Genomic DNA, 72,089 nt, shown 5'->3' with positions numbered 1-72,089 from the left:
ATCTCAGTCATTGTGACTTAATCTGAGTTTGTTGATGAGTTAGTGGCAATTCCTCTAGAACTCAGAGACTGTTGGTGTGGGAACCAATAGAATGGAAACTCTGCAAGGGATGAGTTAAATAAAAGCTTGAGAAAAGCTTATTGAGCCGCCCAAGAATCTTTGGTTACATGGTTTTTAGAGTGGAAAAGATCTTTTGTAGTAGCTTGTTAAAAGAAAACTCATGTGACTCTGCTATTGGAGGAGACCCAGAATGGAAAAATTCTTTGAATATTGCTATGTTGTTCAAAATTTGTTCCTCTACAAGGAGGTGGTGACTCTGTTATAAAAGGACCTGATAAAGAACAAAGAAGAGCTCTAGTTGTGAGGTAGTTCTCAATCCAAAGCAAGAGACCATCTACTGCTATATTTTCTAAGTATTCTTCTTTTGAGAAGTTTTGTAAAAACCATAAAAGTTTGAAGTTCTGAAATGCTCCCTTATTTAGTGTTGAAGTACTAGTTAGAAGGGAAAGATTTGTATTTCCAGTTGTCATACTTCTTTTTGTAAATTTCAGTTTTGAGTTTATGTCAAAGAGAAGTGTGTTATCTTGTAAGTAGGCTCATTCAAAAGGTCTTAAGTTTTATTTTCAATCTTTATGTATTATTTCTGCTTAAGTTCTTGTTGTGAAAGAAAGTCTTGAAATATGTAACTGTGATGTTTGTATGAGAAGCTTGTAAAGACAAGCAAGATGTATGGTTATTATATTGTCCCAAGCATAATGAATAATCAATAACTTGAAGAAGGTCATCCTAGAAGGGTGTTCATCCCTAAGAGGTATAGACCTTTGATTTTTAGCAACATTGAGGGTTACCCACATCCCTTCCCCATTTAGCTTAAGGATCAAGTGCCTTTGTTCCATGCACAAGAATCTGAATTAGCATTACACCATGTCCAGTCATTATGTGGTTTTATTGAAGACTTTCTATTTTGTAAGGTGTTGGTTCCCAAAACCACAGATTGGAAAACCAAAAGACTTGCCAAATCCTCAAGTAGTCCAATCAGCCTTGGCCAACAAATAGGGATAGTCAAGGACTAGATCCCTTTGCACTTTAGGCTCCACTGAACCTAGGTGGGTGTGCCTCTTCCTCTCTAGCACAAAAGAGGTTATTTATAGTGGATTTAAACCTTTTAGCAAGTTTACACAACTGGCAAATTATTGTTTTGTAACTATGCTTTATTATGTGCTTTAACTGAATGCTTTGAAAAGAAATGATTGTGAATGTATATTGAAAATGAGATTGCTTTCAAGACTTAAATGAAATCTACATAGATTAGTTCATATAGGATTTGGGAAGAACATTTCTCTATCAAGGACCTTGAATGCATATAGATCAAAACCTTAAAAGATCAATAACAAACCAGTGCCTCTATCTAGGGATATATATGACACTTTGTGGACAAAATATCTTATCAACTCAAGAGACAATTTCTCATCAACTATGAAGGTTCAGTATGTGTTACACAAACAATAAGAACACAACCTTTCACTTAATGCAATAGCATGTGATTCACATCATAGAAAATCTATAAACATATTTATCAAGATGACAAAGATAATCATCAACACAAAAGTGTACACAATATTTGGAAAAAGAAACAATGAACCTTGTATATTAATCTTCAGGAAATAATTGCATACATAAGTTTCACTTGCAAATACTCCATTAGAGATTGCTTGTACAAAATGATACTTCTTCTTCCTATAGACTTCCCTAATATAAAATGAGATTCTGTCCTTACAGCAGTATCCTATTCTCATGACTCTCCCCTTTTACATATAAGAATGTCTCCCTACAAGTATGTAAATCAAAAGGCATATATGAAAGGACACGCCCTTCCATACACAGAAGGGAGTTACAGACAGTTTCCCTCCAAAGGACACACCCTTTGGTTTAATAAATAATTAAAAATGAGAACCCTAAAAATACTAAATGATGCTTTAATAATGTGTCTTCTATTCTCCTCGATAAAATTCCTTAGCAAATATTCATCATCTTCTCATTATCTCCTGCACACAAGATAAGCCAATCAAATTCCTTGATTTAAAAATTAAACATATTCCACCTTAGCTTTTAGTTTGAAAAGTCAATAATCTTTATTTCCTTATACTTGTTTAAAATAATTCATTTGAATCACAGTATTTCCATCTTTAAGAAAATAATTTTGCGAACATAACATTCATTTATATAAAATAACGTTTTATCCTTAAATATATATTCAAAGCACTTATTTAGGAAAGATATACATAAATTTCATCTTTAACGCACATTCAAATAATAGATAAGGCACTGTGATATGATAAGAAATACTTCCCTTTTATTATTCTTTCAGCCAAACTTCCTCCCTCGGCGAGTTGTTCTCATGTCCTATCGATTCTGTAGTTTCATCAATACCTTTTATTTTCGATGAGACTGCTTCTGATTTCTTCGATGAACTTCATGTCATTGAAACTGCTACTTTCAGTGATTCCTTTTAGAGATCCATCGCAACCGAAGTTTGTTCGATAAGTCATGTTTGATGATGTCATGCCCAAAATTTTGGGCACAAATGAAATAATTTTTTATTTTTTTAAACATAACCTAATAAAACTAAATTTGCCAAAATAACGCAATAACAAGTCTTGTGTTAACTATGTTTGAATTCTTATCAACTAAAGTTAATCTAAACAACTAAATCAAGTAAGAGAGATAATCTAAATTAAATGCGGAATATTAACTCTCCAAAGAAATTATTATTATCTCATCAATTTTAATAAACAATTTAATTAAAACAAAATCCCTAAATTAATTGACAAGAGATATTATTAATCTCAAATAATCTTTTAATTGTTGTAGGAATTAATTAAATTAACTCTAGCAGTTAGATTTTTAAAACCTATTATTTATTTAAAAATAATTATAATGAGTCTAAAATTTGACTAAAGGGCCAAATAAATCCATAATGAAAATTGCCCTAAAAAGTTTAATCTCGAAAAGCCTAAATTTAGGTGGACTAAAATAATCCCCTATAGCCAAATAACTTACAAAAATCATTATAAAATTCCTAAAAGATTTAACCCCCATAGAATTAAAATTTAAACATCATATTCAAATATTTATATACCTATATGTTTTTATAAAACATATAAAATATGAACATATAATTAATCTAAAGTTAGATTTATACATTCATATATACACCTATGTATATAAATACATATATATATTTAAAACACATATGTGTGTGTGTGTGTGTGTGTAAAGATATAGGATCCCTTAAAACAAAGGAAACTAACAAATAACACTAAACTAAAATATAATGCAGAATACCCTATTCTAAATTCAAATGGGTTTTCCCCCCCTTTTTAAATTTTCTAAACATAACATTATTTAAAAATATCCCCATCTAACTAAAAATTATAAAATATCCCCCCCCTCTAACCTATTTTCTTCCTATCTTATTATCTTGCCCTAACCCAAACTTTGGGTTAGGGCTTGACTGAGTTATTCATTTTTGTTGCAGGGCCGAAGAGGGAGATTTGGGAAGAGGCATTGGGGTGAAGCAGCGGTGGACTTCACACAGTGGCCACGGGGGTTTATGAGCAGGGGTTACTGATAAATCCCCCCCCCTTTTTTTTTATAGACAAAAACCTAATTAGTTTGTATTGGATTAACATATATGCTTCTTCTTTTTTTTATACATATAGATAAACTACTTGTTGTTTAAATATGATTGGAAAATAAATAAAGACATAAAAAAGAACAACAACTTTAGATTGATACACATCTTTATTTCAATAGGCTTAAAGTAAAAATAGTTTAGATGAAGACACAATAGATTTTATATATATATATATATATATTCTTTTTTTCATCTATTAAAGTCTATAGATCTCTCCTCCATATTTAAATCTACATTTTTTTTTAAACCACATAAAGCAAGTTATCAATAACTAACAGTTTTAAATAATTTATTTCTCTTTTTTTTTATATCTAGCTGCTAACTTTAGAAATAAACTATTAGCCCTAGATTCATTTTCTGCAATAAATAAAAGGGAAAATGACAGAATTTAATAAATTTAAACAGCAACTACATTAGCCTAGAAATCATTTAAATTAACCTTAGAGATAGACAAATTAAATCTATTTAACCATAATTTATATTTGGGTATAAATAAATGGGACTAAATGCTTGCTTTTCTCTTACTAACATGCAAGCTTACTACTTCACTCATTTCCATTATTTCAATATGCATAAGGAGATAAAATGAACTTTTATTTTCAAAATAACATATATACAACAACATTATTTCAAGAACAATAGAAAACTTAAACCCAACATAAATATTTCATTTTGCAATAATAACTTAACAAAAGAATACTTTTCTTTAAAGAATACTTAGAATACAATATTGTCAACATTACATATGGGTGAGATACCCAACTAGTACCTCATCCCTATTAAATGGGGACTTTAAAATGAATACATTTATTTTTGAAAATAAATACAACATGCAACTTTTCATTTACATTTCTACAACTAAAATATAGCATCTCATTCCCTATTTTTTTTCTACAAATCAAGTAAAACCAGCAACTCCTAGCTTGTCTTTTATTTTATTTTCCAAGTAACCTGCATACAAATCATAAGACTATGACCATGGAGAGCTCACCTCCTAGCCTAGGCTTTCTAGAAGCCACCCCTGAGCTTGGAGAACCAAGCCCTAGATAGGTTACACTCAAGCAAACACAACAAGCAAGGGAAAATACTCAACAAACACTTTCCCAACCAAGGCTAAACTTCATCACAAAATGTGATGTTTTTACAAGGGTGGAAGTGGACCAAATACCTTGAGGATACTGCAAGAATGGTAGATCACAAGCCATCTCATGGCAAACAAAAATATAACATAAGTTCATTAACCCCACATCCTTATGCCCCCCAAGGCATTCATGCCATACTTTCTCTCCTTATGACCCCTGAATGCATAAACAAGGCTATGCAGAAAGAGTCACATAAACAACCCTTGAGATCACTCTCATAATGAGAGCATCTCACTCTAAGGCTGTCAAACTCCTTCAACCCCCAAGACCATCCTACTCTCCCAAGAGTAGAAGGCCTTGGTTACTCCCAAATCACAAGAAAATGCATAAAAGAAATAAAAGATATATCACATATCATTTTCACAAAGGAAAATACAAGAAAACAACTTTTACATACAAACAATCTTTCAAACATAAATATTCAACATAAAAGGGAGAAGATGAACCAACCTTCAATCTGCCCAAGGGTTTGCTAGAATTTGTTTGAGGAAGAGCAGCCCAATTCCACAATACTTTCCTCCAACACAGCCAAAATTCTATCATAAAACTATTCTTTTTCAAAATTGCAAGATCTCCAAAGATGGAAAGTGGGTGATTACTCACTAGGTCCCTAATTCTTGCCTAAGAAGACCTCTCTCTCGCTCTTCCCAACCTCTTGGTTAGAGTGAGAGTTCCCATTGGTTGGTCTTCCTAACCTCTTACAGGTTACTAAAACTGGAAAGAGAAAAGGTAAGAGAAGGTGGGTAAGAGAGACTGACATCAAAAAGGAAGGTTATCTAACCTAGGTGGAACCTTCTAAGTTGAATATTCGCTCATCTTGGGAAAACCACTTTTTGGGGTGACTAAACAGTCACATGGGAGTAGTCACATGTTTAAAAATACCCCTAACCCATAGGTATACCCTATGGACCTTTGGAAAAACCCTTAAACCAACCCTAGGGGTCCATTTGACCTCTTAGAAACCCATTTGAAGTTAACCTACGGGTCAAACCTGAGTTGACCACTCCAAAGACTCTCTACCCAAGGAAAATTTGGGACCACACTCAAATATTTGAAAAGGGATTTGGTTAAAACAACACCCTCCAAGAGACAAGTCAAAATCAATGACACTAATCAGTACATGTGTCAAATGACACAATTAAATACATTACAAAATTACACATGGAAATTGTCTCTTGTTGGATTTAAACAAATCAATAAATTACACTTTAACACACATGCAACATTTACTTTCACGAATAAAATGCGATACATACAAGGTGTTGTCTCTCCAAATAGACAACCCCTGGTTTTACGAATGTACATAGGTCTAGGTTTGGTTCTCCATAATATTTCCATGGTCACATGGATAATTTTCCTACGCATCTCAATTACACATTAGTAATTCCAAATAACCTCATATAATATTAAACACATGAATAAGAATACACATCAAACACTCTGCATATAATTGACATTAACAAATCAATATCTTATATATCCCAATTAATCCACATAAGCAATTATCATAATCCTCATAATTTTGATTCATTCATAAGATATGCATCCTATTTCTATCATCATAATAAAGTCATGCAAATCCAATAATGACATATATCATCTCAAAGTTGTCCTATTCTACAATCATATAAAGTTCTATATCCATAATGCATAGAAATGAAGCATCGATACATCAATGTTATTCAAATCATAGAATCATATAAGTTCTAAATCCATAATGCATAAAAATAAAGCCTCCATAATAGTCTCAACATGAAAATCACTAAAATGCTAGGATGAGTCGGGGTAGGGCCTCACAGATGACATGCCACCTGACTACCAGCTCTGTCGCAAAACTTTGGTAGCCTCAAGATGCATGTCTGCATGCATGGGGTCCACTGGGTTCAGCCTTCTTTATGCCAAAATCCATTTGTCTTTCGACAGTTATCATATGGGCCACTTTGGATTTAAGTGTTAAAAGAGCCTATCCCACAAACAATGTGGGATAAAGGCTTTCCCTCTTCTGACGTGGCTCCATGTTCTTCAATTATGCTCCTGCAAAATGATTTACTAACATCTGACTAAAAAGCTCTGAATTTAGATTTGCCTTTAGAAAACATATCAAATAATCTCATATGAATCCAAAATTCAAAATGTAAGTCTTGAGATATACATGAAATACAAAAGAATAGTTAATTTGACCTAAAGTGTTGAGATGAAAAAGAATTATGGTTCGAAAAGGTATACCTGGCTTGATTCCAGAATTTGTGAAACATATACATACCTCGAGCTGGCCTCTTGATGGATGCATCAGACCTGGTCTCTGCAAGTTATAATTGGATGAACTTGCTTGATTATAGATGTTACACATGATTGAGCTTAGAAATATGCTTTTTGGCATAAATATGGAACTCTAAAATTTGAAAATTTTAGGGTTCCAACAGTGGCTCTTTCTAGGGACGTATGCTCCATGTGAGCATAGTGAGATCTCAATTATCTCTGGAAAAGCATACCATTAGATAGCACCCCTTCTATAGGTTCTCTGAATAAAATTGGGTGGCCCGAGGCCCCCAAAAAAATTACAATATTCCCTTTCCTCTGTCAAATACCTGATTTTGCTCTTGTAATAACATGCGCCTCCTGAAGATGTCATTACTCTTACTTGCCTTACTATCTATATATTTTATTGTATCCATTTTATCATAGTATTTCTCACATAAATATCCCAGAAATATCACTTGGTTTGAATATAAATGATTACATTCATATCCATTTTCTTTATAATTTTTAATCATGTACTTATACTGCCTTTTAACTTTACATTCCTTTGGAAGCCTTAATATTTATCACATACCTCCTCTTTTGAAAAAGTCAAATCACTATTATTATATGTAATCTTTACCTGAGTGTGATCGTAATTTTGAATACCCCTTTCACCGTATAACTCATTTTCAGACTGCATAATATTCCTTGGGTGAAAAATAGTTGATAAATATTTATCATAACCTTTTGAGATATTTATCTCTCGGATCATAATATACAAATTGAGCTCCCCCATATTTTCATAATTCCCTTTTGTGCCACATTGTATTTTTTCAATTATCATTGCATCCCCATGTTCCCTACACATTTTATTTTCTCTGTATATCAACTTTGGGCATATATCATTTTTAGGAATACTTTGCAGGAGTACCTTATCCTCTTTAATCATATTACCACATATTATTTTTTTATCTCCCATAATTTTATTACATAGTGGTCCTGAAAAATTTTGATCATCTTTGGATATACTTTTTTCTTTCTTTTTAGATAATGTTTCCAAACATATATCACTTTCATAAAAGTCATGTAAAAATATTTCATTCTTTTCTCTGTATGTAACATCTTTTCCCAATGTTGTGTTATATTATTTTTCTGAAAAAATATTCAGGGGTATATTTTCCTTATATCTTTCAAATAATGGGCTTGAAAACATATAATATGTATGCATATTTTTCTACAAACCCTCTTCTAGTTCATTACACAAAAGATTATCATACTAAATACCTTTATTGAAAGTATTCTCCTGATAATTGCTATTTGTCTCATTGATAGGAACAATATCTTCATAATTGCTATTTGCTGAAGTTTCTTCATGTCTGTATACTGAATGTAAATCCATTTTGCCTTCACTTCCTGGATAGTCAATAATTTCACAGGAGGGACTAAACAATGATTCACAAAAAATCATTTCCTCACATTCATGTGGAGTTTCATGATACTAAGGATTTAAAAAAAAATCAAAAGGATTTTCAAGGACACATTTCCTATTACACTCCTCACTGTGTATGTATTCCCCTTGTTGTTCACCAAAAGTGATAACCCAAGAACACCTGCAATTGATCTATGAAGTAGCCAATTCAATCTGTGAAGAACCTCAGGGCTTGGACAACATGACAAGGATATGAATCCTTCTACTCTTCAGGCTCTACAAAACCTAGGCGGGTATACCTTTGATGCATTTAATCAGATCTATTACACATAAGACTGCATCAATCAAAAGCAGATGGATCTCAAAAGGTTAAAAAACTAAGAGGTAACTGCAGATGGGCTAGATCCACACTCACAACTCAACATTTTTTGAATCATGAGATGGAGGAACACTTCCACATAACATAAAATATCAAAGATATTCTGATTTTGGATTTTTAAATGGTGTTCTGACAACCTTTCAATATTACAAGAGACCAGTGCTTTATCCAGGCCACAGAGTCATGCATAAAACTGGAAGGGAAATCTCAGATGCAAGTTCCTTTCAACATTAAATTTTCATGTATCAATGCCTTACATTAATACAATCCTCTGCTCTGTCACAAAACCATACTTATATGTATATATATCCAATATGCATTCAAAATCATTAATGCTGGGTTTTAGGATTTAAATCCTTCCTTGAAGAATACCCAAAAGACAAACATTACACTCTTAGAGGAATCTAAAAGAGGCAACTCAAATTATCCTTGATAATATGAAATTATATGAATCTGAGTATATTTTGGAGACAATTTCATGGAAACTCACACATTCCTTGCATATGTGTGAACCTACAAACTGAAACTAAACCTTCAGTAAAGACAACACTGAAAACATAGAAGAACACACTATCATTTGCATTGATAAAAAGATGCCATCACTGGAACCTGCAATTTCGGATTTCTCCCTTGGAGAAAATCTCTCCAAAACTAGAACCCCTAAAAATGAGAAGAGTTGAGAATAAAAAAAGGAGGGAAGAAAATCAAATCTGCAACTGAAATTGTCAAATATCTCCTCTCTAACTGAATCTCACTCTTATGGAAACTGCTCTCAAAATATCTCACATTTGTTAAAATTAACTACCTGACTGGATTTCTCATTCCGAGAGCTTTCCGGCAATATATAACACTTCATATTTTGGCCAAAATTGAGACGCTGGGTGAATTAATCCTCAACAGGTGCACATCATTTAAATTTTTTGAATTTTAATATAGTTGAAACTATATCTTTTACTGATTTTAATTCTGATTTTTGCTTCCATTTGGTCCTGACGCCTTGCCACATGGTGGGACCTGATTGGTCGATCGGGTCCACTTGGTGCCACCTGGGATGACACCTCATCACTCTGCCATGTGTCTGTTTGCTTGTCATCCACCTAGATGCCACCTTTGTGCCACGTCACTGCCACCTCACCGGGACCCGCTTGCTGGACCGCTGACTGGACCTGCCACTTGTGCGCCACCTAGCTTTCACCATTTTGCAGCCACGTCATTACCACCTCACCGGGACCCGCTTGATGGACCGCTGACTGGACCTGCCACTTGTGCGCCACCTAGCTTTCACCATTTTGCAGCCTTTATCAAGCGTGCATCTCCACTCCATGAAATCGCACGAGCTGTTGATCTGCTCCAAACTTGCTCGACCTTTACCATGTTGCATTTTCGCCATGTCGAGTTTCGTTGTTTCGCGGACCTTAACTCGCAAGCAACTTTCCTTTGCGAAACCACGCGGATCGTCTGATCTCCCGAAACATGCACGATCTTTACCCTTTTCATCATTTCATAGGGTGTAACTCACGTGCATCTTTGGCCTGCGAAATCACGCGCTTCATTGGATCCTCTACAACCTGCTCACTGGTTAAGCTGACCCTTCTCTGCAAAATTTGCCTATTTGCCTTGAGAAGTGTGCCTATGTGGGGTCCACCTAGTCGATGCTCAATCACCTCCTCCATTGCCTCGAGATCTACACCCATGCGTGGGCCCACCTTGGGCGCCCATAAGCATCGTCTGTCAAAAGCCCAAATGGCTTTGACATATTAGATGTGTGTGGATTTGGTTATAAACATTAAAAAATACCACTTCCAGGTGAATGTGGGATATTGTGGTTTTGCCTGTAGCTGCATCTTGAAGCTCTTTTCTTGAGTTTTAATGGAAATTTCTAGATTTACCTGGGAGAATGCTAATGACTAACGCAGGGGAGGATGCTATTACATTTTGCATTATTGTATTTGCTAAGAAATTTGTATTGCCTGCTCTAAACATCACCGCCACTAAGGAAAGGGAGAAGCACGTTAGGATGTTGACTGGCATTGAATTGCCACAAGCATCTGTTACCCTTGTCAACATACCATGCAGAGGGAATGCAATCAAAATGATAGAGTTTTCTTGAAAAATGTATGCCTTCCTCTACTACATCCCACGCATAGCAAGGAGAAATCCTTTGCTTGAAATTTGAAAGCCCTTTTCACATGCCACGCAGAGGATTAAAACCATTTACTGCAGTTTGAAAAAGACTTTTTCATTATACCACACAGAGGATGGCATTACACCTACCAAAAGCCATTTGCAAAGGTTTAAAATAAACCTTAACGTTGCCACCATTCCCCACGCTCAAACTCCACACGTTCCGCTCCATGTCACGCAGAGGGGAAATTGGGCAATCATTTGTCTGCACATTGTGTTTGAAGTTTGAATGCCCATTTCATTTTCTGAAATTGGTTTAAATCATGGCCCATGCCATACGTGGGAGGAGGGAAGCCATTTTAATGTTTGCATTTGGTTTGAAAACTTTTGCCAAAGCCACGTTACCTGCTGCACCTGAGGATTTCTGCATTCTGTAATTTATTTTAAAACTTCTTAACTTGCCTCTTCCAGCCACCATAGAAGATCCACGCCATAGAAGAGGGAGGAAGAGACTAGCCATTTTAAACCAGCAAATTGTATTTATTGGAGGGTTCCTTGTTTTAGTCAACCACCCAGCCTCCACCCTGCAATTTTTTCAATGGTTTCAAACACCATATTACATAGAATACATGGTAGTGAAGAGAAAAGCCTACAAAATAATGGAGGACCTGGGTGGCACATGAGAGAGAACTTTACACCATTTATACTTGTTGTTGAAAGCTTCTTCAACCACCACGTTGGGGAAGGATGCTGGCATGGCATCTTTGCATTTATATTAAACTGAAAGATGCCTCTCCATAGCTTGCAGCAGAGAGTTTTATATTTTTCCAGCCATGTAGAGGGAGTTGGGGTTTAGCATTTACCACTATTTTCCCTTTTTCCAGCATCCTCTCTTCACGAGCCTTCACATTGCACTTGCTGAAGCTTACATGCCATTGCATTCCAAAATGAAAAACAAGTTTCACAACTTGACATATTTCATGAACACTATTGTGACCCAAACCATCTTCTACCTCCAGCTGATTTTGCACATTCTTCAAGTCCATGGGTCTTTCATGATCTCTGACTGGGTCTGCACTAGCTTTAAAGTCTACCCTTCTACTTTGTCAATGATATTAATGGGCATGAGGCTACAAGGACTTCATTCTATGTTTATGATGCCAAAGATGTTGGTCCTCTCTTGGCTACTCTGGAAGTATTGACATCTTTTAACCCAATTTCAAAGCCATAAAGCTTCATAAAAGCCTCTCAATTATATACCCACATTTGAAACAAAATCATCTCTTAATAAAACAATTTGCCACCAAAAACAATGAACGAGCATGAGCCAGGTCAGGCCCCAAAGTGGGTTCGACTAAAAAAAATTTGTTTTCATACAACTGACCTCTGAATGCTTCCCGGACCCCAAACATACCTTTGGAAATGATCGGCATCATTTTCGGATCATTGAACCGCATTTTGCAACCTTCAGGTGATTACACCAAATTTTCGCATTTAATCGCGAAGACGTAATTTTCAAACCTGTCAAAACACCTTTCTGGGGCTCGCCATCTGACATGCGTGTACTCTGATATACAAGGATGACTTCTACCAAATGGTTTCTCAAGATGAGTCCCGAGAAAAAAGATATTAATCAGCAAAAATGGCCAACTGGCTTTGTCGACACTGCGGACCTAATGAAGTCAACGTTCTGGCAACACATGACGCCTTTCTCAAAAATATCAAACGACCTCCATAGGCCCTCAAATTTGAAATATAGGTACCTTGAAGTACATATTAAAACTTGGAAATCTTAGTTTTATCACAAGACTGATAGGATGCAAATGGCGCGCTCACAAAAATGGCTACATTAACTGATACAACACTGAAGGTGCAGAAGATTGAAAATGATGGCTAAATGAACCCTTTTGAAAACCAATCAAACAGATTGGCAGAGGCTTGAAACTTGAAATGTAGCTCATCATTTATATTGACATTAGCCTGGAACAAACATTATGTCATGACGCTTACTGAGGCGACTTTTACACTTATGCGAAACAGGGCTCCGACTATCTGTCAAAACAGGGACTTGCCAAAACACACAAACTGCAAACGGATTTGGCTATGAAAATTGAGCAAATGGATTCGTCAAGAATTGACATTTTGTAGACTAACTCACATTTATGCATAGAATTTAATCCACTTTGAATTTATCCATGACGATCAACAGGGAAAAAGATATAATCGCTCAAAGTAGGCTACTCAATAAAATCTGCATTTGTGCCTAAAATGCACTTTCAGCTCACCCCTCAAAATGGGTACCTCATAAACTTATCCAAATTGAATTTTGAAAGTTGCACATCACTGAATAGGCCAAATGAAATGTGTGGTACATGAACCTCGAGCCTTACCCTCTGAAAATCAACTGGCTCCATTTTGACCTCTCACAAACTAAGCCCTTCAAACTGACTCATTTAGGTACTTTTCTGACATGTAGAGCAAAATTTTGAAATGGGCCTCTGAAATTTGACTCAATTTTAATTAGTCCCAATAGTGGTTCTGACTAGGGATGGTTGATTGGAAGATCAACACAAGAATCCAGATATCTTTGGTTAAGCAGACCACCCAAAAATGGATCATTCTTCTCTTCTCATCTCATTTCAAAAAATAGGGCTTCCTTATTCTACCCAAACAGCAGGGCACTTATTGAAAACCACACAACTGAAAGCAAAGCGACTATACAAAATTTACAAATTATAAATGGCCCCGGGCCATCAAAACTGAAATCAATTCTTACCTCTGTCAAACACTTGATTTTCATTTCTAGTAACCGGAGGTAAGTTGAGATCATCATTCCAATCTGCCTGATCAAAAACGATTCCACTTCTAATTAGCTGGTCACATAAAACATAATCAGCAGCATGTTCATAGTCATAATATCTCTGAAAATCAAACACACGCTGAGAGGGTTGGTCACTAGGTGAGCAAAGAGTGCCATATTTTTTACCATTATTTCTCTGCTAAAACAAGAAGTAATCCGACTCCCTCTGAAAGTTGGGAATAGCAGACAGGTCCTTATTGCTAATTTGCTGAAATAATAAACACTCTTTCACAATAATATCCTGCAAACTAGAGAGGAAAACTTCCTCATAACATGACTGCACTTCAACTTGTTGATCACAAAAACTATCAGCATTTTGCACACATGAAAATACATGATTTTTACTTGCCAATGGTTCATTTCCTCCTTGAAAATCTGAGAAAAATACCCCAGATCTGTCATGTCTTCTAAAAGGTAGATCCCCATAATGCATATCAAAGCCAGAATTCATATCAACATATGAACCTTCATTATCATACCTATCAAACATATATGCATTATCATTTTGTCTATCAAACATAGGAAGAGAATCAACATCATATGTATCATTTTTTACACCCTCAAAAACATCATTAGAATCAAAACATATACTGAGTGGGTATGAAAGATTGGGCACATTTTTTAATCCATATCTCTGAAAATCAGCAACTAAGAGTTCTGAAATTTGCTCACTACTTAGTGAACCTCCTTCATTTTCATTTTCCTTGGCTTCATCCTCTAAGCTGTAAACATTGTCCCAATCTGATAAGGGTATTGGATCTATAGTGCTCATGTCTCTATGCACATTTATTTCATCATCACAACAACTTGCATCTGCATCATATCCTTTATCACGCTGCTCATAATGTGTTGCTACATGTTGCAACATAGTTTCATAACTGGGGTTGCAAACATCTTGTGGATTGAAATCAACAACAAGGTGATCTACATCATTAGCATCTGAAACCTCAACGGGCTCATGATTAGTTGAACAATCACTGTTCTCACAAATTTCTTCTCGCTCTGAATACACATCTGAACTTTCATGCTAAGAATAATCACATTCAGCATCATAGGAGGTACATCCACTTAGGGGCTCATCTCCTTCATTATTTTTAATCTTGTGTATATTTTCAGATTGGTTACTTTCAATCATATCTATCCATTCTTTAATAGATTCAACACATTCTTCTCTGAAGGCAGTAGACCAATTAATTGAGTTAGGCTCATAAAGCTCTAAGAATATGTCCATTAAAATAGACTCAGGGGGTATATTATTAGTTGAAAGCTCATTCAATGCAGCTAAAAATCTTTCATAGAAGACATATGATGATTCTCCTTTACTTCTTATCCCTACTTTCCCTTTTAACAACCAGACAAATCTCTCTTGGATCATTTGAAGACATTTTTTAATTTCTATATTGATCTCTTTCAAATTTGACAAAGGATTCACGGATCTAGGAACTACATCTAGATCCATCAGGTTTTATAACAGTCACTGAACCATTATTTTTTGTCCATGCATCTTATTGTGTCATAAATTCATTCCAAAACATATGCAGTCACTAATTTTTGGAATCATACACACTTCTCACCATATTTCTGACTAAAAACTTATTTCAATGAAGTATGTAAATTGTAAATTTCTTTTCCTTTCAATGGTGACTTTTTCACCTCATAAGTAACACATAATTTGACAAAAACCTTGAGGAATACCTGGTAAAATCAATGTTGTTGTTGTTCACTTCATTTTCCCTTTGACTGAGACCTTCAATCTCAAAACTCCAAGCCTCTGTTACCTCTTTGTTGCAAGCTCACCAAATCCTTTAATTTTTTTACAATAGTGCACACTGGTGCAGAGATCTTTATGAGTCACCACTCACTGCTGTGAGAATTTATAAAATCATTACAGAACATGAACAGATCTGGACTTACACAAAGATAAAGAGATAGCAGACTTTCAACACTTGGATAGGAATTGACTCTCATGATACAAAGAAGACATTCCTGACTTCATACAACACTACCAGGCAGATAACAATAGATCTGAAAACACTTTCAGATTTACAACACTTTTATGACTCTTTCCTCAAATGGATATGGCCAGACTCATGGATTTGACTTGACAAAATTCTTACATCTCTTCCCCAACAGAGTCGCCACTTTTGTTGTCTTCAAAATCTGATTCACTTCAACATCCTTATAATAAAATGATTAGACTCTATGCAGAAGAGATATTAAAGGGAAGGAAACTCTTAGGACAACATATGACAAGGCTTGATTTAACCTTCTACACTTCGGACCTACTCAGAGTCCAGGCGGGTATACCTTTGTGAACTAAATTCACACTTTCAAAAGATAAATCCACAGCAAACCAGTCCAGAAAACTAGTGGATATAATCACCTTGAAACTAACTGAAATAAAGGAATGAAAATTATACTCATATTCAGTATTTTGACCTACAAAACATGTAATAGACAACCTCGATCTATACCAGTGCCTTATCCAAGGTCACAGAGTCATATAAATTCAAACAATACTCCCCAAACAAAATATCTTTACACATCCCATTGGCTCAGCTTCTGTTGATCCTTATATATGCCTGACATACATAAGAATTTATGCATACCAAATTAAACTATGCTCATCAAGATTCAAAGTATCCTACAGAGAATTTACTGGTAGAAATAATTCTTGCATATTTAATTCCCCTCCTGAAGAAAAAAGCTAAGAAAAATATCTACTGAAAGTTGCCTTACAACCCTATTCAAACAAAATAACCCTAGATTATTCATAATGAAACAGTAAACAATTGCAAACACATTTGAAGATGACACAAAGTTTTTACTCAAAACCGATGGTCTGTATATTGATATTATCTTCAAGAAAATATTAAAAAAACTTTTGAATATTCTCCATTAAACTTAGCAAAGCTCAGATAAATTTCTGCAGCATTTTCTTTCAATTCTTTGTGATCCCCTTTCTATTAGTCCTGGTATCCATTTATAACAATATGGATGCACATAGCTTCAAACTTTCCTAAGAGAATTTGTTACAATCATTTCTTTTCTAGAAGAAGTTACAAAACCTTTTACAAAAATAGTTACAAGTCCTTTTCGACCTCTGCAGCTTCTTCTACTTGCTATCTGGTTGCAACCTCTTCTAACTGTTCAGGAGCGCCCTCTAACTGCTCTACATCCTGGATGGCATATTTTCTTGTCCACTCATTGTACACATCATCAGTTGGCCATGCGAAGTTAATCACTTTTGCCTTTGCCTTGGTTAACCTCTTCCAGGAATTTCTAATTTTGTTGACTTCTGAATTGAGAAAACCATAATGAGATTTGATTTTCTCTATCTCCTAAATTGTTACAACAAAAAAAAGAAGCATCATCTAAATCAACAATTCCTTTTATTCTGGCTAACAGTTTGGCCTCTAATTCCCTAAGCTACACTTGTTTGTCCTTCAGTTGATCTGGGCTGATAAAAACTCCTGGGAGTAATTCAAAAACTTGATCAGCATACTCCTTATTGTACAAGTTGATTTTCTTGTCCACATTATCCACCACTTACGCCAGTTTTACCAAGTCCTTGGTGGTGTCACAAGTGGATTTGATGAGCCAAAATGAAATAATCAAAAAAACAAATCAAGCACTCCTCCAAGCTTTGCAAAACATGGAGAGTTCAATCAGTAACCTTAAGAACAATTCCTCAAATGGGAGACACATAAGTTCAAACAATTCTCTTGTCTTCAAAATCTAATTCCCTTCAACATCCTTATAATAAAATGATTAGACTCTATGCAGAAGAGATATTAAAGGGAAGGAAACTCTTAGGACAACATATGACAAGGTTTGATTTAACCTTCTACACTTCGGACCTACTCAGAGTCCAGGCGGGTATACCTTTGTGAACTAAATTCACACTTTCAAAAGCTAAATCCACATCAAACCAGTCCAGAAAACCAATGGATCTAATCACCTTGAAACTAACTGAAATAAAGGAATGAAAATTATACTCATATTCAATATTTTGACCTACAAAACATGTAATAGACAACCTCGATCTATACCAGTGCCTTATCCAAGGTCAAGAGTCATCTAAATTCAAACAATAATCCCCAAACAAAGTATCTTTACATATCCCATCGGCTCGGCTTCTGTTGATCCTTATATATGCCTGACATACATAAGAATTTATGCATACCAAATTAAACTATGCTCATCAAGATTCAAAGTATCCTACAAAGAATTTACTGGTAGAAATAATTCTTGCATATTTAATTCCCCTCCTGAAGAGAAAAGCTAAGAAAATTATCTACTGAAAGTTTCCTTACAACCCTATTCAAACAAAATAACACTAGATTATTTAGAATGAAATAGTAAACAATTCCAAACACATTTGAAGATGACACAAAGTTTTTACTCAAAACCGATGGTCTGTATATTGATATTATCTTCAAGAAAATATTACAAAAACTTTTGAATATTCTCCGTTAAACTTAGAAAAGCTCAGATAAATTTCTGCAGCATTTTCTCACAATTCTTTGTGATCCACTTTCTATTAGTCTTGGTATCCATTTATAACAATATGGATGCACATAGCTTCGAACTTTCCTAGGAGAATTTGTTAAAATCATTTCTTTTCTAGAAGAAGTTACAAAACCTTTTACAAAAACAGTTACAAGTCCTTTTCGACCTCTGCAGCTTCTTGTACTTGTTGTCCGATTGCAACCTCTTCTAACTGTTTAGGAGCGCCCTCTAACTGCTCTACATCCTGGATGGCATATTTTCTTGTCCACTCATTGGTAACCATAGGGAAAATAGTCCCTTTACCCCTGCCTGTCAGCTCTGCCTCTTGTACACTACCAATTTGTCTAAGGACTTCTGCAATTCCCACTTTGAGAGGGACTTGATAGGGCAATAAGAATGGAGTGCCTCTGAAACCAAAAACTCTAAAAACTGTTGAGACTGGGTATAAGTAAATATCACCCCAATTATGAACAATCTTTATACTTTCTGCAAATTCTTTTGGTCTAACAAATTCCAAAAGAACCTTGGGGATTCTTGGGTTTTCTGAGCAGAGGAGAGTCCTAATCTTTGATGCAAAATAATTATCAAATTTTAAGAAATTGGCATCATCTCTGTCCCATGACAGCACAGTACTCCATAGTTGCACTGCCATCTTTTCTCCATCCTTCTCTTTTATGAGGTTCATTCCACTTGCAAAATAATCACCACCTTTGAACAAAACCAGATGCATGAGGAGTGAATACCATCCAAAAGACCTATCCACCTTCCCACTCTTTATTCCCATCAATCCTCCATGAATAGAATCAGTAATGAAAGAAGCATAATCAAATGTTACTGCAAGAGAAGGATTCAAAATCTGAGCGATCATTAGCAAGTAGTGATTGGGCATATTTGCCTCAGCATCCTCTCCTAAAATCTGGCAAAGTGACCAATACATTCCCTTAGCCCTAAGGGTGAGCAGATTCAATGACAAGGGCTCTTCAGTGTTAGGTCCTACAACTGTCAACCCACCTATCTTCACAAAAAATTCCTTAAGAGGCCCATTTCTAAGGTGGTTCCTCTGTGCACTGTATACTTGAGCTAATGATTTGAAGTTAATGGGTTCCAGAAAATTGGTAAACTCATTAAGCCCAAAAGCACTTCTGAATTCCTCATTATTGATTTCAATAAGGGCTTTCCCATTTATATCCCTAATGCTCCTTGTGACTGGATCATAATTATGTGCAACTTGAGTCAATAGATCCATATCCATGAATACTCCTGGAACTACCAATTTCCCTACATCTAACTCCCAGATGCTATTCTGTGGGGCTGGAGAATTTCTCAATCCGAATCCAACTTTGAATAACCCCAACCTAGACAACCTAACCTATGGATCTCTCAACCAATTACCCTTATCATATAACCCTTCTCCTATTTTCAAATGAGGAGCTCTTGGCACTAATTATTTTACTTTTGATGCATGATTAGTTGAAAATGTCAACTGTTCAAGAAAATCATCACAAATGGCCCTCTCCTGATAATTAACTTTCTTAGAAAAGTCTCTCTTAGGTGTCATTTTAAGATATGTAAGCAATTAAAATACTACCCCCAACTAATACTGTGACAAATCAAGACCCCAATTAAAACACACTGCAAAGGAATCAACACATCAAAGTACAAGAAAACCTGTTTGTAGCTCAAAGGAATCCACTCTGCAACTAAATTGACTTGCTCTGTATTTGAAGAAAATAGCTTTGTAACCGCTCCTCTGCAACAATTCTTTGGAATGATACCTTCACTCAATCGACAGGAGATCATATATGGTACCCAGGCTCTTAACTGTGACATTGATACCATAGGCTTCGGCCGTCCCTTCAGAATTGAATTCCTGAGAGAATTCAAATTTTTTGCTCCAACGGGTCACAACATTCCTGCACATTCTTTCCTTTTTCTCTTTCGCTGTTTCGCAAAGCATAACCTTCGGGCAATTTTGTTAAACGAAATCCCGCCAACCGTTCGATCAAAAGAAACTTAATCGGACTTTACACTGACTTAACAGCTTTGCCTTCGCACCGGGCCCCACCTTTTTTTTGCCATTTCGTGATGCATATCTGTCGATTACTTTTCCTTTGCGAAGCTGCGCTAGGCGTCAGATGAAACTTTAACTGCTCAGCATTTAACTCTTACTAAAACCGTCAACTTCTTCATTAACTGCACCTTTACCTTGACTGCTAGTGGTCTTTCGCTATTTCGTGAAGCTTAAACAGCTTTCAACTTCGGGCCACAAAACAACGCAAAGCTTTGGATCAGATCGGAGATGACCATCCTTTAAGGGAGACCTTTATGATTGCTTTACTTACGCCACCTTTTCATTTGTTACTGACTACCACGTGGCACTCAACCATTAGCTTTAGAAAACTGTTCAAGCCTAGTTCAACGTCAGCCACGTGTCTCTCCCTTATATCGCCGGTTACACCTTGGTGGGCCCTCAACTTCTTCTAAAACCATGTGTCAATCGACACGTCACCATCTAGCATTACAACTGGATGAACCCTTTTTCCTTTCGCTATTTCGCGAAGCATATCCTTCGGTTGGTTCGCAACCATGAAATAATGTGAGACCTTGGATCAAAATGGAGTTGATCCTCTTTTAACCTCATGCTTTATCTATCTTTGGGACTGAAAAACCTTTTCGCCATTTCGCATGGCATAAAACATGAGCATTTTACCTTTGCGAATTCACGCGGGACGTTAGATTATTTTTTACTTTCTCGATGCTTAACAACTTACTGAATTTGGTAGACGTGGGCCCTCTGACTCAACTCCATCCACTTGGCATCTAGTCACTTTCAAACTGACATGTCAGTCTTTCATTTGCTGAGAGAAAACACTGGGTTCCACCTCATCCTTGCCACCTGTATCTGCCAGGTCACTTCTTATCCCACGGCATGACTCACCTCTGGGACCCACCTTTTAACCCTTAGACCTGCCTTGTTGACTATTGTGGCCTCTGCCACATGCCATCATCTTACTCACCCTCTCGACTAGCTGGACCGTTTGCTTGGAGTGTCATGTCATTTCGCCACTTCGCAAAAGCTAACTCTCGAGCATCTTCATCCTGCGAAATAGCGTGAATCGTCGGATCAGATTGGACTTGATCACCTTTTAGTCACTTAGAAAGTCTTCGCTGCAGGGTCCCACGAAATTCGTTTGCCATTTCATGAAAGTTATTTCACTTGCAAGTTCAGGCTGTGAAATAACGCCAGTCGTTGGATCTTGGACAAGATGAAGCCTCTTTAAACCGGACCAAATGCGCCATTTAGAATGCTTCTCCCTTTCGCCATTTTGTGAGTCTTAAACCACATGCAACTTCGCCTAATGAAATAGTGAAAACCATAGATCCACCTAAAAGTCGCGCACAACTTACTGGGCCCGACAACATTAGGAAGAAAAAACATAAGGCATAAAATTTTACGATTAATTCAACAACTGCCTAGGCAAAAGACATGGGGGGACACCTCCTACGACCCCAGGACCCATCACTTAAGTGGATAAAGTAAGGAAGGAATAGAAACCAAAGGGTTTTTTGATCAACATTGAACAATTTAAAAGTAAAACCCTAAACCCTTAAGAACCAACACAAACCTAAACCAGTTGATAGTGTGTCTAACTCAAAATTTCAAAAACCTAGCCAATTATGGGAAAGGAAAACCCATTTTTTAAACAGTGATAACACCCTGATGTATTATTTTCCTGGGAATCATCATTTTCTTCATCAAATAGACCCTAAATGTGCCCTAATCCATTAGTCTGTTTATTCTATAAAAAAATTGGATCATTCTTCTGAACATCTTTCATATTCTTTATCTAACAAATATGAAATTTTTTCAGGACCAAGGAATGTTTCCTCTTTATAATTTATGTCTATACCTACACATATGGATTCTTCCCTACTTAAATACGTAATTTCTTCTTTATCATCAGATTCTTCCTCTAACATGTTTTCATATAAAATCTTAAGTAGAAGCCTTACCTGAGGATCATGATAAATCCCCAACTCATGCATTTTTCTTGAAAATGGGGGCTTGATGTTTGAAGGTATTTTTTTGTATATATTGAACATCCTCATAAATAATTATGTTGTAGATTGATCTTACTATTTTTCTATGTCAAAAAATTCATCCAAAGGAGACATACAGAATTCTACTTCTATTATGTATTGTTGGTCCTCCTCTGGCTCATAGCTCATAATTCCCTCTTCACCTGCATCATAAAACACATCAAGGAACCATTGCTCCAACTCCCTCCATGATGAGATGCTATGTGTAGGGAGTGATTCATAAGCTTCTCTTGCATTGTCCTTCAAAGTCTTGACAAATAATTTCATCACATAATATTCTACATAAACCTCATAATCCTTTACAAATGTATAAAATACATCCAAATGATCAATTGTTGATTCGTCATATTCCCCATGGAATTTTGGTAAAAGTTGTGAAAGCTTAGGGAACAACTTTTTTGGAATACATTGAAAGCCACTAAGATCCAATGGCCTGATGCCATCTGGAATAAAAGGCTTTCTTTAAAACATTTTCAAAAAGGAAATTTTTAATCTCCCTCTAGGTCTCTTCCCCTAGTAGATTCACTAATTGAAATAAAACTTCTTATTAGGTAGAGTCGCTACCTCCTATGGAGGAAAAATTACTTATTAAGTTGTGATGTTCCCATATTGTCAAATAATAGTGATCTATATTTGAATATGAGTATGCATCAATTAAATCATAAAGATCAATTAAATCATTAAAAGGCAATGATCATATTAACATTTGTTAAATTATATCTAAGTCATACGTTTACATGCTGCAATCTGATTAAGGGAAATATAATATTTTGTTGAGCGCAACAAATAACTAATAGAGATTAGTAAACAGACACGTCTTTTTCCAATGGGTATAACCACTGGTTCGAGACACGATTTTTCAGTGATTAGGGAGGGTATAAGAGATTCATTGCCATGCATCTAATGAGGCATCGAATGCGGAAGGAGAAAGACAGTTCATTCAATTAACATTAGAATAGTAGTCACCAATCTTTATTGGTAAGAAAGATTCATGATTTAATATTGATTGAACATCATTGATAAGATCATACCAAAACTATTATTAAGTTGCAGGCACTAACATCCTTATTCTTGGTGGAATGCATGGGGATGTGCTTAATATGTATGCTTAATATATGCAGCTTGATAATATTCTCATCTAGAATTTAATCGTAATATTAATATAGACTACAATAGGTATGACAATCATAATTAAATATGCATTCATATTACATAAAAGATTTATATAGTACAAAATAAGGATAATAGAGTTATATATGACAATGATGTTAGCAAGATTTATAATAGTTTGATATACATATATATATTATGGATATAATGAATAAGTTACTTGATTATATTTCCTTATATTATTTATATATGTGCATATGTCTTATCTCATAATCAATCAAAGGAATGAATGGAGGAAGTACGTTAGGGAATTGCAGTTTACTGGTTCTCCCAAGCTAGGTAGGCCACCCCAAGGGATGGAATTGTCATAGTGGGATGTTCCTGCCTCTTGTGGGCCAAGAGGTGAGTTTTCATAGTAGGATGTTGCATGCTCTTGGTCTTAGTTGGGTTGAGCAGTTTACAGGCACCCTCAAAAGGTTTTCCTACCAAACTAAACTTTGATTGAATATGGGTAGAAAGACATGTTTATCATTCTATGTAATATATTCGCTATTATTCTATGTAATTTTGTAGTCTCTAGCATAGTGCTAGCAGCTTCCACCACCCCTGTGTTCTGCACTCTCTTCACTATCATTCCACCAAGGTAGCTTGACCCTGGGGTGTCCTTACTTCTCTTATTCTCATCTCTCTTAAGAGACCACATGACAAGTGCAACATTATCTTTGCTAAAAGTGATTCCCTCCATGGGCTTGGTTTCTTTTCTCACTGCCTCCAGTACCAAGGCATCTGTTATGTCCCACTCAGGGAGAATGAGCACTCTAGCTTGTTCCACCATATCTCTTCCTTGCTTAGGAGTGATGGTCTTAAACTCATCCATCATTTCTTGCTTTATTTCCTCCTCCACTAGAGCTAGATCTTTGTGAGGCTGCTCACCTTTTCTCTTCTCACATCTTGCATTGTATTTGTCTATATTCTGCTTCCATACAAACTGCATAAATGCTCCTTATGTAACAAAATTGTTGTCAGCCAAGAAGTCATCACTGGCCTCCTTGATCTCAGGATCCCACTCCTGGCCCTTGAACTCATCAGTAGTGATGTTCATCTCAGCAGCAAGGGGCTCTTCTGGCATTCCCTCTTCTACTTCATCATATGTGTAGGCTATTTCCCCCAGACTGCCTAACTGTATCAATTGTTTAGCTGCTGCTTGTTCATCTCCCATGTGAATAGGGGATTGGGATGGAGAGTACAAGGGTGTATCAGATTGTACTTCTTTTCCTACTCGCTACTTCTTTGGGCTCTCTTGGATGTCAATGACATCTTGTATCTTCCTCTTTCCTTTGGAGGTAGAGGGCTCCCCTGTTGTAGGCATCAGCACACTATAATTAGATTTCTTGTGCAATGTATAGTCATTAGGAGGGATTGCTCTGGTGGAGGCAGACCTACTTAGAACCATTCTTGCCTTTTCAGGGTTTCTTTTAATCACAGCCTCCCTCTTTTCTTTTAGAGTCTACATTACATCCTCAAAGAAAACAATTACGAACTTTATTTTCTCCTCAAAAGGGAAAAAGCTAGACAATGGGTCATAGCTCGCATCAAATTAACGTACAAAATCTAAGGCTTTCTTATAAGCCACCCATTTTTCCTTCCTCAGCTCCTGTTCATCTAGATCAAGCTCATTTCTAATGAGGTCTTCAAGAAACTGAAATTGATGGGGTCTACCTCTGCACACTGCTCTCTTTCTAAACATGCCATTGAAGAAGTCTTCTGGATTGGCACACCTAGATATTGCAGTTGACAAATGATAAGGTTTAAGAAAATCCTCAAAACAATTCCAACCTCCCTCAGTTATTACAAACTAGTGGGCTATGGTAACCATAGGGAAAATAGTCCCTTTACCCCTGCCTGTCATCTCTGCCTCTTGTACACTACCAATTTGTCTGAGGACTTCTGCAATTCCAACTTTGAGAGGGACTTGATAGGGCAATAAGAATGGAGTGCCTCTGAAACCAAAAACTCTAAAAACTATTGAGACTGGGTATAAGTAAATATCACCCCATTTATGAACAATCTTTATACTTTCTGCAAATTCTTTTGGTCTAACAAATTCCAAAAGAACCTTGGGGATTCTTGGGTTTTCTGAGCAGAGGAGAGTCCTAATCTTTGATGCAAAATATTTATCAAATTTTAAGAAACTGGCATCATCTATGTCCCATGATAGCACAATACTCCATAGTTGCACTGGCACCTTTTCTCCATCCTTCTCTTTTATGAGGTCCATTCCACTTGCAAAATAATCACCACCTTTGAACAAAAATAGATGCATGAGGAGTGAATACCATCCAAAAGGTCTATCCACCTTCCCACTCTTTATTCATATCAATCCTCCATGAATAGCATCAGTAATGAAAGAAGCATAATCAAATGTTACTGCAAGAGAAGGATACAAAATCTGAGCGATCATTAGCAAGTAGTGATTGGGCATATTTGTCTCAGCATCCTCTCCTAAAATCTGGCAAAGTGACCAATACATTCCCTTATCCCTAAGGGTGAACAGATTCAATGACAAGGGCTCTTCAGTATTGGGTCCTACAATTGTCAACCCACCTATCTTCACAAAAAATTCCTTAAGAGGCCCATTTCTAAGGTGGCTCCTCTATGCACTGTATACTTGAGCTAATGATTTGAAGTTAATGGGTTCCAGAAAATTGGTAAACTCATTAAGCCCAAAAGCACTTCTGAATTCCTCATTATTGATTTCAATAAGGGCTTTCCCATTTATATCCCTAATGCTCCTTGTGACTGGATCATAATTATGTGCAACTTGAGTCAATAGATCCATATCCATGAATACTCCTGGAACTACCAATTTCCCTACATCTAACTCCCAGATGCTATTCTGCGGGGCTGGAGAATTTCTCATTCCAAATCCAACTTTGAATAACCCCAACCCAAACAACCCAACGTGTGGATCTCTCAACCAATTACCCTTATCATACAACCCTTCTCCTATTTTCAAATGAGGAGCTCTTGGCACTAATTCTTTTACTTTTGATGCCTGATTAGTTGATAATGTCAACTGTTCAAGAAAATCATCACAAATGGCCCTCTCCTGATAATTAACTTTCCCAAAAAATTCTCTTAGGTGCCATTTTAAGATATGCAAGCAATTAAAATACTACCCCCAACTAGTTCTGTGACAAATCAAGACCCCAATTAAAACACACTGCAAAGGAATCACCACATCAAAGTACAAGAAAACATGTTTGTAGCTCAAAGGAATCCGCTCTGCAACTGAATTGACTTGCTCTGTATTTGAAGAAAATAGCTCTGTAATTGCTCCTCTGCAACAATTCTTTGGAATGATACCTTCACTCAATCGACAAGAGATCATATATGGTACCCAGGCTCTTAACTGCAACATTGATACCACAGGCTTCGGTCGTCCCTTCAGAATTGAATTCTTGAGAGAATTCAAATTTTTCGCTCCAACAGGTCACAACATTCCTGCACATTCTTTCCTTTTGCTCTTTCATTGTTTCACAAAGCATAACCTTCGAGCAATTTCGTTAAACGAAATCACGCCAACTGTCCGATCAAAAGAAACTTAATCGGCCTTTACACTGACTTAACAGCTTTGCCTTCGCACCGGGCCCCACCTTTTTTTTGCCATTTCATGATGCATATCTCTCGATTACTTTTCCTTTGCGAAGTTGCACCAAGCGTCACATGAAACTTTAACTGCTCGGCATTTAACTCTTACCGAAACCATCGACTTTTTCATTAACCGTGCCTTTACCTTGACTGCTAGCGGTCTTTTGCTATTTTGTGAAGCTTAAATAGCTTTCAACTTCGGGCCACAAAACAACGTGAAGCATTGGATCAGATTGGAGATGACTGTCCTTTAAGGGAGACCTTTATGATTGCTTTACTTACGCCACCTTTTCATTTGTTACTGACTACCACGTGGCACTCAACCATTAGCTCTAGAAAACCATTCAAGCCTAGTTCAACATCAGCCACATGTCTCTCCCTTATACCACCGGTTACACCTTGGCGGGCCCTCAACTTCTTCTAAAACCACGTGTCAATTGACATGTCAGCTTTAGAAAACCATTCAAGCCTAGTTCAACGTCTGCCATGTGTCTCTCCCTTATACCGCTGGTTACACCTTGGCGAGCCCTCAACTTCTTCTAAAACCATGTGTCAATCGACACGTCACCATCTACCATTACACCTAGACGAACCCTTTTTCCTTTCGCTATTTCGCGAAGCATATCCTTTGGTTGGTTTGCAACCATGAAATAACGTGAGCCCTTGGATCAAAATGGATTTGATCCTCTTTTAACCTTGTGCTTTATCTGTCTTTGGGGCCGAAAAACCTTTTCGCCATTTCACAGGGCATAAAACATGAGCATTTTACCTTTGCGAATTAACATGGGCCGTTAGATTATTTTTGACTTGCTCGATGCTTAACAACTTATTGAATTTGACAGACGTGGGCCCTCTGACTCAACTCCATCCACTTGGCATCTAGTCACTTTCAAACTGACATGTCAGTCTTTCATTTGCTGAGAGAAAACACTGGGTTCCACCTCATCCTTACCACGTATATCTGTCAGGTCACTTCTTATCTCGCGGCATGACTCACCTCTGGGACCCACCTTTTAACCCTTAGACCCATCTTGCTGACTATTGTGGCCTCTATCATGTGCCATCATCTTACTTGCCCTCTCGACCAACTGGACCATCTGCTTGGAGTGCCATGTCATTTCGCCACTTCGCGAAAGCTAACTCTCGAGCATCTTCATCCTGCGAAATAGTGCGAACCATCGGATCAGATTGGACTTGATCACCTTTTAGTCACTTAGAAAGTCTCACTTCAGGGTGCCACCAAACACTTTCGCCATTTCGTGAAAGGTATTTCACTTGCAAGTTCAGGCTGCAAAATAACGCTAGCCGTTGGATCTTGGACAAGATGAAGCCTCTTTAAACTGAACCAAATGTGCCATTTAGAACACTTCTCCCTTTTGCCATTTTGCAAGTCTTAAACCACATGCAACTTCGCCTAACAAAATAGCGAAAACCATAGATCCACCTGAGAGTCACGCACAACTTACAGGGCCCGACAACATTAGGAAGAAAAAACATAAGGTGTAAAATTTTACGATTAATTCAACAACCGCCTAGGCAAAAGACATGGGGGGACACCTCCTACTATCCCAAGACCCATTACTTAAGTGGATAAAGTAACGAAAGAATAGAAACAGAAGGGTTTTTTTATCAACATTGAGCGATTTAAAAGTAAAACCCTAAACCCTTAAGAACCAACACAAACCTGAAGCAGTTGATAGTGTGTCTAACTCAAAATTTCAAAAACCTAGCCAATTATGGGAAAGGAAAACCCATTTTTTAAACAGTGATAACAGCGGCTCTGATTGGGGATGGTTGATTGCAAGGTCAACACAAGAAAACTCAGAAACTCTGGAGAAACAGACCAAAACACAGACCCAAACAAAACAACAAGAAAGAAACAAAATATATACAAACAAAGGATCTACTATGCATGGACATCAAGAGAAATAATGTTTCAGGAATTGTCCATGCACTAGAAATTCCTGTATTTCATCATTCATATTCTTCACAAAATATGAATCCTTACCATTTAAGTCACAGACCACAAAATGGCCAATCCATAATGATTCAAATTTTTTATGCTTTCCCTTGTCCTGTCCTTTTGCATTCCACTAAAGAACAATGTCATCAATTTGAAATTTCCTTAATGATGTCCTTTTATCAAAAAGGTATTTGGACTGCAATTGAATCTTCTGATTTCTCTTATGAGCCAAAGTTCTGAGCTCTTCCACCTCCACAATTTGGATCATTATGTTTTCCATAGGTTCAGACAACTCCATGTCCTCATCTTGCAAGAACTTGTAAACTAGAAGAAGATTATTCACTAGCAATCTGACTTGAGTACCATAAACCAGTTCAAAAGGTGACATTCCAATGGCCTTCTTGACTGTTATCCTATCTGCCCACAAAGCTAACTTCAATTTTTGATCCCAAGATCTCTTATTTTCTTCCAGGCTTTTCTTGATGATGTTCAAAAGGCTTTTATTGCTGGATTCTACTTGTCCATTCCCCTGAGGGTGATAAGGTGAAGAGTAAGACATGAGTATTCCATGACTGGTACAAAATCCTACAAACTATTCTGACCTGAAACTCATGGCATTGTCCATTACCAATTTAGTAGGTGTTCCAAACCTAGTTATTACATTATCCATCAAGAAATCAATGACAACCTTACTTGTATCTCTTCTTGTAGGAATAGCTTCTATCCATTTGGTGAAATCGTCAGTGGCTACTATGATCCATCTGTGACCTCTTCCTGACCTCTCAACAATCTCTCCAATAAAATCAATGCCCCATTGGACAAAAGGGGCTTCCACTATGACTGGATTTAAGGGTAAGGCTCCTTCATACTTCAGCTTGGATGAAAACTTCTGACATGGGTCACATTTCTGGACATATGCATGAGCATCTTTGAATAAGGTAGGCCAAAAGTATCCAGCCCAGATTATCTTACCAGTAGTTGTCTTAGCAAAATAATGACCCCCACATACTCCATCATGCATTTTAGTCAATACTTGTTTAGCCTGGAATTCATCCAAACACATTAGTAATTCTCCATCTCTTTTTCTCTAGAACAGATCACCTTGAATGAGCACATATTTTTGTGACTTGAGTTTCAGAGTTCTTTTCTGATTATGTGTCATTCCTTCTAAGAATGCAGCGTCTCTTAGGAATCAGACTATCTCTGAGTACCAAGGTTGCCTTTCAATGCTAGTGACTGAAGTATCTCTGACTTCAACATTATGTATTTCAACATTCATAAGATTAGACTCAGTCATAAGCTTAGCCAAACCTAAACCTCTCACCAATTTGGTGATCTTTATCTCCAAGTCAAATTCTTGAATTCTATTAATCCATCTGCATCTTTTCCCTGTAACCTCTGACTGCAACAAAATATCCTTAACTACAGCATGTGGGACATAGGCAATGATATTTGCATTTACCAGATATGGCCTAAAAGCCTTGATAGCTTTAACCAAAGCATAAGCTTGTTTCTCCATGGTCTCATATTTTAATTCTGCTGCTTGCAAAGACTTGTTGTAGAAAGCTATGGGATGTTCATATCCCTCATTATCCTTTTGTAACAATATTGCAGCTACTGTATGAAATGAAGAAAAAGAAAACAAAGAAAAGGGCTTACTGTAATCAGGAGATTTTAACACTGGTGCTCCTGAATGGCCCTTTTAATTTTAGCAAAAGCCTCTGAGGCTTCTTGATCCCAACAAAATTTGGTATCCTTCTTGAGCAACTTAACAATAGGCTTCACTATCTCTGCAAAGTTTGCAATGAATCTCCTAACAAAATTCACTTTGCCTAGAAAAGATTGAATACCTTTTACATTCTTTGGTTCAAACATCTTGTTTATTGCTTCAATTCTTTCAGGGTCTATCCTTACCCCTTCTTTGGAAACAATGTGTCCCAATAGTTTTCCTTCAATGACTCCAAAATGACATTTCTTGGGATTTAGTGACACACCAAATTCTAAGGCTTTATTGAACACCTTTTCCAAATGTCCACAATGATCATCAGCCCTCTTAGAGAAACGGGTTAGATCATCTTGATAAACCACCATGATGATATTAATGAATTCTTTGAAGGCTACATCCATGGCTCTCTGAAATGTAGCTCCAGCATTTTTCAATCCGAATGGCATTCTCACATAGACATATGTTCCCCATGGAGTAGTGAAGGTAGTTTTAAACTATTCAGATTCCTTCACTAACACTTGATTATATCCTAAAAAACCATCCATCATGGATAAAAGATCATAACCTGTCACTCTCTGCAGCATGGCTTCCATATTTGGGGAAGAGTAGTTATCTTTCAAAGAAGCCACATTCAAATTTCTAAAATCTACACACAATCTAATGTCTCCATTTTTATTTCTTACTGGGACCAGATTGGAGACCCATGAAGAATGTCTTATAGATTTGATAATCCCCCCTTCTCTTAATTTAGTCAACTCTTGTTGCATCTTAGTTTCTAACAGGAGATTAATGGGTCTCTGTTTCTGTCTGAAAGGCTTAGCATATGGAAGTAAAGGAACTTCATGCTGAAAAAGATCTTGTCTATATGCCTTTAGGTCTTCATAAGACCAAGAAAAAACATGTTTATATTTCCTTAATAAGTTAATAAGGTTAGTCCTGACATGAGGGGGTAATTTCTTCCCAATGTATACTAACTTAGGGGATGATTCAGTCCCCAGATTTACCTCCTCTAGTTCTTCCAACTTGGTGGTAGACTGCTGATGTAAGTGACTGTCATTGTAGCTGAATATGCTTTCCAGCTCTACCAGCCCTTTAGGTATTTCATTGGTTTCCAACTAGACCAAATCATTTCCAAACGTCGTTTCTCTATTGTCAACCACCTCCACCAGTGCATTGCAATCAATCTTTTGTCCATCATAATCATCAACACATTGGATGAACCTAAGAATATCTTCATCATCAGCAAAAACTTGCAAATTGTATACATTATTAGGGATGGCAGGCCTAGATTTTATTTCCACAGTGGAAATATCGGTTAATGTTGCATCATCATTTTTCAAGGCAACATTAGCTAAGAAATCTGCCATAATATTCTTTGCTCGCTCTATCTAATTATTAGAAAATGCACTAAAATGCTCAATAACATCCCAAACTGAATGTTTATATCTCTTTAATCTATCATTCTTGGATGCATATTTGGATCTTACCTGATAGACAACCAATTCTGAATCCCCTAACACTATCAATAGCTGGATTCCATGCTTCTTTGCAACCTCAAGCCCTAACAATAAGGCTTCATACTCTATAGTATTATTTGTGCACTGGAAAGCAAATAAGAAATAATACTTAAAGGTTATACCTGATGGGGATACAAAAAGAACCCCTGCTCCATATCCTTCTTTGGAGCAAGCTCCATAAAAATACATCTGCCATAATCCATACAGTTGTTCTTCTAATTCGACCACAATGGAGTCAGAATTCTTCAATTGGAGTAAAATTGGTTGAAGTCTAAAGTTATCAAGATCTACATCAATCATACAATTGAGCATATTAGGGTCTACATTTTCAATTACCCTAGGAGCACGTGGCTCTCTATACAATTTGACCTGATTTCCATTGATTGGAATGGTGGCATAATATAAGTCCAATTGAACATTTCCTCCTACTGTTGTTGCCCATTGCCTAGACAGTAACACACCATAATGGGGCTTGGTATCAGTATCAATAACATTCATTTTATAAGTTGCCTCAAGGAATGCTACTATTTTTACCTCAACATCTTTCATTGTACCTATCACAGGTACTTCCTTGTTATCCATGGCATAGCATTTTCCATATACAGTGGTTACTGACAGTCCCAATTCTTTCATAATACCATAGGGCATTACATTAGCAGCAGCTCCTAAATCTATCATGCAGTTTTTTATCAATTGGTTGTTTACTAACAAAGTAACATAGAAAGGATCTACTTGTGAAGGCTCTTGAGTGATAGTGGTTCCAACATAAACCTCTAGGGTTTGGAACTCTTGATCCTTTCCAATTCTAGCTGAACTGGTGGGTAAGACTGTGTCACTATCATATATACTAGAAAGTAAAGACAAAGTTGCATCCCTATGTTCTTTAATCTTCAGTAATTCTACTAATGGGATAGTGACCTTCATCTGAGTAAGAGCTTGAGCCATGTCAAATGTAGAACTATTGCTTATTTCAGTACTAGCTCTAGCTCTTTCTGTCTTGGGCTGACTTGCCTTTTTCACTGTGGCAGCTCCTTGTATATCACCAGTGTTTTTATCATTTGTACTCTTGGGTACATCTTTAACTTGTTCCCTTTTTTCTTGACCAATCTTAGGAACAGTAGTAGTACTACTTGCTGCCCCCTTTTGAGTAACCTCTTTTATGAACATGGAACCAGGTTCACCCTGATCAGTGTCCTTCTTAGTGCTCCTCAAGTTATAGTTGTGTTTTGCTTTGGCAATGGCAGCTTTAGTGAGATTTTTAACTTCTTCCTCACTAGGCCTTCTAAGATGAACTTCTTCATACTCAATTGTTACCACATTCAATGTAGGATGTCAATCTAAGGTTAGTTGTCCTTGAACAAACCTTTCATTATCTAACACATCACTATATTCACTTTGTATAGACTCCTCATCACTTTCTATGATGGTTTCAAACATATTGATGCCAGGCTCAGCTTCTCGTCTCATAGATTCTTCAAGAGCCTGAGCCACTGCACACTGATGAGGAGAATGTGGTCCATCACAAGCAATACACCAGGGAGTATTTTCTATATTATGGATAGTTTTCCCTTTCAAGGGATCTGGAGTGTCCTGATTCTAAGCAATTTTGGGCTTCTCATTCTGGGGTTTGCCATCTTTCCAATTGGTATTATATGGCATGTCATGCAATCTAGGGGGTCTATCTTGCCAGTTATAATGAGGTTTATCATTTTTGTTTACCTTGGCAGTCAGATCCTTCATTGAAATAACCAACTTCTCTATCTTATCTTCCTCCTTAGCAACTTTATTAGGTTGTTGTTTTGTTTCTTGCCATAATCTACCATCTATTCTTCTTCCCAACTTCCCGGATACTTTTCTATTACTTTCTACATTCATGGCAATTCTAAAAGCATCTCTCAAGTTATGTATATTTTTATCCCTTAGGATATAGGCCATCTTAGAATCAAATGCATTATAATAGGTATTTAAACACATGTTATCATCTAAACTCATCACCTGATGCAATCTATGCATAGCCTTTTGGAATCTGGCATTGAAGTCAATGACCATTTCATTATCAGACTTTTTGATGTTATTGAATTCATTGAGCATGAAGCTCACATTAGTCTTATCACCATACTGCTCTTGAAAACAATTTTTAAAATCCTCCCATGACCCTATGCTATTAACTGGAAGACCTCTATACCAATCTCTTGCATCACCAACCAGGGATTGGACAAACAGTTTCATGATAACATCTTCATCCACTATCTCATAATCATTTATTAGGTCCCCAAAAGATTTTAGATGTTCCTCAGCACTAATTGCATTGTTCCCAGCAAATTTATGGAGTCTGTCTCTTAACTCAATAAGAACATGATTGGGATATCCTGGGATCCCATCAAGGAACAATTGTCTATATTGTTCTAAATTGATTGGTCTCCTTTGAAAAGGGGTAATAGCATTATTGTTTCCCATGGTCATTTTAACTTTTGGAATTGGAGACTGAGATACTTGGGTGTACTGACTATTCACAGGGATTTGACTCACTGAGGCTATATTAGCAGGCACTATAGGTTGAATCTTAACTGGGGGAAGGGAAATTTGTTGAGGATCAAGCTTGCTAAGGTCTTCTGATGGAAACGTGCTAGGGGGAGCCTTTAAGTAACTAATTTTTCTTTTTACTTCTTGATTTGCCACTTCCAATTCAGCTTTCTCTAGTTCCATTTGGAGATCCTCTTTTTCTTTCCTCATTCTTTCCATTTCTCTCTCATGTGCTGACAACCTATGAGAAATCTCCTCTGCAGTTTTAGATTCAATTCCATCATCCACCCATTTCTGTTTTCCTTTATCCACATTAGTCCTAGGAAGCTGAGAATCACTAAATACTTCCCTATTTGGTCAAACTACTGACCTATATGCTTGCTTGGATTTGGGGATCAAAATTTCTCTGATCACAGGGCCTTCCTCATCACTCTTTTCTTTTTCCTTAGCTAGCACTTCAAGATCAACTATTTGTCTAAGAAGCCTATCTCTCTCCATTAATTTAGCTTTGACTTCCTTCTCCTTATTTGCTTCCTTTTGGGCTCTTAGGGAGATTAGATGGTGAACTCTTTTATTCAGATCTTCAATTTCTTGGGATACTTTATCTTCATCAGGGAAATTTTCCTCAAAATCTGATATATTGACTTGATCTATGTCAATCAAACTAATGTTTCCATCAATTGTTCTAGGCACAGAGTGTCTAATTGCGTTTGAACTGGTCCTATCTCTTGCAGAGATAATAACATGGGATAAACCTTGATTTAAAACATGTGCATTATCAATATTTCCAAACAATCCAGAATGGAAACCTAATATATCTTGTTCAGAATATCTAGAAGAAGAATTAGACTTTGCATAAACAGGTCGATCAGGCATCTTACTAGTATTATTATTCTTTTGTACCCAAGCAGCATTTGATGGCTCATGTAACACTGATCTCTTCTGGCCCCTTTGTGACTGCTCAGGCAAACCCTCTTGCAAAGTTTCACGAGGATGTTTCTTCATGAATGATCTGGTGTTTTTTCCTCCTTGCATTACACTTGTTTTCCTTTTAGAATGATTTATAATTCACAAGGATTGGTTCCAAGATAACAGAGTCGCCACCCACAAGAATATGGGAATTATGAAAACAAGCTTTTAGAATAATACACAGGAATTCAACACACACAATGATTTTCTTTACAACTTAAGCACAAATCTGCATCTGGATCCTTAATGTGACTCTACCCAACAGAGTCGCCACTTTTGTTGTTCACCAAAAGTGATAACCCAAGAACACCTGCAATTGATCTATGAAGTAGCCAATTCAATCTGTAAAGAACCTCAGGGCTTGGACAACATGACAAGGATATGAATCCTTCTACTCTTCAGGCTCTGCAAAACCTAGGCGGGTATACCTTGTATGCATTTAATCAAATCTATTACACACAAGACTGCATCAATCAAAAGAAGATGGATCTCAAAAGGTTAAAAAACTAAGAGGTAACTGCAGATGGGCTAGATCCACACTCGCAACTCAACATTTTTTGAATCATGAGATGGAGGGACACTTCCACATAACATAAAATATAAAAGATATTCTGATTTTGGATTTTTAAATGGTGTTCTAACAGCCTTTCAATATTACAAGAGACCAGTGCTTTATCCAAGCCACAGAGTCATGCATAAAACTGGAAGAGAAATCTCAGATGAAAGTTCCTTTCAACATTAAATTTTCATGTATCAATGCCTTACATTAATACAATCCTCTTCTCTGTCACAAAACCATACTTATATGTATATATATCCAATATGCATTCAAAATCATTAATGTTGAGTTTTAGGATTTAAATCCTTCCTTGAAGAATACCCAAAAGACAAACATTACACTCTTAGAGGAATCTAAAAGAGGCAACTCAAATTATCCTTGATAATATGAAATTATATGAATCTAAGTACATTTTGGAGACAATTTCATAGAAACTCACACATGCCTTGCATATGTGTGAATCTGCAAACTAAAACTAAACCCTCAATAAAGACAACACTGAAAACATAGAAGAACACACTGTCATTTGCATTGATAAAAAGATGCCATCACTGGAACCTACAATTTTGGATTTCTCCCTTGGAGAAAATCTCTCCAAAACTGGAACCCCTACAAATGAGAAGAGTTGAGAATTAAAAAAGGAGGGAAGAAAATCAAATCTGCAACTGAAATTGCCAAATATCTCCTCTCTAACTGAATCTCACTCCCATGGAAACTTCTCTTGAAATACCCCACATTTGTCAAAATTAACTACCTAACCGAATTCCTCATTCCAAGAGCTTTCCGGCGATATATAACACTTCATATTTTGGCCAAAATTGAGACCCTAGGTGAATTAATTCTCAACAAGTGCACATCATTTAATTTTTTTGAATTTTAATATAGTTGAAACTATATCTTTTACTGATTTTAATTCTGATTTTTGCTCCCATTTGGTCTTGACACCTTGCCACATGGTGGGACCTGACTGGTCGATGGGGTCCACTAGGCGCCACCTGGGATGACACCTCATCACTTCGCCATGTGTCCGCTTGCTTGTCGTCCACCTAGGCATCACCTCTGCGCCACATCATCACCACCTCACCGGGACCCGCTTGCTGGACCACTGACTAGACCTGCCACATGTGTGCCACTTGGCTTTTGCCATTCTGCGGCCTTTATCCGACGTGCATCTCCACTCCACAAAATCACTTGAGCCGTCGATCTACTCCAAACTTGCTCGACCTTTACCATGCTGCATTTTTGCCATTTCGCGTTTCGCTATTTTGCGGACCTTAACTTGTGAGCAACTTTCCTTCACGAAATCGTGTGGATCATTCGATCTCCCAAAAAATGCATGATCTTTACCCTTTTTGCCATTTTACAAGGTGTAACTCACATGCATCTTCGGCCCACGAAATCACGCGCTTCGTCAGATCCTCTGCAACCTACTCACTGGTTAAGCCAACCCTTCTCTGCAAAATTCACCTGTTTGCCTTGGGAAGCATGCCTGCGTGGGGTCCACCTGGTCGTCGCTCAGTCACCTCCTCTATCACCTCGAGATCTGTGCCCATGCATGGGCCCACCTTGGGCACCCATAGGCATCGTCCGTCAAAAGCCCAGATGGCTTTGACATATTAGATGTGTGTGGATTTGGTTATAAACATTAAAAAATACCACTTCCCAGTGAATGTGGGATATTGTGGTTTTGCCTGTAGCTGCATCTTGAAGCTCTTTTCTTGAGTTTTAATGGCGATTTCCAGATTTACCTGGGAGAATGCTAAAGACTAACGCAAGGGAGCATGCTATTACATTTTGCATTATTGTATTTGCTAAGAAATTTGTATTGTCTGCTCTAAACATCACCGCCACTAAAGAAATGGAGAAGCACGTTAGGATGTTGACTGGCATTGAATTGCCACAAGCATCTGTTACCCTTGTCAACATACCACGCAGAGGGAATGCAATCAAAATGATAGAGTTTTCTTTAAAAACTTATGCCTTCCTCTACTACATCCCACGCATAGCAGGGAGAAATCCTTTGCTTGAAATTTGAAAGCCCTTTTCACATGCCATCCAGAGGATTAAAACCATTTACTACAGTTTGAAAAAGACTTTTTCATTATACCACACAGAGGATGGCATTACACCTACCAAAAGCCATTTGCAAAGGTTTAAAATAGACCTTAACGTTGCCACCATTCCCCATGCTCAAACTCCACACGTTCCGCTCCATGTCACGCAGAGGGGAAATTGGGAAATCATTTGCCTGCACATCGAGTTTGAACTTTGAATGCCCATTTCATTTTCTGAAATTGGTTTAAATCATGGCCCATGCCATACATGGGAGGAGGGCGGCCATTTTAATGTTTGCATTTGGTTTGAAAACTTTTGCCAAAGCCACGTTACCTACTGCACCTGAGGATTTCTACATTCTGTAATTTATTTTAAAACTTCTTAACTTGCCTCTTCCAGCCACCACAAAAGATCCACGCCATAGAAGAGGGAGGAAGAGACTAGCCATTTTAAACCAGCAAATTGTATTTATTGGAGGGTTCCTTGTTTTAGTCAACCACGCAGCCTCCACCTTGCAATTTTTTCAATGGTTTCAAACACCATATTACATAGAATACATGGTCGTGAAGAGAAAATCCTGCAGAATAATGGAGGTCTTGGGCGGCACATGAGAGAGAACTTTACACATTTATACTTGTTGTTGAAAGCTTCTTCCACCACCACATTGGGGAAGGATGTTGGCATGGCATCTTTGCATTTATATTAAACTGAAAGATGCCTCTCCATAGCTTGCAATAGAGAGTTTTATATTTTTCTAGCCATGTAGAGGGAGTTGGTGTTTAGCATTTACCACTATTTTCTTTTCTGCCAGCATCCTCTCTTCATGAGCCTTCACATTGCACTTGCTGAAGCTTACATGCCATTGCATTCCAAAAAGAAAAACAAGTTTCACAACTTGACATATTTCATGAACACTATTCTGACCCAAACCATCTTCTACCTCCAACTGATTTTGCACATTCTTCAAGTCCATGGGTCTTTCATGATCTCTGACTGGATCTGCACTAGCTTTAAAGTCTACCCTTCTACTTTGTCAATGATATTAATGGGCATGAGGCTACAAGGACTTCATTCTATGTTTATGATGCCAAAGATGTTGGTCCTCTCTTGGCTGCTCTAGAAGTATTGACATCTTTTAACCCAATTTCAAAACCATAAAGCTTCATAAAAGCCTCTCAATTATATGCCCACATTTGAAACAAAATCATCTCTTAAGAAAACAATTTTCCACCAAAAACAATGCACGAGCATGAGCCAGGTCGGGCCCCAAAGTGGGTCCGACTAAAAAAAATTTTGTTTTCATACAACTGACCTCTGAAATGCTTCATGGACCCCAAACATACCTCTGGAAATGATCGGCATCATTTTCGGATCATTGAATTGCATTTTGCAACCTTCAGGCGATTACGCCACATTTTTGCATTTAATCGCGAAGACGTAATTTTCAAACCTATCAAAACATCTTTCTGGAGCTCACCATCTAACACGCGTGTACTCTGATATACAAGGATGACTTCTACCAAATGGTTTCTCAAGAAAAGTCCCGAGCAAAAAGATATTAATCGGCAAAAATGGCCAACTGGCTTTGTCGACACTACGGACCTGATGAAGTCAATGTTCTGGCAACACATGACGCCTTTCTCAAAAATATCAATTGACCTCCGTAGGCCCTCAAATTTGAAACATGGGTACCTTGAAGTACATATTAAAACTTGGAAATCTTAGTTCAATCACAAGACTAATAGGATGCAAATGGCACGCTCACAAAAATGGCTACATTAACTGATACAACACTGAAGGTGCAGAAGACTGAAAATGATGGCTAAATGAACCCTTTTGAAAACCAATCAAACAAATTGGTAGAGGCTTGAAACTTGAAATGTAGCTCATCATTTATACTGACATTATCTTGGAACAAACATTATGTCATGACGCTTACTGAGGCGACTTTTACACTTATGCGAAACAGGGCTCCAACTAGTTGTCGAAATAGGGACTTGCCAAAACACACAAACTGCAAACGGATTTGGTTATGAAAACTGAGCAAATGGATTCATCAAGACTTGAAATTTTGTAGAATGAATCACATTTATGCATAGAATTTAATCCACTTTTAATTTATCCATGACGATCAACAAGGCAAAAGATGTAATCGCTCAAAGTAGGCTACTCAATAAAATCTGCATTTGTGCCTAAAATGCACTTTCAGCTCACCCCTCAAAATGGGTACCTCATAAACTTATCTAAATTGAATTCTGAAAGTTGCACATCACTGAATAGGTCAAATGAAAGGTGTGGGATATGAATCCCGAGCCTTACCCTCTGAAAATCAACTAGCTCCATTTTGACCTCTCACAAACTAAGCCCTTCAAACTGACTCATTTAGGCACTTTTCTGACATGCAGAGCAAAATTTTGAAATGGGCCTCTGAAATTTGACTCAATTTTAATTAGTCCCAACACATTCAGAGAATAATAATGAATCATCTACACATAGGGTACCCAAACCCCCTTTCCTACCTAGGGAAGATATATCAAGGGAGGAAGAGGAAATTGACTCATCCACGAATAGCATCGAAGAAATTGCTAGAGATTATGTAAATCTTGAAATAGAGATTAGGGAACTTATAACATTTAGGGATTTTTGCGAAGACAAAAGACATGAGGTACCTAGGAAAGAAAAGAAGCAACCAAATAAAGACTTTAGATATAAGGTGAATAAAGTAACACTCCCAAACTTTGATGGATCAGAAAAAATCACAGCCCATGCTTGGTTGCAAAAGTTGAACACCTATTTTATTCTCAGCCCAATGGCTGAAGAGGATGCACTCCAATTTGCTATCCTACATTTGGAAGGATTAGCCCACGAGTGGTGGCACCATGGAATCCACACACAAGGGCACCAAAATATAATTTCTTATGATGAGTTCTCTCAAAAACTTATTAAAAGGTTTGACCGAAAACACCCTCAAAAAAGATTTTAAAGACTTGACTCAATTAAAGCAACAAGGAACAATAGATGATTACATAGCTGAATTTCAAAAGATTTCAGTTAGGGTTTCAAGAATTGATGAAGATAGGCTCACCTATCTATTTGTTGAAGGATTAAATGATTCAATTCAAGGATTGGTAAGTGCTTTAAATCCTACCTCTCTTGAGGATGCAATTGACAAAGCCCTAAAACTAGAAGATACAACCGCAAAGGATAATATAAGGGATACACACACCAAACCTCCCTATAATAAAGACAAACATAAAAATGTCATTCTCTCTAAAAATGACCATGTCAGGCTTCAGGAAGAAGGATTGTGCTTCAATTGTAAAGAGAAATGGGAGCAAGGTCATGTTTGTAAACAAGAGGAAAGAAAAAAGAAATTGTGTTATAAGTGCAATAAGGAATGGAGGAATGGACATGTTTGCAATCTTAATGACCAAATAAAGAAAGGTTTGTGTTTCAAATGCAAAGAAAATTGCGAACCAGGGCACATTTGTGAGAAAAAAAGCCGAGTTCATAATATAGAGGCAATGTCTGATGAAGAAGCAAAAGAAAAATCAAATAAGAAAGCAAGGTACGATAAAGGAGATCTCAAAAACATCCAATCAAAAGAGGAAGGGACAATAAACAAATGGAGCTTCTTGGAGTAACCAATTTAGTAAGACTCAACATCCTTACAAATTACCTAACAAGGAGAACCTAAGATCCACATTTCACGAGATAGGATAGAAATTGGAAATTGCTTGAGGACAAGCAAATTTAGGAGGGAAGGACTATGATGTTCCCATATTATCAAATAATAGTGATCTATATTTTAATATGATTATGTATCAATTAAATCATAAACATCAATTAAATCATTAAAAGGCAATGATCATATTAACATTTGTTAAATTATATTGTAAGTCATACGTTTACATGCTGCAATTTGATTAAGGGAAATATAATAGTTTGTTGAGCACAACAAATAACTAATAGAGATTAGTAAATAGATGCATCTTTTTCCAATGGGTATAACCACCGGTTAGAGACATGATTTTTTAGAGATTAGGGAGGGTATAAGAGACTCATTGCCATGCATCTAAGGAGGCATCGAATGTGGAAGGAGAAAGGCAATTCATTCAATTAACATTAGAACAGCAGTCACCAATCTTTATTGGTAAGAAAGATTCATGATTTAATATTGATTGAACATCATTGATCAGATCAGACCAGAACTATTATTAAGTTATAGATAGTAACATCCTTATCCTTGGTGGAATGCATGGGGATGTGCTTAATATGTATGCCTAATATATGAAGCCTGATAATATTCTCATCCAGAATTTAATAGTAATATTAATATAGAATGCAATAGGTATGACAGTCATAATTAAACATGCATTCATATTACATAAAAGATTTATATAGATTTATATAGTACAAAATAAAGATAATAGAGTTATATATGATAATGATGTTAGCAAGATTTATAATAGTTTGATATACATGTGTGTGTGTGTGTGTGTGTGTGTGTGTGTGTGTGTGTGTGTTATGGATATAATGAATAAGTTACCTGATTATATTTCCTTAGATTATTTATATATGTGTGTATGTCTATTCTCGTAATTAATCAAAGGAATGAAAGGAGGAAGTACGTTAGGGAATTGTAGTTTACTGGTTCTCCCAAGCTAGGTAGGCCACCCCAAGGGATGGAATTGTCATAGTGGGACGTTCTTGCCTCTTGTGGGCCAAGAGGTGAGTTGTCATAGTAGGATGTTGCGCGCTCTTGGGCTAAGTTGGGTTGAGCAGTTTACAAGTGCCCTCACAAGGCTTTCCTACCAAACTAAACTATGATTGAATATGGGTAGAAAGACATGTTTATCATTCTATGTAATATATTCACTATTAATCCATCTATTTATTTGTCTAATCCTAAATTTATTGAACGACTTTATGAAGTTACTCTTATATATTGGAAAAAATGATAAACTATATTGTGGAATTACTCATTTAGTGCAAAATTCAGGTAATCTCAAGTTGGGGACATTACATAAGCTCATGGGTTTTTCCTTCAAGTAGAGAACCTTAAATGAGATCCTAGAATTAATGTCTTACAGACAACTCCCCAGCGGAGTCACCAATCTGTTGTGTGACTCGGATGGGGAAAACAAAACTTATAAAATCTTTAATGAAAAAACACCGAAGCTTCTAGGTGAATGTCAAACTATGTATGACAATTCCCCAGCAAAGTTGCTAATCTGTTGGTTCCCAAAACCACAGATTGGAAAACCAAAAGACTTGCCAAATCCTCAAGTAGTCCAATCAGCCTTGGCCAACTAACAGGGACAGTCAAGGACTATATCCCTCTGCACTTTAGGCTCCACTGAACCTAGGTGGGTGTGCCTCTTCCTCTCAAGCACAAAAGAGGTTATTTATAGTGGATTTAAACCTTTTAGAAAGTTTACACAACTGGCAAATTATTGTTCTATAACTATGCTTTATTATGTGCTTTAACTAAATGCTTTGAAAAGAAATGATTGTAAATGTATATTGAAAATGAGATTGCTTTCAGGACTTAAATGAAATCTGCATAGATCAGTTCATATAGGATTTGGGAAGAACGTTTCTCTATCAAGGACCTTGAATGCATATAGATCAAAACCTTAAAAGATCAATAACAGACCAATGCCTCTATCCAGGGATATATATGACACTTTGTGGACAAAATATCTTATCAACTCAAGAGACAATTTCTCATCAACTATGAAGGTTCAGTATGTGTTACACAAACAATAAGAACTCAATCTTTCACTTAATGCAACGGCATGTGATTCACATCATAGCAAATCTATAAATAGATTTATCAAGATGACAAAGATAATCATCAACACAAAAGTGTACACAATATTTGGAAAAAGAAACAGTGAACCTTGTATATTAATCTTCAGGAAATAATTGCATACATAAGCTACACTTGCAGATACTCCATTACAAATTGCTTGCACAAAAGGATACTTCTTCTTCCTATAGACTTCCCTAATATAAAATGAAATTCAGTCCTTACAGTAGTATCCTTTTCTCATGACTCTCCCCTTTTACATATTTTAATATCTCCCTATAAGTATGTAAATCAAAAGGCATATATGAAAGGACACACCCTTTCATACACAGAAGAGAGTTACAGACAGTTTCCCTCCAAAGGACACACCCTTTGGTTTAATAAATAATTATAAATGAGAACCCTAAAAAATACTAAATGATGCTTTAATAATGTGTCTTCTATTCTCTACCTTGATAAAATTCCTCAGCAAATATTCATCATCTTCTCATTATCTCCTGCACACAAGATAAGCCAATCAAATTCCTTGATTTGAAAATTAAACATATTCCACCTTAGCTTTTAGTTTCAAAATTCAATAATCTTTATTTCCTTATACTTGTTTAAAATAATTTATTTAAATCAAAGTATTCCCATCATTAAGAAAATAATTTTGCGTACATAACATCCATTTATATACAATAATGTTTTATCCTAAAATATATATTCAAAGCACTTATTTAGGATAGATATACATAAATTTCATCTTTAACGCACATTCAAATAATAGATAAGGTAGTGTGATATGATAAGAAATAATTCCCTTTTCTTATTCTTTCGGCCAAACTTCCTCCCTCGGTGAGTTGTTCTCATGTCCTATCTATGTTGTAGTTTCATCGATACCTTTTATTTTTGATGAGACCGCTTCTGATTTCTTCAATAAACTTCATGTCGATGAAACTGCTTCTTTCGGTGAGTCCTTTTAGAGATCCATCGCAGCCTAGGTTTGTTCAATAAGTCATGTTTGATGACATGCCACTTGACTACCAGCTCATCACCACTAGTTTACCACCTCAGCACCGTCAGACCCACCATTTCACTTTGTTTCCTCTTTGTCGCTGATCTGTGATAGGTATTGATTGTGCAACTTTCAACCGTGGAATAGCGATATTCATTGGATCTTCCATGATCCACTCACTCTTTATCTCAGCCTTTTGTTTATGTGCTCTACCACGTGTTATTTCTGAATTGGCTTTGGGGTCTCTATCCTACCACCTTATCACGACCTCACTAACCGCAGGAATGAAGCTCTCCCTTGTTGCCTAGTCGCGATGGATATTCATCACGCATCTCTACATAGTGGATCAGCAAAAGTCGTTGGATCTTTTCCAACCTGCTCGCACATTATCTCCTTCAAACTGCTTCCTTAGCGAGCCCCACCACTCGATCGCCATATTGCAGCAAATAAATATCGCACATCTTCCAACCACGGTATAGCGACCACCGTCCTATCAACTCGACCAATCGTCTGATCTTCCTTATCTGCTCAACCTTTAACCTTGCTCGAGCGGCTCTCTCTTCTCTTTATCCATCTATGATGTGTGTCACTCATTGGTTCGCCTGCGGATCCTCCTACCCACCACTTGGACCTAGGTTCTTCTTCTACGCTCCATCACGTGGCACATCCTGATTCACTTGTAGATCCATCGGGATGACACCTTGGCAGTTGCTATGTCATGGGGGATATAGGTCGTGCAAATTCCTATCGCAGTATAGCGAGCATCATTAGATCTTTTCACCTGACCGTCAAATTTGCCTGACTTGCTCGATCTTTAGCCTCCATCCTCGCCAGTCTGTCGTAAAACTCTGGTTGCCTTAAGATGCGCATCCGCATGTGTGGGGTCCACTAGGTTCAGCCTTCTTCACACCAAAATCCATTTGTCTTTCGATAGTTATCATATAGGCCGCTTTGGATTTAAGTGTTAAAAGAGCCTATCCCACAAACAATGTGGGATAAAGGCTTTCCCTCTTCTGACGCAGCACCATGTTCTTCAGTTATGCTCCTGCAAAATGATTTACTAGCATCCGACTGAAAAGTTCTGAATTTAGATTTGCCTTTAGAAAACATATCAAATAATCTCATATGAATCCGAAATTCAAAACGTACGTCTTGAGATATACATGAAATACAAAGGAATAGTTAATTTGACCTGAAGTGTTGAGATGAAAAAGAATTATGGTTCGAAAAGGTATACCTGGCTTGATTCTGGAAATTGTGAAACATATACATACCTCAAGCTGACCTCTTGATGGATGCATCAGACTTGGTCTTTGCAAGCTATAATTAGACGAACTTACTTGATTATAGATATTACACATGATTGAGCTTAGAAATCTGCTTTTTGGCATAAATCTGGAACTCTAAAATTTGAAAATTTTAGGGTTCCAACACAAGGAATATATAGTCATGAAGTTCTTTGTGAGGTCATTGAAAGATGGTGCAAAGGACTGATATGAAAGTTTAGCAACACAAAGTATATCCTCATACGATTTCTTCAGGGGGTTGTTTGTAGAAAGATTTGGTGATGATACAGTCAATTATGAGCAGCCTCCTAGTCCTTAGAATATTCTAGCATGTGAGGATACAATGTATGCACAAGAGCAACATATGTCAAGTGTTGAATGTACATTTCAAATCATGTATGTCCCTGCTACCCCATCTTATACTTTTTAGCAGTATGAGCAAGTTTATCAGCCCCAAATAGCGTAGGAACATAGCTTCTATTTTGAGATCCCAATGGCGAATGTCAGTGCTTAGTTGGACATGAAGAAAAAATGTGTGAGCAATCTTATACGTTGTTGTCTATATTCTTGAAAGCACTTCAAAGTATTCCTATGAGCTATATCCTTCGAGAATCTGAATGGGTAGACTTAATTTTACAAGTCTATGAACCTAATGTTGTTCATTGGCCAAAAAACTTGAAGCCAACTAATATAGATCATATTGTTGCTTGGATTTACATGTTTGAAGGATTCAAATCTAATATGTAACTTAATCATGAAACTTGCATGTTGATAATGAGTTTGAACAAGAATGTGATACAGCAATTAGTAATGATACTCCTTGTATCATTGAAGATGAGTCACAGTGTTAGCATGAAAGAGGTAATACTTGTGAACAACAAATAGAGGAGGAGAAAGAGCCTAAAAGTGAATGTTATGATAGCCTAAGTGAAGTAGAAAATGAAAATCATGAGGGTCGGAACCTTCTTCCTGATAGTGACTGTGATTTTGAGAAAGTTGTTAGAGATGCAATCTCCCATAACATGACACACATATGCTCTCATGAATCCAATAGGCTTTTAATTGAAGAGGACTGTGGTAAGGGGCATATGAGTGAAGATGACACATGCTCAATCAGAAGTAAAGGCATCTTAGATTTGCTAGCAACAAAGTATCTGAGGTATGCACATGGAAAAGGTGAACAATCTATGCACCCTGCTGATTTAGTTTTTGACAACGAAGTTGTCTCTTATGATGCAATGAGAAATGCACCCACTATCAATCTCCTCTCTACGCTTGAATCGGTCAATGTGCAAAGTGGTGAAGATCTTGATTGCATGGGATTATTTAAATATAACTATGACTTGTGTGCTAATGCAAAGTGTTCACATGAAGATAAATACTCAAGATTTTTATTTTGATGGCATGTGTATGGATGCAAGTGATGGCACTCTTTGTGAATGTGATGGTGCATATGGAGGGGAGATAAATTTTGATGGTTGTGATCAAAGTGGTGATGGGCTAGGAGAGTGTGATGATGAATCCAATTTAACAAACATGTGCAAGCCCCTAGCCTAGTGTGTTAAACCCCATGGTGATGAGCTCTCATATGAGTGGGAAGACAAAATGCATGCATACGATGGATCATGGAGAAGTGAATGTGTTGATCCAACATGCATCCAAGTTACTAATGTGAATGACATCAAATGGGACTCAGAATTAGAGGTTGAAGTTTCTTTTTAGCTTGATCATTTGCAGTTACATGAGAGAATCATGAGTGATTCTTTCTCTTTTCTTGATGATGGTTTGCATGGTTTACATGATCCACAAGGAGGCTCTTTTCCATGAAATTTTTTCCCATGAAAATTAATGATTTGAATGACGCCTTTGTTCTCAACTGTGTGCCGAATAATGATATTTAATTTTTTCAGCTAAGTGATGTTTCTATATGGTGTGGCATTGGTTTCAGTTAGGATGTGTGTTGTGTTCAGCATGGAAGTGCATTTTTTTATGAGCATGACATATGCATGTCACACAGTGATTAGTATTTTCAGTCATTGCATGGATTTCAGAAGTTTATTGACAGTGAGTGCACTAATAGTTTTTAGTATGGTGGTTGGGTAAGAGATGTCAGCATGTTGAGTCAGCAGCAATCCAACTATGTTGTCATATTGGCTTCAATGTAGTCTGAGGAGAAAAGTGTTTATGACAGGGGAGAGCATTGGCTAGTCTTTTCAGGTGGCCTTGGGCCATCACTTGTGGTTTGATGCTCAAGCCACAGCAGTTTGGGGTGGAGAAGACCTTTTTTGACTCTGTGCCCAATGGATTAGACACTTGGTCTGCTCCCCAGGGATGTGGGATCTTGCCATACCCACAAAGAGCATGCATCCCCAAGCGAGAGACATTGGTGGTACTTCAAAAAATTTGTCAAATTTTGAAGCCCCAGGCTCAAAATTTTGTATATTGCATTCAGAACCACCTTTTAGAACAAGCTTGAGTAGCTCATTTTGTGAGCTTGTATTTTAGCACTACTTGAGTTTCATGTAAAATCCTCTTGGCAGATTGTTAAGAACCTTATATAGATGTCATGTGTTCATTTTAAGCTTACCATAACTAGGTTTTATGTGTTTTTGAATGCTCCTTTGGAGGTCCTGAGGTTTGGGTTGTTGTTTACACATGTTTGCACTTTTTTGAGTAGCCATGTTTCAAGGATTATATCTTTGTGACGGTTGACTGTCATGCTAAACTGAACGTTTCTTGTGATTCTATATAATTTTTTGGAGCCTCATGATAAGTGGCATTTCCCCATGAATTTGTTTTCTCAGTTTTCAAAGTCGAATCTGTTTGCAAAAAGTTCAGTTTTGCAAACTAGACAGTGTCAAGCAGCAGTTTGAGGCCCACTTTGTGAATTTATATTTTGCACCCAGTTGACCTGTACTTCAACATAAATGTACCCCATGATTATCAGTAAAATTATCAATCAAATCCCCAGTTTGTAGCCCCCCAACTCATCATTTTCTCAGTTTTCGAAGCCTATTCCAAATGAACTTTTTTAGGGTTTCAGCATTAGTAGTTTCTAGATTTTCAAAGGAGCCAATTTTGAAGGTTAATAATTTTCACATGTGAACTAATCAGGTCAAACCCTCTTGCACACATGTCCAGGGTATGCTCATCTACCAGTGTGCCAATTGGCGGCCCTTAAAGTGAAGATTTGATATTTTTTCGAATCAGGGTTTGAAGGCTACTCAGGTTGTTTAAACAGATTCTGATTCTGAAAATCCAGAGTAGGCAGCTTTGCAAATTGATAACCTTTTCCTGAGGTGTTGTATTGATGATCTGTTAGATGCCCTGGATTCTATGTATTACAATCTATCAGTGTGCTAGCTCCTAGGGTTTGGTCAGATAATCTGCTCAGTTTTTAAAGCTCATCTCAGGAGCTATTCAGGTGTTTTGGGTCAGAATCCAAGGTTGTAAAAACATCAAGTTTGAGGATTCTTAACTCAGTTTCACATGACCTGAGCACATCCAATCAGTGATTTAGATAATTTTCCCTAAGTCAGTTGTGCAAAAATGAAAAAAAACTGTCGAGCCCCCCTGAAGCCTGACTGATGATGTGGCCTAGACGAGAAGATTGAGGCTTATAAAAAAAGTATATTATTGATTTAAATAATATTAATATGGAGATATTCTAAGTGAAAATGAAAAGGAAATAAATTAAATTACTCATGTTGTTTGATTTGGATACAGCCACAAGGAAAGAGAATTAATTAAATCATCTATGTTAAATTGTTTTAGTATGGTTTAATGTAGAGAAATTAATTACGTTCTAAAACGTGCACATGATAACTAAATATGAAAAGCATATTGGGCGAGGTTAAACATTATAACATACCTTGAAAACATTGGTGGGCCCACAAGATTTTTTCTTTAAAAACTTTAAAGACATTGTAGAGTCTTTTATCCTTATCCTATGGGAGTTTCATGGAGCCTGCAATGTGGCGTGGGATAAGTTGTTGACTGGGGAATGGGTTATTCCCCTTATCTCACATGGTTTTTGCGGAGAGATGGGAGCGGAGGAGAACTACAAGGAAGGCATTTTGTATGCAAGGAGGACATCCTGCCATCCCACACACGAAAACCAAGCAAGTCAAGAGGCTTGCGGGGCAACAGACAAGACTTGATCAAGAGGGAAAAGTGATGAAGGGGTCCTCCTTCTACCATGCAAATAAGAAAATGGGACAAATGTTAGGGTTTTTTTGCCATCTCTTGTGGCTTTTCTCATAGGCAATGTGGTCTGAGGTTGAATTTAAGCATCGATTATCGATTGCCTCAATAAAAAAGTGTTTAATTCTTTTGTGTCAAGATTGTGATCTTGAATCTGCATGGCCATAATGAAAACCTAAGGCACCAAATGTGAAACTAGAAAATATTCAAATATGTCATAAATGCAATGTTTAAAGAAAAATCATGAGCCCATATTCAAAACACCTTTGCATGAGATACTGATGATGGTAGCTTCAGAGATTGAAGATGATGATGAAAAGTACGGCTTGGAACGATCAGGAAAAGAATTTAGGTTTATATCAAATTCTATTGTCCTACACGCGGTATTTGAATGTCATGGTAAGAGGGCCTTTCTAGCTTGAGAGTGTGTCTAATGTTAAACAATATTGAGCAAATGAGGATGTTGATTTCTTATTTTTGATGTCATTCGCTGAGCTTTGCATAGAAGGTATGGACAACATGATATTTGAGGTATAATATTGAAGAGAAGGCCACTCCATGATGCAAAATTAAAGGGCATATTTGATATATGTTTTGTTTTGTCTTGCACTAAAGATGAAATGGCAGTGATCATGTTGTGAAGGGAGAAAATGCAGATGTAGCACCATTTATGAAAATCCAACAAATATAGATTATTCAAAGAATAGGGAGCCCCCATTAACAATGGCATCCACACAAATGTGCACAGAATATTTTTTTTAGTAATGATGGGAGATGGAAATGATGGATCAATAGTATCAATCCTATTGGAATCAGGGATCATTGAGAGGGGGGCTGAATCGGTGATCTACCAATTAGCAAATTTTTCAGACAACTTTAAATCACTGGAAGCATACACATGAAACTGAAATGCAGGAACATAAAGCAATCAACCACAAAATCATAACGCCAGATTTTTTACGTGGAAACATAAATGGGAAAAACCACAGATGGAATTTGAACCAATATTATTCCACTATGGCTAGTAGAAAAATAATATTATAATATGGGGAATTCATAGGCATTCAGGCATACTACCTAGAGCTAACTGCACAAATACAATAAGGGCTACAACCCTAGAAGGCTCACTGCCTTTCTGATTGATTACAATGATGAATTACAGGAAATGAACTCCAAAATAACATCGACAATGCTTGGATGATTTTTAGTTAAGTTTCAAATACACTGATTGAATCACCTATGTTGTTCTGCTATGTTTTGCCATATTCACTGTCTCAATAAGCTACCAAATCAAGAATACGCATGTGAAACTATGCCAAAACATATCCTCGATCACTACTCACTGGCATACAATCATGTCATCCACCAAAAAGATCATCTTCACCAGTCTTATATATCTGCAATCACAAAAAAGATCATTTATCATGTCAACCAGCTAATGTAATACATAGTCATATGTCTCACCAAAAATGATAAAATGATGTCTCTATATTGGCTCAAATATCCCACACACGATTCATGACTCCGCAATCACCGGAAAGATTCTGGACCAAAACTTCTTTGTTCATCCTGAAATATCGATTGGCATCCACTTCTGGAAATAAAGATCCGTGATTACCAGATGGGAATCTCATGAAGATTTACAATCAATGACAAACCTAAACTAATAATCAATCATCATAAGCCATCAGATGAGTGTCAATTTCCAACAGATCCTGCTTATTTGGAGCATGGGTAGTGAACAAATGTTGTGCTCGGTGCTACTTTGTGTAATAGTAGATAGAGGTGTCCCAAAATTGTAGAAGTGTCTCTGAAGCCTAGTGTATAACTCCTTGATCAATACTTCTCATGATGCCAAACATCAAGAGTCGATGATCTGTTGGGTTGGCCCTTTGAGACCCCAATAGAGAGGGATGCCCATCACATACAATCAACAAGTTAGATCATGGAGTGTCATAGAAGCAGGGAATGTGTTCTTCACAACGATGAAACCAATCAAGAGGGTGTGTGAGTTATACAAGGATAGGATCCCACCACAAAAAGAGGACACTAACCCCCAATCAATGAAAAGTGCTATAACTATAGACTTATAGGATGCCTTAAGGCAGCATGATCTCATGGGATGCAATGATCTTAGTATACGTGCAGAATGGATCTTGATGTACGTGTGTCTTTTCATGATTCTCGTGGATTGGGGGCACTCCAATAATCAAAGCGTTTATGTTTGGAAGAGAGTCACAACTCCAAGAAGATGGTGTTCAATACTTCCATGCATACAATCACACATGCCAAATTATTGCATATATCTTCATGGTCCAGATTGCATACTGTCCCAATATGAAATTATGGAGAAAGGATCATATTAATCTTGAGGTGTAGCAATTAGTTGATATCCAGAATGAAGAAGTCTAATTCATAAGGATAGTATTAAATATGATTTTTATAGTAAGGGTGAATTCCCTCTATTATGAAAATGTCAAGTAATACATAATGGAAAAGGATGCCCAATGAGGGTAAAATATTTTCTTATTTCACATGAACAATATGATTAAAATATTTCTATGAAGTGGGATATTGCTTTTCCATAATAAACAAAGGGTTGCGAGGAATGTTTTTGCACAAGGTAGAGTATTTTCACAGCAAAGGTCAATGTTAGCACCTACATGACATTTCATGTGGAAAGTAAAGTTCATGAGTAGGCTGCAACTCAAAGTTTTTTTGAGTAAGGGGAAGATGACGGGATATTTATAGCAAAAATAAAATGTTTCCATGTGGGCAAGGTGAGAGATGGATTATGTAAAAAGGGAATTTCCTATTCCAAGTTATGAGTGAAAATATGGGATGAAAGCATAATACTTCTAGTATCCACAAGAGGAAATATTCCATTTTTAAATCAAAAAAAAAATGTGTAGAAAATGAAAGTGATAGCTCACTTCCAATAAATGAGATCGTGAAGCGAGCACACTCAACCATGAACAGATCACCCCAGGAGTAGAGAAAACAGCTAGACTTTTTTTACTCGACCAAAACCCCTACTATGAATAGGGAGTTGGAGGAACACCCCTAGCCTGACTCAATCGAGGAGGCATACAACCCTTCTTGGCTCCTACACTCCAGTGAATCTCCAATGCCCCTAAAATCAAGAAAAGAAGCTCTTTCAAGCAACCACTTCCCCTGGGATACAAACCAGCAACTTCGAGGAGTAATTTGACTAGCAGTTTCATCAACATTCGAACCCATAATGAAAACAATCCAAGTGGCTAGAATGAAACATATTGGGTTGCCTATCCTATCCTATCCTAAAGTTGTTCTTTCAAACTATGTTGAGAGAAGCCGATTCTTGCAAGCAAAACTTCCAAAAGAGAGAGAGAGGTGGAGATACCAGTGGAGGCTCTCATTGTTCCCTCTCAGAAAGATATCAAATTATAATCACTCTAGTAGAGTGCCAGTATCGGTAGAGTTTGGATGATGGATAGAAAAAACACCCCTATCTATATTATTCATACACATGAGCATTCAAGCCTATTATAGTTAATGGAATAGTATGATTCTTTCTGATACCTTCCTCTATGTTATATACATAGTATGATTAATGGTTGAATGGGTGAATGGTGTGAGACTGGAGCTTCTTTTAGAGAAAGAAAACCAGTACTCAAAACCCTTTATTTGGTAGGAGTTTGGGTCAATACCCCTTAGCTGGCTTGAAACTGCACTATTCCAACTCAACCTGCCATGCAGGGACTTTAGACACTGGACTGACTGTCCAACAAGGGGCCTTTTTGGTATTTTGAATGGAGAGATGGGAAATGTGCAAAGATGACTTACACCAAAGAAGTAAATTTCCTGTTCCAGGATAAAAGGCAGTAAAAGTCAGTTTTTGACTCTCACAAGAGAGAAAAATTTCCAGTTTGGAACTGAATTGCAAGAGTGGATTGAAGTCAAGTAGGTAGAGGCTACAAGTGATAAATTTTGGTCAAGGTGCATATTTTTAAATAGGCAAGCAACCAAAGAGGGATTTTTTCAAATTTTCAAAAGGCTACATTAGGCTCAAGGTGTTGAGAGGATAGAGAATAGAGAAAGGTGCAGATTTTTAAATCTACAAAGTCCAATAAGAGGAGAGAAAATTTTCAGATTTCAAGATTCAAGGATGGAGACATGTCTTTTTCAAAGATGCTTTTAGGGTTTAGTTTTAATTCTTCTTTCTTGATGTATAAGTTTTTCTCTTCTTCTCAATTTAAACAAAATTTTGAATGTAATTTTTCATCATTCTGGAAGAAAGGCTTCCATGTATTGTGCATAAGTTTTAATGACAGCTACAGTTAGTTTTCTTTCAATTTGTAGTTTTTTGGTGTTTCAAACAATTTGTAACTTGAATACAAATAGATATAAAGGTTTCATTTGCAGGTGTCTCTCTTATGTACACACTATTTTATGGAATGAAATGGCCAAGGGTCTTTTGTTCTGTCTCTGCAAGTTAGGTGTTTACTTTGTTGTTTGCTTCTCTTCAAGGAAGAGATTAATTTGCTTATTAAAAGGTAGAGAAATAGTGTTGTGTATGTGAGATTCTCAATCATAGATGTTGGTGAAACTAGAAAGGGGAACGTTGGTGTAATGCATTAGCATTCCAAGCTCAATGGTAGCATGTTACCCTATATGGATATCAAATATACATATTGTGAAGTTGACTCTGCTACACATACAAGGCACTAGCCATGGTTGTTATTTTCAGAGTTTAGAATCATTTTATATTATTCAAATCATTTTAATCAGGAGTAGGATTAGTGTAGAAACCCCCCTCAATGAAGTGCATAGATGCTTAGAAACTAAGGTTAAAGTCAAAACCAGGAATTCACCCATCTTCCTTAGTACATTTTCATTGAGATGTTCTACTGTAAATGTAATGTCCTGAGTATTTTGAAGTTGTTAGTTGTTTTGACATTGTGTAGGTTCACCTGCCTTAGTCTCGTAGAGCCAAAAGTTCAAGAGATCTCAGTCATTGTGACTGAATCTCATTCGTTAGCCTAATCCTTCTCTGATTTTGTTGTTGAGTTAGTGGCAATTCCTCTAGAACTCAGAGACTATTGGTTTGGGAACCAACACCTCACACATAATTAGCATGTATAGAGTTATTTACGAAGAAAATAAACTTGAAAAAAAATTATTTAGATCATTCTTAAATCATGGAAGATGTAAATACTAAAAAAATGCCCAGAATTTGATAGAAATATCCATGAGACAATGAATCCACAATATATTGATTTATTAACCGTGCACTAGAAAATCACTAGCACTTGAATCAACTACCTTCATAAAATGTTGAAAATAAAAAGAATAAAGAACTATGAAAATTTGAAAATAACTATACTAGAGGCCTCAAATTGTCAATTTTCTGACCTTTTCAATGTCTTGAAAATGTCAATTTATAGGAGGAGACCTCCTCAAATTTAGTAACTATCCAACCCAAAATTACCTAATTTCAGGGAAATCCAACCAACATGCAAGTTGTTGATATTGGCAACAGCCGAGAAGGAAGACTGAGAGGGGGGTGAATCAGTCTTCACCGGATCAACAGATTTAACTACAAAAATGGATTTGATAAACTACAGTAACAACAAGGATAAAAAAATTGAAAGCACAACACCAAGATTTTGACGTGGAAAACTCGGTTAAGGGATAAACCACGATGGGATCCTACCCACAGTAAGATGATACTCTGTAGTAGTATGTCAAAATATTACAACTGGGAATGTACTTGTATTCAGGCACACTACATAGAGCTCACTGCTCAAATATAATGGCTCGAAAGGCTACAACCCTCAGGGAAGTCTCACTGACTTACAATAAGATTCAAACTACAATCTGGAAGAAATGAACTGAAATAATAGCATCTCCAAATGCCTGATTACAGTCCTGATTAAGAACAATTGTCTACTCTGCAACACCAATCTCTCCTCAATCTCAACACCAAAGGATAAATGTCTTTTTTTCACATACACCACTCTCTAATAATGCAAACACAACTACTACCCCTAAATTACATGACAATATCACCTACATATACAAATCATCAACCTTGATTACAAGGTCGGCTAAACCCCTAACCCTCAATTATAAAATTATATTACACGATAAAAAGATCAGCCATTAGACCAATAAAATTATTTACATAACATAACATGGACCTAATTCAAATTCCCAAAAGCTCAACTCCACTAGAAATCACGCCAAGATCAACCGCAATACGCTACACCACCAGGAAAACCACATAACATGAAAATCATCACTAATTGATGGAAACCACCAAAAACTCGCACAACGATCAATGTAGATCACCAAAAAAATTAGGACACAATTAGGAAATACCAAGCATGTTATAATCACTAGTAATAGCTATACCAACACCGCATATCAAATCTTCATCTGTCAATGTCTGAAACCTCAAGAACACAACCAGTTAGTAATTGTCACGAAGAAAGATTTCTTGCAAAGCACCAAATCATGATCCATCTAAAATCAAGATACACAAGACCATCCCAAACAATATCCCAAAATGTCAGTACAAGACTTGATCACATTGGAATATACTGGATGATGTATCGAACTCTATAAAACAGTGATCAGCAAAACAATGTTGCAAACTGGATCAAAAGATCTTCCCAATCTGCAATCACCAGAGAAATACATAGGACTATATTGGCATCAATTATAACAACATATCCTAGCAGCAGAAATGACCAACAATATACAAAAATCTCCCCCTTTGGCATTGGTGGAAACATATGAATGTGAAAACATTCAATTCAAAGCAAGAAGATGTCTCCAGCAAACTCTCCCTAAGATCAAGACATACAGAGTAGTTTTTCACATGATCTCTCTCCCCCTTTGATAGCAATGCCAAAGATCTCAAAACAAATGATCAAACACAGAAATGTAAATCTCAGAAATCTCTCCCCCTTTGAATATGAAACATGAATTTATCTCCCTAAAATACAGACTACTTTAGCAAAGGAGCATCACTAACTCACTAATCCAAATAAAAGAATAAGACTGTGAAGTCCACCGGATTGATGCAACTCAATGAATCTAGTTCTCATCAGGAAGGGTGGATACCCATAACTTGTCTCTCAAATAGACAAATGTATCTATAGGCAAAGTCTTAGTGAAACTATCAGCTACTTGTTCCTTTGTAGATACATACTCTAGCTTCACCTTCTCTTCACTGACTTGCTCTCTCAAGTAATGATATTTGATTGATACATTCTTAGTTTTTGAATGTTACACTGGATTCTTTGACATGTTAATAGCACTAGAATTATCACAGTATATAATAGTAGACTCATCATAAATAAATCTGATATCCTTCAACATTTTCTTCATCCAAACTGCCTGAGTGCAATTACTAGCAGCAGCAATGTACTCAGCTTCAGTAGTAGATAAGGACACTGAATCTCATTTCTTACTAGCCCATGAAACCAATTTCTTACCCAAAAATAATGCTCCACCAATAGTTCTCTTTCGGTCATCGACATCATCAACCCAATCTACATCAGTGTAAGCACATAGCATGAAATCATCATTCCTCAAATACCACAAACCATAATTCATAGTTCCCTTTAGGTATCTGAATATCCTCTTCACAATAGTGACATGAATTTCTTTCAAATTAGCTCGATATCTAGCAGCCATGCACATAGCATGCATAATGTCCAGCCTAGTCTAAGTAGATATAGCAATCCACCAACCATAGATTTGTACAAACTTTGATTAGCTTTCAAAGATTCATCATTCTTAGACAATTTACAACCAATTACCATGAGAGTTCCAATCGGTTTGGAGTCATCTAACCCAAACTTCTTCAGCAATCCTTTCACATACTTAGTTTGAGATATGAATATACATTTGTCAATCTGTAAAATCTACAAACCTAAGAAAAATTTCATCTCACCAATCATAGACATCTCAAATTCTTTTTGCATATCACCAACAAACTTCATACTCAAGTCATCATCTCCTCTAAAGATAATATCATCAACAAAGACTTCAACAATCATGATGTTATCATTTTCTATCTTTAAGTACATATTACTATCAGCAGCACCTTTATTAAATCCCAATTTCAACAAATACTTATCTAGTCTAGCATACTAGGCTCTAGGGGCTCGTTTCAATCCTTAAAGTGCTTTCTACAGCTTACATACCATGTCCCCATCATCTGATAATGAAAATCTGTTAGGTTGCTCAATGTAGACTTCTTCCTCAAGATCACCATTCAAAAAGGCATATTTGACATCCATCTGATATACCTTGAAATCTTTATAGATAGCATAAGCAAGAAATAGTCTAACAACTTCAAATCTGGCCACCAGAGCAAAAGTTTCCTCATAATCAATTCCTTCTTTCTAAGAATATCCTTTGCAAACTAGTCTAGCTTTATTTCTAAAAAATTCACCGGCTTCATTCAATTTTTTTCTGAATACCCATTTAGTACTAATAACATTCTTATCCTTAGGTCTAGGCACAAGTTCCCATGTATTATTCTTCTCAATCTCATCTAATTCTTCTTTCATAGCTCTCATCCAACTTTCATCTTTACAAGATTCAACAACATCTTTAGGTTCAACTTTAGAAATCAAACATACTTCTTCAACAACTAACCTTCTTCTAGTCATCGCACCAATAATCTAATTTTTAGAATGATTCAGTCTTACATACCTCGGAGTCTTCTAATTATTTTTATTTTCAGGTTCCTGCACTTCTTCACTGGCAGTAGCAAAATCTGGGTCACCTGTCTCTACCGGATCATTCTTCTTAAGCTCTTTAGACTGAATAGGAGCTAAAATAACATGTTGACCATCATCATATCCACATACTATGATCTCATTTCCAAGGTTCTCATTCACTTTCACATTTGCACTCTCCACTATCTTTCTCAGTCTCTTATTGTAGCACTAGTAGGATTTTCTCTAAGTAGAATATTCCAAGAAAATTTATTCATCACTTCTAACATCAAACTTTCCTATATCCTTATCTCTCTTGATATAACATTTTCTACCAAATACTATGAAGTGTCTCATAGTAGGAACATGACCAAACCAAAGCTCATAAGGAGTCCTATCGGTATCACCTTGGATATGAACTTTGTTGAATATGTAAACAAAGGTGCTAATAGCTTCTCTCCAACAGATCTTCAGAACATTTCCTTCAATCAACATAGTCCTTGCAACATCCAAGAAAGTTTTGTTCTTCCTCTCAACAACTTCATTCTGTTGAGGGGTCTAGGAGAAGATAATTGTCTTCTAATCTCATGCTTCTCATGGAATGAATTGAACTCATCAAAGTATAACTCTCTACATCAATCAAATCTCAGACACTTCACCTTCAGTCTAGACTCAGTCTCAACCTTTACTTTGAATATCTTAAATAGTAGAACGCCTCTGATTTATCCTTCAAAAAGACAACCCATGTCATCCTAGAATAATCATCAATTAGCAACATAAAATATCTATCACCCTGTACACTTCTAATATTTGTAGGTCCACATAGGTCAGTATGCACAAGATCTAGCAATCCATCAGATGTATATTGTTTGTCTTGAAAGAAATTCTTGTTTGCTTACCCAACTGACATTCCTTACATACCGGATTAGGAGGCTTAAAAATCTTAGGTATATATCTAGCATGTGTAGAACTAATCTTAATCATTGAATCAAATTTAACATGACACATTCTCCTATGCCACAACCAACACTCATGAATCTAAGCAATCAAACAACTTTTCTCACTAGCATTCAAATGAAAAATTTTACCTTCAATCTTAGTTCCAGATGCAATTTCTATACCAGAGGCATTCAGGATCTTGCATTTTCCATCCTTGAATTATAGATCATAACCTTTATCAACTATTTGTCCAAGACTCAAAATATTATGCTTGAAACCTTCAACATACAAGACATCATCAGTGTTATTCTTACCATCAAAAGAAAGAGAACCTCTCCCACATATCACACAGGCTTTGTCATCTCCAAATCTAACTATTCCACCATCATACCTTTCCATGCTCACAATTTTTTTTTATCACCAGTCATATGATGTCAACAACTACTATCAATTTTCCATTCATCTTTCTCTTCAACCTTAGCAGCTAAAGCTTTCTTCTCAATAGTGCAGCTAGTAGAATCAAAACGTACAGGTCTATATTTTTTAATGGAAATAAACACAACTTAATCTCCTTTTGATTCTTCATCTATAACACCTTCATCAATAGCATAATAATAGTTCATCTGATTTATGTACTTCCAGTTAGGCTTGTAAGGCTTATCATACTTCTCATGCGTCTCATATCTATTATTCCTATCATGCTTATCAAACTTGTCATGCATGTCATACTTAGCCATTCTCTCTGGGCATCTAGAAGCAAAATGCCCTATCTTATTACAAGAGAAACATAAAAGGAAAATTTCCATCATACTTACCGGCTCCTTTAGGCAATCTTTGAGCAATCAATGATTCGAGCTCATCCACCTCTCTTTTTTGCTCTTCCATTTCTCTCCTCCCTCTTTCATATCTAGATATTTTGCACTCATCAGGATCATATTTCTACTTGCTGGATATAGATGTTGATGCTCTAAATGTTGTCTCAAACTTTCCATGTGATTCTACAAATTTTCTCAACTCAAATGTAGCAATCTTTCCAACCAACATATCTCTTGTTATTGTAGTCACACTCTGGATCTTATGAATAGAAGCAACCTTGTGTTTATAAGTAGGAGGCAAAGATCTTAGTACCTTAGCAATGATTTCATCGTCTTCAATGGTTCCACCGGCACATATGATACCTAGGACAAGGTCATTCACCTTAGGCATGAAAGAGTGAATGTTCTCATCATCTCTCATCTTCAACATCTCTTTTTTTTTAATTTTAAACTTTGCAACTTTCACCTATTTATCACCTTCATACAGGATCTCAAGTTTCTCCCAAATCTCATGTGTAGTCTGAAGCCCCATTACATTTATCATTTTAGAATAGGTTAGGTCACTAAGCAATGTTGTTAGAATTAGGGATCACTGAGAGGGGGGTGATTCAGTGATCTACCAAAATTTAAATCCATAAACTTAATCTTTATCCACCGATTAAAACATGCATTACATGAAAGAAGATAAACATGCAACAAAGAATACAATCCACAACACCAAAATTTTTACATGGAAATCCAGAAAGGGAAAAACCATGATGGGGATTGAACCCACAATATTCATATACTATAGCCAAGAGTACATAAATATTACATAGATGGGGAATGCACTTGCATTCAGGCTCACTGCCTAGAGCTCACTGATCAATTACAATTGCCTGGAAGGATACAACCTTCAGGGTAGTCTCACTGACTTACATTTTGATTAAAATGAGAAAATATAAAAAAAATAAACTCTCAAGTAGCATCTCATAATGCAATAATGAGTTTCAATTAAGCACTGAATCTCTAACTATCTTCAGTCTACAAATACCATGTCTCTGTCTCTGTTAGCTACTGAATTGTCTGTCAACCAAATGCGCACCAGAATCAACATGGATTTGTGGAGTAACTTATCTCCAATGATAAGAGTCAAAAAGAAAGGATTGGGTTTCGGCTTGCCTTCCTTCATGTTAGTAGCAGCTTCGAGGCCCTCATTGGTAAGTACCGCCAGTGTTTGTGACTGGTCCCTTGACTTAGGTCCATTTCTCTTTGTGTGCGATTCATTTTCTATTGGATCAGCGGAAAGCTTTTCCATTTCACCAAGTGCCTCTTGTAAATGGTCTTTCTATTCTGGAATGGTCGGGATATCCCATAAGGATACATTCATGGGAGATTTCTTCAATTGTTCTACTATGTCAAGAATTGTAGGAATTGGGGCCTTTGAATCTTTAGCCTTGTAGGGTATAATTTTTTTTGCCTTTTGAGAAATGGAAACCACAATGGGTTGTTCTATCAACTTCTTTGTACTTGTTTTTAGCCGTTATATCATGGGATCTCCTATAAACCAACACTTAGAGTGAAGGTTATAATCGGACTGCACTTGTGGCATCTTGGTAGATGATGTGGAAGCATCATTTGTAAGAATGATCTCCTCTTCTTCCATCCATGAAAAGAGAGAATGATCTGGAGTGATCTTGGCTTCTTTCTCCATGGACATGCTCTACATTTGGTTTGTCAGTGTAGTGCTATCCATCCCTAGAGAATTATATGTGTCGGCATTAGGGCCGATTCCTTGGTTCCTTTGCTCAGCCACTTTCTACTGCAAATTTTCTCTTAGACAATTTTGTGGCATATGGGCATCATTGCAAGGGAAACACCATAAATTGGTGTCATCCGCTAAGTTATTTTGGTCAACAATCAATTCTTTTCTATGATTGGGAGGTATAGTTTGCAAAGGGGTAGGCACATGCACAAGTTGGTTGTTTGGCTGACTTTGATTAGCTTTCGCACCATGTTGATATTGGTTTTTATGATAAGGAGGTCTCCCTCCTTGGTAGTTTTGAATAGAGGGTCTGGCAGGCATTGCTTGTTGCCTCTTAAGGTTGATAATTTCATTTGAAAAGGTTCTAAGCAAAATTTTCATATCGTTTACCTCAGCAGCTATAGCAGAAGGAGCGGAAGTGCTTGCTTTTTGAGTGTTGGGATACACATACATGGATTGAGGGACGGATGTACTTGGAGATGATGGTTGGGAACTTATCTTGTCAGCTCAGAAAAAATTAGTATGGGTGGTCTTGGGGGAAGCTTCCCTACATCAATTAGGTTGTTTTCTACTTGGACTTCCAACTCATAAGCATCCAGGAGAGTGTTACCTCCCAAAGACTGAATCATAACAGATATGTCAGAGTTGAAACCCTATAGGTAGAATACAAAGGCCATATCTATAGGAGGTTGAACATATATGGGTATTCTCTACCATATCTTCTAGAATCAAGTATTAAAATCGGTTACAACCTCCTAGGGGGGGCCTTTTTATCATTATCAATTGTTGTATGAGATAAGATCTATCTCCCTTTTTGGTAAATCATTCAATGAAACGATCTCCCAGTTGGTCCCAATATCCTATTAAATTTTGCATGAGGGATGTATACTAATCTTGAGTTTTTCCTTTAAAGGAGGTTGCAAGCAATCTTAATGCCACATTTTTTTGTGTGACATTATACACAGTCCACGCGTCAGCTACATCTTGTAAATGTTTCTCAGGGGTTTTAAGAACTGTCTCTGATGAACTTAGGCAATTATTTTAATGGGGAGGTAGGGATAGCATCCCATTGAGTAGGAGGTGTAGGTGGGATAAGAGGGCTCCCACTATTCTAAGTGATGAAATTTTTTAGAGGTTGGACTGCCATCAGTACATGGGATTCCTGGACTGGGATTTTCACTCCAACTCCTGATACTCCTTGGACCGCAACTAGGGGTGGTAACAATAAACTTGGATTTGATGTGGTTTGGCTCCTAGTAACTAGTTTATGGCGCATACGCCCTCTTTTAAAAAAATAAGCAATTATGGTCCCACCGGGCATGCCAAAAAAAAATTGTTGATCACTAAAATTGTTTTTTAGGAATACAGTCTTATGGGAAACTTAGTGATGGGGGACCTGTGTGTTTCCACTAAGTGACCTCTGGGATTTTAGAAGCCAACTCTTCATTCATTTGGTGGGAGAAAAAGGAAAGAAAAAAACATAAAAGTAAAACCTATTTTAAAGTGATACACTCAATTGATTTTAGTATATTAAGGAGCATAGAGAACTTCACATACATTTCATTCTAAGGCCCATTCAATAATCTACATGCCCAGAATAATGATCAAGATATAACCAAAAATCATTTTAACATAAAGCAATACACACCACACATCAACCAGAAAGCAAGTGTAGAAATATAGTTTAATCGACGGAGTATCAGGCATATATTTCTAAAGTTATATCAGAATTTCAAAGATGCATACAAAACTATCAATGCACACTGAAAAGTAGCAATCATAAAGGCCGCAGACACAGTTTGATTATCTTTTCTTCAGAAATACAAAACACAGATTAAAGGCTAAATTCCTATAGAATATCAATCTATATCTTCTTCAAAATTACAGCTGTGAACCCTTTATTAGGGAAAAATCACCATTCTTATAGACCAAGACCTAACAACCCTCAAGCTAGACAAACAGAAATACATCCCCCAAAGACACAACTGGCAGCTCCTCTGCTCTTGGTGACATGCAAAAACCTACAAATGAAAACCACTCTCAACTTCTAGTGAAACTGCATCTGTTGCACAGTTATTCAGATCAAAAATATCTCTCGACGGTTCACATGCAACTGAAAATGCAAAACTTTCAAGTTGCCACTATGGAATACAAGTGGAAACAAGAGGGAGAGAGGTTTGGGATCTATGAACAACAACCTTAGAACCTCCCATGGAGTTGCCACATAATGCAATATCCTTCTTTGTAAACTGTGGGCCCAGTGCTCTTGGTGCAAAACCAGCCTGCAAAACAAAATGCCACATGTCAATAGAACACGGCTTAATCAACAAGGAAAAGAAGAGGGTGCTAGGAATGAGCACTAAGCCAACACGTGGCTGGCGTGAGCCAACCTCTTCAAAACATGTTGTGGACAAAAATCAAAAACACATGTACATTAGGGAACTCTTCCCCATATACTTGAGAAGTGTGGAGACAATAAATGCCTTTATGGAAAATCTCTTGGATCTCCTACTTTGTCCTCTCAATCCTCTCCCACTTTCTTTCAATCATAGCCCTTCATTTCCATTCAATCTTGGCCCTTCATTTTGATTCTCTCCTATTTATAAATTAGCGTCTCCTCTCCTCATAATTCATCCACCTTTCATGCAATCTTATGTTGTCCATTTGAGCTCTAAAATCCATCATCATACCCTTATAATGTCAAATTTATGCCTCACACAAACCCATCTAATCCATACTCATCATTTGAATCTAATCCATCTTGTTGTGTAGTGGAGAGAAATCCACACATCCCTCATCAAAGGAAGAAATCAAGTGGAACATAGGGCACACATCCACTTCATCAAGCTCAATCAGAGGAAGAAGTGAAAGCTAAGGTATAATGGTTGAATTGTTTGTTTAAATGCTTTTACTAGTGCTTCATTTGGTTCATGCATTTGATCATTAACTTAGATATTCCCCTCTTCATTTTGGAACACCCAATGGGACCCCAAGTCCCTTTCATCTAATGGTTTTGCAAGTTTTTGTCAAGCATTTTTGCAGGTGTCCCATCAACATCTCCACCTCGGATTGGTATCTTCGCTAGCCTTTCAACATCCCTGTAGGTCAAATTGGCATCTGCATTCAAAAAAATTTATTGTCTAACTATTTTTGTGCAAGACATGCGAATGGACATATGTGTCTGTAGACTAGTGTATCCACCTTACTTTTGGCATCTTTGAAGCCTTTGATCGACGTCTCCATCTGAATAGTTTTTCATTGCAATTATTTTGTTCTTAGTATAAATTTCAAAAAGACCAAAAAAAATTACATATTATCCTTAAAAACACAAAAATATTACTATGTTCTATTTAAATTTTCATTCCTAATAGTTAGCATCTAGATTTTTTGTAAAAATCTTTGCATTTTTAGGAGTTTTACGCTAACCATTTGTTATAGACTATGCATCAACATTTGCACAGATGTTTTGATGTCTACACCAATAGATTGGTGCCTCCACCTCGGTGCTTTTCTTACTTAATCCCTATTTTTTTAATTTTGAAATTTAAACTAGCTGTTTGTCGAGAACCAGCATCCATGTTTGTGTTAATTATTTCAACGTCTCTATTTAAAAAATTTCCTTTCTGTTCTCTGTTTTTGAATTTTGAATTTTTGGGCTAACTATTTTTTTGTGTAGATCCTGAATCGATGCCTGCGTAGACAAATCAATCTCTATGTCTACACTTCAACTTCTGCACTGTAAGTGTTTATTTTTGGATTTTTACTAACTTTGCTTTGTCCTTGCAGATTTCTCATTTGACCAAGATCAAAAACCAAGACTACTAACTTTTGTTACAGCGCGTTTTGTTCAAGAAGATAATGATTTTTCATTAGTTTAGATTTTTATCTTCTTGTCTTAGAGTAGCAAACATCTATTTTTGAGTTAAAAAGAATGATTGTTTGTCATGTCTTTTGTGCTTGAACATTGTGTGCAGTGGACCCACCATTATGCTTAGTATCCTCTCCCCTCACCTTCATGGATCTTGGGTAAAGAGAAAAGCAATTAACAACACCCATCTTTTTCTTTTGAGTAGAGAATCACCTCTTCGAAGCCTCATCAACCCAAGGGAATGTTTCAAAATTAACATACATTGGGGATATCGACTCTCCCAATGAGATATTGAGCGATGTTTTTTGAGCCGCTATACAAATATGTTGGTCAAATGGCTGGAGTGTTGAGTGAATTTGGCTATGTGGAGGCCTTCTCTATACTGATAAGCTTGATTAAATTCTTAAGTTTCTTTCTTCAAGAATCCGTTGTTGGACTGGGATCCCTTAGAAACTTACTAGACACAATTTTTTAGTTACCAAAATCCTATTGCTTTTTGGTGCAAGAGGTCAGACCTTCAAAGACACCCTAATTCATACTGTTCAAAGTAGAGATAGATGTCCCCTGATTCATAAGATCTTTGGATGTTTGAGGTATGAGATATTGGTATACCCAAGAAGTGAGTGTCGTGGTGAGAGAGCCAGTGCTACCATATCTCTATCTATCCACTTTGTCTAGGTATTTAGAGAAATCCAAGTGGTGACCCAACAAGTAGAATCCACTTTCCAACCTAAATTGTATGTCTTTTGTATGTCTTTATTGTTCATACACGTAAATTTTTTGACATTTGGCTAATCTAGGCCCTCCCTCTTTTACACTTTCTACAAGCGTTACCTAGGGAAATATGTATTCATTGTTTGATATTTATTGCCAAGACAAAACAAATCTAAATTCACTTTGCATTCATGCATCATAAACCCAAGTCACTCAAACATCCCAAGAGATCCATTTACTATCAAGTAAAGAAGAAGAAACCCAACTATAAACAAATCCTCAAGCACTATAGTTTCTTGTACAAGAACCACAAACTCTTGTTGAATCATCATACCTTCCTACACCATTTTCACAATTATCTACACTGTTATGGTAAAGAGTTTGACGAAGAACCTTTGAGAACCCATGCTTTTTACCAAAGATAAGGATTATCCCAGTCACTTAATAGGAGTGACTGTATTTCATTGTTCCTCTACTAGAGATCACCAATTGAGTCATTAGACATCTAGGGTAGCCTTCCCTCCATTCTTTTCTTCAATCCATCCCCTTTCATAATCATTCTCATTCCACCCTTGAGGATAGCACATCATTCTAATAAATAACCTTAATCCAAACCAATCAATCAATCAAATCAATCTCCCAATCCATGCTTATCACTTTACTAAGTCTAACTTAGACCTTTATCAATCATTACCCTTGTGCTTGAGAAAGAATCTATCTCAAGTACCTTTCTCAATTGATCTTAATCACTTGGGTTGATCCAAACCCTAATCCCTTATCTTATTTTTCTTAGGAACAAAGTATATCCTAAGTAGAAGAAGGATTCATCGAATGTTAATCTAAAGGTTTGATTTTAGCCTAGCTTGGTTTTTACCTCGCTTTATGTCCCTTAACATTGACCCCTATACCTCATGTAGGTCCTAATCCAAGGACTAAGGTGTTATCTTAATTCAAAATAGTCATTTTGTAATCCAAGGACCATCCAATTAAACCTAAACCCATCTTAAATCCAAATCAAACATAATCTAAATTTGCTAACTTATTGCCCTCATCTAGTGTCATCTCATCACTTTTCTCACCAAGCCCAAAATCCATTCAATCCTCCAACTTTTTGCTTCATTCTTGTCATTTTTGAGGTTACCCATGTATTGTCTTGACTTGCTCCCAAAAAATATCTGGTGATCTGGGTTGTTTCCCTCTCGACGATGAAGCTTATCCCCCATCATCTCACTAGCTGACCCTTGTTTATCTCTAGTATTCAGAGTTTGTCTCCATTTGGTACCACTCACGCAGCCCTCACCGAAACAGTGCTTTACCCCTAGAAGATCCAGTCAACCGCTGCGCCTTAATGCATTTCAGGGAGAACCAGCTAGCTCTGGGTTCGAGTGGCATTTCACCCCTAACCACAACTCATCCGCTGATTTTTCAACATCAGTTGGTTCAGACCTCTACTTAGCTTCACCTAAGCTTCATCCTGGTCATGGATAGATCACCCAGGTTCGGGTCCATAAGCAGTGACAATTCAATTGCCCTACTCTCGCTACGGTTCCGGTGGGTTCCCTTAACCAAGCCACTACTTATAAGTCGTCGACTCATTCTTCAACAGGCACGTGGTCAGATCTCCTCCCACTGCTTGAGATGAGAAACAGGCAGGCGATCGGATCTCCTCCCACTGCTTGAGAGCGTCACGGTTTCATATTCTATTTCAATCCCCGCTGGGGGTTCTTTTCACCTTTCCCTCACGGTACTATTTCGCTATCGGTCACCCAGGAGTATTTATCCTTACAAGGTGGTCCTTGCTGATTCACAAGGGATTCCACGTGCCCCATGCTACTCAGGTTAGAGTGTAAGCTATCACGATGCTTTCGGCTACTAGACTCTCACCATCTAGGGTGTGGTATTCCACCCACTGCTTTGCCTAGCAACATGACGCTTAGATTGCTCTCCCACAACCCCATTTAAACGGTTTAGGCTAATCCCATTTCACTCGCCGCTACTATGGGAATCGCTTTTGCTTTCTCTTCCTCTAGCTACTAAGATGTTTCACTTCACCAGGTTGCCCCTTGTCTACCTATGGATTCGACAGATAGTTAAAAAGGTTAACCTATTCGGGGATCTCTGGATCTATGCTCAATTTCCACTCCCCGAAGCTTTTCGTCGCTTACCATGCCCTTCTTCATCTCTGGGTGCCTAGGTATCCACCGTAGGCCCTTTAGTTTTTTGAACCTTGTCGTTCAAGGCTGTCTTAAGGAGCTACTATAGTAAAGACATGAAAGCATCTTATCAACATCCATGAATGATAAATAATAGATAAAAATGTCGATTCTGACTTATCTGCTCCGCAGAATCGTCATGGGATGGAGATAAGCGGACTCAAACTACTGACATCCACCACAGGGTCAACCACTGTCTATTGGACCCTCTTGATTAAGTCTACTATAGAAGGTCAACAACCAACAATAGCCTTCCCCCCAAACACAGCTCACAATTTTCATTGTACTGTGCTCTCCAAAGAGCAACTCCTCCCAAAAGAAAAAGTTGTCGACCCTAGGAATTCTTGAAGTTCTGAAGATTAAAACTCTGGAAGAACCAGGAACAAAAAGCTCTTCTTTTTTCCACCCAACTCTTTGGTCTTAAAAAAGAGTGCCCCTTCTTGTTGACCATGACACCCAAGTGGAAGAACAATTAGTTGACAAACCAGAGTGTTATATGCATCTGAAGACCTTTATAGATGACCCTTAAAATAAAGCAACTTTGGAAAATTTATTTAGAGTTAATCCTAAAGGGCTCCTAGTTGAGCTTATCAAGTATGGAGCATGTCTGCCCTTAGGCTTTGACAGAACAGTCCTTGACATTCCTGTGAAAGGTAACCTTGTAAATCACCCTATCATTAATACTATTCTCCATACACCACCTACCACTTTGGCACCTACTATTTTCATACCTTCCAGTACATCTAATCCAAACATCTCGCAACCCCCTAGGTCATCTACACCTCTTGATAATTCAGCCAATTACATCAACACTAGCTTACCTCCCATTAGAACCATTGTCACTTCATGATCCTTAGTCACTTTGCAACCTCCCATCTCCTCCTATCAATATATTATTGGTGGTATACTAGTTGTGTCTACACACATCCCAAACTCTATATTAGATCAGTACATCCCTAATATCCAAAACCAACAACCTTGCCTAATGAACGAACTCCAGGATATGAAGGATCTTATCAAAAACCTTAAGGATGGTACACGAAAGAAATCATACACATTTGAGGAAATTTGTCCTTTCCCCTATGATCCTTCTATTTCAATGGCTTTGTATCACCCTGGCTTTGAAATGCTTAAATTTGAGAAATACACAAGCAAACGTGACCCTAGAGATCATGTGTGATAATTCTATATAGCATGTCAAGAGGTCTCTTATAGTGATGTCTACTTACATCAACTATTTCCTAAAATTATTAGTGGACCTACCCTTGCTTGGTTCTCAGCTTTGTTCTCAGCTTTGTCTCATGGCACCATCAAGTCATTCTCAGACCTTATAGAAAATTTTGTGTCCCATTATGAATATAACATTGAAAATGATGCCTCTATGATGCACCCATGTAACATAAAGTAGAGGCCTAGAGAGACTTTTGCCAACTTCTTGCAAATGACTACCATTGTGTCCAAGGTCATTATACATGGAAATGTGTGAAGCTTAAGAACTATATCCAAGACATAATTCACAAAGGTGACGTTGAGGTTGTAGTTTCCAAGTGTGGCAATTCAAACGACAAGCTTAAAATGTATCAAGACCCCTTCCCTAAGTATGGTAAGTATAAAATCTTATCATCTTATGAGGTCATTTATGATTACCCCAATAACATCACTGGATTTCACTCCTTGGTAGGCCACATCGAGCCCACTGACACCCTATTCAACATCATTACCATCCAAGGAGTTGACCCCTTATCCACTTCTCACCAACCTAGGGTAATCATTCAGGCTACCCCTCCTACCCAACAACCCAACGGGCCTAAGATAGTCATTCAAGGTGCTTCACCTTCCACCTCATTTTCCCAAAATGACTGCAATGCCACTATACATAGAGGGAGAGTTACTATCTAAGGATCTCCTCCTCCTCCTCCACAAGCTTCCACATTGTGCACTAATTGTTATGATATCCTTGACCATCTCAGTAAGATTCCTATAAAATCTCCATTATTTAACTTCTCAAGACCTCACCCAATCACAAATAGATCCTCGAATAGGCCCTTCTAGAATCCTGTATTCCAGACAACATAAATGTTGCCTAATTGAAAGCCTTAATTTTTAACCTTGTTGTGTAATACCATCTTGTCTTCACCTTAAAATATGATCCATCTGTTGACTCATTCCATAATAAACCCCTTCATATTGAATCCATCATACAAAAGCACAAAATAAAGA

Source organism: Cryptomeria japonica, chromosome 6, assembly GCF_030272615.1.
Source record: "Cryptomeria japonica chromosome 6, Sugi_1.0, whole genome shotgun sequence".
NCBI lineage: Eukaryota > Viridiplantae > Streptophyta > Pinopsida > Cupressales > Cupressaceae > Cryptomeria > Cryptomeria japonica.
Note: the sequence above shows the minus strand (reverse complement) of the source record.